Source organism: Coregonus clupeaformis, chromosome 2 (assembly GCF_020615455.1).
Source record: "Coregonus clupeaformis isolate EN_2021a chromosome 2, ASM2061545v1, whole genome shotgun sequence".
NCBI classification, from domain to species: Eukaryota; Metazoa; Chordata; class Actinopteri; order Salmoniformes; family Salmonidae; genus Coregonus; species Coregonus clupeaformis.
In genome coordinates this window covers 4,740,497-4,812,585 of record NC_059193.1, presented here as the reverse complement: position 1 = coordinate 4,812,585, position 72,089 = coordinate 4,740,497, and the positions used below count along the sequence as shown (strand labels likewise).

Below are 72,089 nucleotides of genomic sequence, written 5' to 3'. Positions count from 1 at the left end.
TGTAGGTAGAGTCCAGTATGTGTGCATAGAGTCAGTGCAATAGAGTTAGTGCAAAAAAGGTAAATGCAGATAGTCAGGGTAGCCCTTTAATTAGCTATTTAGCAGTCTTGTTTAGAAGTCTTATGGCTTGGGGGTAGAAGCTGTTCAGGGTCCTGTTGGTTCCAGACTTGGTGTCGCTTGCCGTGCGGTAGCAGAGACAACAGTCTACCCACTGGGCACACACTGGTTGAATCAAGATCGTTTCCACGTCCTTTCAATGAAATTACGTTGAACCAACGTGGAATAGATGATAAATTGAGGTCTGTGCCCAGTGGGTATGGCTTGGGTGGATAGAGTCTTTGACACTCTTCCCTATGCAAAAAACAACAACATCCCAAACTACCACTTGATTCTAGAGACCAATCATCCAGACGCTCTGTGCTGTACTCTATCATTATATGCATGCTCTCTATGTGTTTATCCCATTGTCATGCATATAAGGGAGATTTTTTTGCCTATTCTCCAATCATATCAAAATCAGTGCTTCCCAATTAATAAGAAACCATTGCCTTTCTCTTTTTCACAGTGGTCCATAATACCTCATTCCAAAGGGAAGGCCCAACAATGGTGATCCATGATTAATATACAACCATCAGCCAGTATAGGCAGCTTGATCAAACATGAGAAATGACTATAGAATTAGCTTACTGCTATGAATGCTTTGAAACTATAAAAGGTTATGTATAATAGTACACATTTTGCAATGCATGTGTAAAATGCATGATGAAAGTACTTCTCCTGTGTGTGCACGTGTGTGTGTGTGTTGGAGCTGAGGGATGAGACGGATCTTGCCGACCATTCCACCCCTCTCCTGGGTGGCCAGACTGTGGGTGCTTTTAACCCTAAAGTTGAGAAATGAGGTTATGACCCTTGATGTTTCTCTCTTAGATGGGGTCATCTTCTCTGTTTGGGTAGAAGGATCCGCTCACCATTTTGTTTTCTGGCCCCTAACCAACAGAACCGTTGTGTCTGTTGTCTGTTGGTTAGGGGGCAAAAAACGATTGACCTTCTCTTGTTCAGACGCAGGTGTACGTTTTTTATTAGGTCAACGATTCAAAGGGAGTAATCAATGTTGTGTTGTACTACAGACGCAGGAGGGATATTGGCCTTCAGTTATTGACTTTTGTTTCTATAAGAGAGGAATTATTCTGGTTGTTAATGTCCACCCACACGACTGAGAGTTGACTGAGGATCATATTGCTCCTTGCCTTATTCCCTGCACTAAAGCTAAATTATTAACATTACAAGTCCAGGCACAAAGATGCATCATTTAATACCATCTATATTAGTCAGACACATCATTTTGAGTTATCTGCTTCTCTTTTATAGTCTAGATTTTCATTCTTTTATAATACAGAACACGGTTTTTGTGTCATGTGGGCTAATATCTAGCTAGTGCCTGAAAGGATAAGATTACTCAATTTGGGCTTCTGACATTGACATTTGGATAGAATTACAGCTTTCGCTAGGCAACAAAGCACATAAATTAAATGGCATCAGCAAACAGGCTTATTTGTGAAAAGGATTTCTAGCAATTTCTGCAATGCGATTTACAACCCCTTTGTCAACGTGAACGAACAATGGCCCTGTTTTCAACCCCTGACTAGTTCTAATGTTATTTCAACCATCAGGTGATTATCACAGCAGCCTAGTGTTGCCTAAATCTTCTCTGTTTGTGAGTAATCAAATATTGACTGCAGCAAAAGTGTATGTGGGAGTGTGGGTAGTAAGAAGGCAATCTCTTTATCTACGCTGACAATGGGTTATTGTCACCTCCTAGGATAGGGGAGTGGTTTAAATAACGTCATGCAGGCATATATTTTTCCACATTATTAATCCACTATACGGACTAGTCAATATGTTACATTTTGCCTCCTACAAGTGTTAATAGGCTCTGGTTGTTTTCCTGAATTATATACAGTGGGGAAGAAAAAAAAAAATTGTCAGCCACCAATTGTGCAAGTTCTCCCACTTAAAAAGATGAGAGAGGCCTGTAATTTTCATCATAGGTACACGTCAACTATTACAAAAAAATCCAGAAAATCACATTGTAGGATTTTTTATGAATTTATTTGCAAATTATGGTGGAAAATAAGTATTTGGTCAATAACAAAAGTTTCTCAATACTTTGTTATATACCCTTCGTTGGCAATGACACAGGTCAAACGTTTTCTGTAAGTCTTCACAAGGTTTTCACACACTGTTGCTGGTATTTTGGCCCATTCCTCCATGCAGATCTCCTCTAGAGCAGTGATGTTTTGGGGCTGTCGCTGGGCAACACGGACTTTCAACTCCCTCCAAAGATTTTCTATGGGGTTGAGATCTGGAGACTGGCTAGGCCACTCCAGGACCTTGAAATGCTTCTTACGAAGCCACTCCTTCGTTGCCGGCGGTGTGTTTGGGATCATTGTCATGCTAAAAGACCCAGCCACGTTTCATCTTCAATGCCCTTGCTGATGGAAGGAGGTTTTCACTCAAAATCTCACGATACATGGCCCCATTCATTCTTTCCTTTACACGGATCAGTCGTCCTGGTCACTTTGCAGAAAAACAGCCCCAAAGCATGATGTTTCCACCCCCATGCTTCACAGTAGGTATGGTGTTCTTTGGATGCAACTCAGCATTCTTTGTCCTCCAAACACGACGAGTTGAGTTTTTACCAAAAAGTTCTATTTTGGTTTCATCTGACCATATGACATTCTCCCAATCCTCTTCTGGATCATCCAAATGCACTCTAGAAAACTTCAGACGGGCCTGGACATGTACTGGCTTAAGCAGGGGGACACGTCTGGCACTGTAGGATTTGAGTCCCTGGCGGCGTAGTGTGTTACTGATGGTAGGCTTTGTTACTTTGGTCCCAGCTCTCTGCAGGTCATTCACTAGGTCCCCCCGTGTGGTTCTGGGATTTTTGCTCACCGTGCTTGTGATCATTTTGACCCCACAGGGTGAGATCTTGCGTGGAGCCCCAGACCGAGGGAGATTATCAGTGGTCTTGTATGTCTTCCATTTCCTAATAATTGCTCCCACAGTTGATTTCTTCAAACCAAGCTGCTTACCTATTGCAGATTCAGTCTTCCCAGCCTGGTGCAGGTCTACAATTTTGTTTCTGGTGTCCTTTGACAGCTCTTTGGTCTTGGCCATAGTGGAGTTTGGAGTGTGACTGTTTGAGGTTGTGGACAGGTGTCTTTTATACTGATAACAAGTTCAAACAGGTGCCATTAATACAGGTAACGAGTGGAGGACAGAGGAGCCTCTTAAAGAAGAAGTTACAGGTCTGTGAGAGCCAGAAATCTAGCTTGTTTGTAGGTGACCAAATACTTATTTTCCACCATAATTTGCAAATAAATTCATTGAAAATCCTACAATGTGATTTTCAGGATTTTTTTTTCTCAATTTGTCTGTCATAGTTGACGTGTACCTATGATGAAAATTACAGGCCTCTCTCATCTTTTTAAGTGGGAGAACTTGCACAATTGGTGGCTGACTAGATACTTTTTTTCCCCACTGTAACTTATGTAACTGGATTTTACATAGCCTGGATGTACATTGTTTGTACTCAACACTTACTGGGTAATTAATTTTCTATGTTAGACATCCAAATCCACAACTGACCATGAACATTTTTCTTTGCTTTTATAAGAGCTTAATGCTGTATTTGCATGTTGTTCTATTTGTTGTTTGTCTACTTGGGCAACAGAGTGGTGTAAAAGGCATTGCATGGGGTCCCCATAGCTTTTCTAACTTCCATAGCATGGTATCTTGGACTAGGTGATTGTCACATCCCAATCCAATAATTCATAGGATTTAATTACGTTTTCACTCTTTCCATATACATTTAATTGTGATTGTCAGTCATTACGAAAATAAGCCGCCATGTTGCAATATTCTATGATCCACTGGACTTAAATTTGAACACTGGACTGACTTTGAGCAAAGCACTGTCAAACCATTTGCAAAGGCAGTTGTAATACATTGTTTTGGTTTCATTTTTCATTTGTGATCTCTATCTGTGACCTATATGCATTCATTTCACAGTACCTCTAGTCTATGCAATAGGATTGCATGTGTTAAATATAGGCCATCACACCATCGCTGTAACTGAGAATAAGACCGGAGTGGGTCAAAGGGAAGAAGAGAAGGCTAGACAGCTAGCTCCGACAAGGTTTCTGAGTGCGTCACTTAGTGGTTTTAAAGAAAGATTAGGCCACCTGGCCAAAACATCACACCATCGCACACACCTCAGAAGCACCCACATCATCCACAGCAGCCCCAGGGCCAGGCAGGCATCTCAGACCGATTTAAAGGAGGTTTACTACCGTAGCCCTATTTTGGCATGGTTCGGTGCCAGTTCTATATATAGCTCAACAAGCTAATCACAAGCAGGGTTGGCAAGATGTATCAAAACGGGAGCCTGAACAAAAAGTGGATCACTGAGCCTGGTGTGATTTTCTGCTAATTCCATCCATAACACTGTGTGATGGGGCTGATGTGCCAAGTCTGACCGTGACCATCAGTAGGTGTATCTGAAGCAGGGCTCTGGTGTGGTGACACATATTCAATCCTAACAGCCACTCTTGGGCCATAACCGACTTGAATGGGTCAAACTATTGGCGGATTGGTGAAAAATATTAATATAAGTCCTCAAATCCTAGGCAATTGGAAGGAAAGACCAAAAAAAAAATGGACTGTGGATTTGGTGTTTTGAGATTACAGTGGAGTTAAGATGTAATTCTGTTTACCAGGGTAAGATCAGGAGACGAAGTCTCAGGACCTGTTATTTCCTAGAGGGTTGTAGCCACTGCAAAGTTGTAAAGTACAAACTACATGACTACAAGACTATTCTTAGTCGAGAGAAAATAACCAATTAACCAAAGGTGTCTTTCACTACATAGAACAAATGATGAATGCATACTTCTATACTCGATTATGTAATTTTCCTCATTGCCAATATCAGTCAACCATGTACATTCATTATGTGAAGCCTACTCTCAGCCCAGCAGTGGTTCTACACCAGCCATTCAATGAGAGCCCTTGTTCTGTAGAAACCCTGTTCTGTTTGCTCAGGCACCTGCTCCTCTCCCTCTGCGCCTTTGTGCCTCTGTGCATGTGTGTGTGGTGTGTGTGTGTGTGTGTGTGTGCATGTGTGTGTGCATGTTTGTGTGCATGTGTGTGCATGTGCGTGTGTGTGTGTGGTGTTTGTGTGCGTGTGTGTGCATGTGCGTGTTTGTGAGCATGTGTATTTGTGTGCATGTGTGTGGTGTGTGTGCATGCTGTAACCTTGAGAGAACTCATGCTCAGAGTGTCTGGGGCGCATGTGCTATCTTTAGCTTTTGTAGATGGTTTTCTACTGGCCTCTTCCTCCTCTTCTTTTCCTCCTCCATCTCTTCTCCCTTTAGCCCACATCACTCACTCACTGCAAACAAAACTGAACTGTTACCGGGCAGATTAGCAGAAAGAAACCCACTTATGTGGGAAAACACGTGCCACATGCTTGTTTTTGTTGCAGAGTGAATGAAACAGCAATCGCACTCACTGGCTTTGATTCCTGCCAGCGGGCATCTGTCAGGCCTGGGCAGAGGATATACACCGTGAAGCACTGGCTCTGCACATGCTGAATACATTTGTTTCACACGAGCAGTGGTGATGGTGTGGGATGGTGTGGAATGCTGAATGCTGGGACCTCTATATCTTCTGGCTGATAGTGTGCTGTGTGATGCCAAAGGGATTGCCTTGCAAGAGCTTTATCCTACAGCCTGAATATATTTGCTGTGACTATAAATAGACAAAATAGTGCCTGTGATTTAGCTTACTGGCTCACTGTGGGTGACAGGGTTACTTTGCACTTTTGGGACTATTCCATTGGTTGTTGTATGCAAGACAAACTGAATCAAGTGCAGCTAAGGTATTTGAAAACTATTTTTGACCCATATCTAGACCATTAATAGCTTGCTCACTCACTCACATTGATCTGTGTAAAATGTCTGTGCGGTTGTGCCAACGTGGGATTGAGGGTATAACCGGGTCAGGCACGTTTTAGAGAGAGGTGTAACTGAGCCAAGCCAATTAGCCAGGTTTACACTGTTAGGTCAGATGCCATGAAGCCTTATCATTGGTAGGCTGCACCTAAATGGCTTCCTTTCAGGCATCTATTGAGGTCTCTGGGGCACGTGCTGCCAGAAGAATCTGAGGTACAGATGTACGATCTTAATTTGATCACTCCTGCACAGCAGGAAATCCAAACTTGTAGTGTATTCAAAGTTTAAAAAAGCTTCTAAAGTTGGTAATTTCCACTTTAAAATGTCAGTCTTGATTTGCCCTAACTAAAAAAATTTATCAACCCCTACAAAAAATGTAAATGAATTACAGTAAGGGAAAAAAGTATTTGATCCCCTGCTGATTTTGTACATTTGCCCACTGACAAAGACATGATCCGTCTATAATTTTAATGGTAGGTTTATTTGAACAGTGAGAGACACATGTCAAAAATGTTATAAATTGATTCGCATTTTAATGCGGGAAATAAGTATTTGACGCCTCTGCAAAACATGACTTAGTACTTGGTGGCAAAACCCTTGTTGGCAATCACAGAGGTCAGACGTTACTTGTAGTTGACCACCAGGTTTGCACACATCTCAGGAGGGATTTTGTCCCACTCCTCTTTGCAGATCTTCTCCAAGTCATTAAGGTTTCGAGGCTGACGTTTGGCAACTCGAACCTTCAGCTCCCTCCACAGATTTTCTATGGGATTAAGGTCTGGAGTCTGGCTAAGCCACTCCAGGACCTTAATGTGCTTTTTCTTGAGCCGCTCCTTTGTTGCCTTGGCCGTGTGTTTTGGGTCATTGTCATGCTGGAATACCCATCCACGACCCATTTTCAATGTCCTGGCTGAGGGAAGGAGGTTCTCACCCAAGATTTGATGGTACATGGCCCCATCCATCATCCCTTTGATGTGGTGAAGTTGTCCTGTCCCATTAGCAGAAAAACACCCCCAAAGCATAATGTTTCCACCTCCATGTTTGACGGTGGGGATGGTGTTCTTGGGGTCATAAGCAGCATTCCTCCTCCTCCAAACACAGCGAGTTGAGTTGATGCCAAAGAGCTCCATTTTGGTCTCATCTAACCTCAACACTTTCACCCAGTTCTCCTCTGAATCATTCAGATGTTCATTGGCAAACTTCAGACGGGCATGTATATGTGCTTTCTTGAGTAGGGGGACCTTGCGGGCGCTGCAGGATTTCAGTCCTTCACGGCGTAGTGTGTTACCAATTGTTTTCTTGGTGACTATGGTCCCAGCTGCCTTGAGATCATTGACAAGATACTCCCGTGTAGTTCTGGGCTGATTCCTCACCGTTCTCATTACCATTTCAACTCCACAAGGTGAGATCTTGCATGGAGCCCCAGGCAGAGGGAGATTGACAGTTATTTTGTGTTTCTTCCATTTGCGAATAATCACACCAACTGTTGTCACCTTCTCACCAAGCTGCTTGGCGATGGTCTTGTAGCCCATTCCAGCCTTGTGTAGGTCTACAATCTTGTCCCTGACATCCCTGGAGAGCACTTTGGTCTTGGCCATGGTGGAGAGTTTGGAATCTGATTGATTGATTGCTTCTGTGGACAGGTGTCTTTTATACAGGTAACAAGCTAAGATTAGGAGCACTCCCTTTAAGAGTGTGCTCCTAATCTCAGCTCGTTACCTGTATAAAAGACACCTGGGAGCCAGAAATCTTTCTGATTGAGAGGGGGTCAAATACTTATTTCCCTCATTAAAATGCAAATCAATTTATAACATTTTTGACATGTTTTTTTCTGGATTTTGTTGTTGTTATTCTGTCTCTCACTGTTCAAATAAACCTACCATTAAAATTATAGACTGATCTTTTCTTTGTCAGTGGGCAAACGTACAAAATCAGCAGGGGATCAAATACTTTTTTCCCTCACTGTATAATCCACATAACAATTCATATTTCCTGTTGCTGCAGGATTATGTTCCTGCTATAGCAAACTGGCTCAAATTTAGATACGGCATCTGTATATGGGTCAGCTGAAGAGGTTATCTACACTACGCTCCAGAGATGCCTGCCAAAGCAAGGTCACGTCAGATCATCCCTAGATAGAGGCTAAAGAGTGATTCATTTCCCATGTCTCCTTTCTCTTTTCAGACCTGACCGTCTGATATATAGTTAGTACGGTATTTCAGATGGTTATCAGAATGTGTGAAGTTACGAGAGTTTACCCACTGGGCACAGATGTCAGTTCAACGTCTATTTTTCATTTACAGTTGGTTGAGTTGTCAACTAACATGAATTCAACATGAAATCAACAAAAACATTCACCATGTCATTGGATTTAGGTTATACGTTGGGTGAAAAAAATACGAAATTCCCTTACGTTGATGACGTTTTGCAAATTCAATCAGTTTCCCACGTTGATTCAACATCGTCACATAGATTTTTTTGTTGTTGAAATGATGTGGAAACAACGTTGATTCAACCATTTTTTCCCCAGTGGGTAGCATGACATTCCCCTGAGCTACATAACTATTTTTTCATGTAATGTGTATCTGACTTTGACATCCATTTGGATATAACTAGTCACAAAGAGCTAAGCACGATATCCATTCCCAACGTGAGAATGACCCAATAACTATTTAAAGTCCCTTGTTTAAAGGTCCAGCACAGTCGCCCTATTTCCCAAGTAAAAATAGCCTTTGAATGACCAAAACTTCCCCCATTATATTTTTACATTATTAAAATGCTCAGACTTGAAGAAATTTGACCTTTTCTCTCACCTCTAACTATCAGGAAGCCTAAAAGAACAGGATGAGTGGGCGGGGAGCTTATATTCATGAGCTCGCCTTGACTGACATCTCTTTGAAACGCCTTTGTGGTCGTTGCCAGGTAACAAGGTAAACAATGGGCCACATGTCATTGATGACAAGGTAAACAATGGGCCACATGTCATTCCAAACCTAAATAGTATGCCTCAACCTATTTTCGCAGCAAAATGCTCTCATGGTCAACAGAGCTGATCATGGACTGTTGGAACAGCAGCAATACACAATTGCATTTCTATTGTTTTGTAACTAATCACAGAATACAGTTCACTGACACACTTCTTCACACAAATTAGTAAAGCCTTAGTTACCTTAGAAGCATAGACATAAGGGAATGTACATGAAAATAGCATGCAATAAGTGTACTGGACAATGTATTGGTGCCTCTGCTTTAGCATTATAAATGACAATATGTTCAGAATTTTATGTATTGATCAACATGAACACTCACGAGAAATAAAGTTGAGAAATAATGGGGAGACGTCATTTTACATAATAATTTCAGCCATAAGCCTAATATAGGCACCCAGCCGCAGGACCCATTGATTCGTATAATTTGTAACACTCATCTCCAGTCCGAATGCTTGAATAAAACAATACAGGGTAACAAAATATGATATCATATCACGTAAAAGTTAATTACTTAAGCTTTAGGAAATGCAACCAACTACAGAGATTGATGGGGAGGGGAGCGGGAGAGGAGGGGGACCCATGTACCCCGCTTCAATCAAGTAGGCTTCCGTCACCACTTGGCTTCAGTCATCTCCAAGATTGAAGTGGGAGACAAATCCAGCTATGGCCTCCTCCTTGTCAGGCCTCTAACACTGGGCAGACAGGGGTCCTGGGATGGACAGCGCACACAGCTTCCCCACATATGGCCCTGGATCAAGGGGGACCTCATTGAAGAGGAGATCCAGGAGCCTGTCTACGTAGCCTGTAATGTTTGTTAAAGAAGTAGTGAATTTAATTTCCTTTTAATTTACTGTTCTGAGTTATGATCCTATCAATTCGTTGATGTAGTGATCTACTCATTCTACAATGTGTTTTCTGGTGTTTTTGAAGTACTCAATTTGAAATATGCAGTATTTGGTTGTGCACTTTTATGGTTGTGAAACTCAATGTTTGTATTTGGAATTTTTGTGTTCATGAAATGCTCAGTTGATGCATATTTGAAATGAATAACTATGACTTACAGTATGTTGGGTCTGTCTTCCCAGGCTTCACAGCATATCCCCCCTTCTTTGCCTTGGGTAAGCTCATTTTGTATCGCAGCATTCCTGCTGTGGTGGTTGCCTGCCTGCGGTTGGTGTTCTCATTGAAATGCATGGCTGCTAGGTACCGCCTAAGATTATAAATTAAGGGTTTGTTTAGGAAAAAGGATACTATTGTAGTCACTGGGCATTACAGATTATGAAAAACACGTTTTTGTGACGTAATATACCTGCACAGCATTCCAACGTAGGAAAAAAAAACACATTCTTGGGAGTAAACCTAAGAATAAGGATGTGAAAGCCTTCCAGGTCAGAGGTCTGGTGAAGAGAGGGCTCAGATTGGCAACAGAGGATTGTCATGTGTGTGGACGTTCTGCAGGTGAATGAAAAGCTATGTCCACCTGGCCAACCTCTCTTCCTCACTTGCTCCAGTACTCGCCGACCAGTAGAGGTGGTTGGTGATGCTCTGCACCCATTTTTTCAACTTCAGACATTCCTTGTCCTTGGCTACTACCTCTACTTTCATAGAGATACATGATAATGTAGAATTCATAACAAAAATACAAAGGAAGTATTGATTTTATCAAACATAAATTCATGTTTCTTTTACATTGTTGGGGTATGCTTGCTTGAGTTCGATGGGTGAGCAGACTTGGCACTTTTTGAATTATTGCCATTGTACCAGTCTAGCTAAATCTAGCTTTTATATGACTTCTTACCTTTTGTCACATGCCAGGAATCATAGAAGTGGATGATCCCAGGTTACACCACTCTGAGGTATTTCTGGATCTGTGGATGCCCATCTGTGATCATAGATGTGATCCTGTGGCTGCTACCCCAACCTTATTGCTCTTTTTAAAGATACATTAAAAATGAGTTTGTGATAAAGAACACCTGGTCAGAAAAAAAAAAACCTGTGACAGGGGTGGGCAACCTCACTATATTAGGATGGGTGTGTTGTCAACGCAATTGTCAAACCGATCATCAACACATTATATTATGGAATAAAGACTAACTTGTACAAGCTGGACATCCACAATCTTGGCAGTTTCAAGGTCCATCACGGAGTATGACCCAAACTTTGCTAAAAAGAAGATAATGTTTTTATAACCACCACCAGACACACCTACTTGTTGAAACATTGTTAGCCACAGTGAATCACCATAAGATTTTGGGGTTATGCGTCACCTACCCGAGCTGCCTGGTGAGTCCGCCCTCATGTCTCGTCCAACGGCAACTCCTCCCTCCCACTGTGTTATGGACCGAATCAGCTCTGTCTGCTCTGTGTTATAAATATAAAAGATGGTAGCAGCAAATCATCCTCACACGCACAGATGTCAGCATCTGTAAAGACATTATGGTTGAATACATGGTTTTGAACTGGAATGGCAATAGAACAGCAGAATATTTCCCAGTATGTCCCTTTAACTTGCCTTCTTTGTCTGGATGGAATGTCCACACACACACACACAAGTATGACTCAATAAATCTCCCAACACAAACAAATCTATTTTAAATTATGACAATATTAGGCTATTGTTTTGCGGATGAATCTACATTCTCCATTCTGACAGTAAGGGGAGGGATTGGCAGTTCATCTTCCAATACCAAGGCTAAGAGCGTCTGCTAAATGACTAAAATGTAATGTAAATGTAAGATCTACAGATCCATAAAGATCTACAGTAACTTACAGTTTGATTGGAGATTCATCCAAGCCTGAGACACTTGGATGGTTTGAGGGATCCTCATCTTCATCCTCAGGGCATGTGTTTGCAGTGTCACTTTCATCTGAACAGGACTCCATTTGTGACCGGTTTGGAGGTGAAGGTTGGGATGTTCCGTCTTTGACAGGTGACTCGAGCATGGTGGTGCCAACACCAACAGTTTAGGTAGCTGTGCAGACAGAGTAGATGTTGAATTTTCTAAAATGTCTATCATTACCGCTTTTTTGACCTTAACTGGTTGTACACTTCCCAGTTATGAGGTTTGCATCTAATTGTTGTATAAACCAAATTATTAAGTATAATAATACTTTTGTGACGATAACAATGTGATTTTAGCGTTCTAGATGAGATGATTGTTTCCATATTGATTTGTTCTCAGTCAGTGGCCATGCCCAGATGAGCACAAACATGATGAAATGCCCCCTTTTCTACTCAAGTATAAAACCCCTCATGACGAAATTCACCTCAGACCAGCAGACATGAAGCGTGAGCTAAACATTACAAAATGGTTTAAAACTATAACTCCATTACCAAAGGAATACCAAGCAGATTACGGTATAAGCCGGATGTTGCAAATGGTTGAATTTCTACCAGACCAGGAAGCGTTTGCTGAAGCTACATGTTACAAAATGGTTAGACCAGAAAGACCAGAAAACGTGAGATGTTAGTCCACACGTTTTAAATGGAGAAACTCTGAAACTCTCAACCTCTACACGAGGTGAAGACGAAGACAATGCACTAGACCTTATCATTACCAGTCTGCAGCTGGCATGTATAGTCGTCTAGAGAACCTTCACCAAAGACACGGGTTGGGAAGGACAATCCCTCTCAGACAACCGTTGGTACATCTGAAGTATCTATTCTAACAGATCAACTCTTCGAACCACAGGGTACGCTGAAGTATCCATTCGAACCACTACTACGACCAGAAACTCTACCAAGGACATTGGGATCTCTGGTGGGCAAACCAGAGTCCTACATCATTAACTCAACTATCGAAGAAAGCTACACGTAAATACATGTTGCATTTCTAATCCGAATGAGCCATTATTAGGGTGCATAAGTATTATGATTACTGTGAGAATAGTCTCCAAAGTAACAACGATAATTTGAATCTCTGTCTCTCCCTTCCATTCTGACCCTCCTTCTACCCAAGCATTCATGCTATTGTTCGTCCAGTCCACTAGGGACCTGTTCTCATTGTATTATGTTAGTAATCAATAACCTATGTGTGTGTGTGTTTGTATTCTGTGTTATTATTTAGTTAGTTAGTAAATAAATAATTAAGCCAATTTGTGTATTGCTGATTCATCAATAAGTTTAGGGTTCTTGCAGGTTCAAAGATTATGCGACGTTCAGAATGAGACTGATAACAGGTAATTATTTAATAAGTGACTGTTATCAATATATAACATATACAGTGGGGGGAAAAGGTATTTAGTCAGCCACCAATTGTGCAAGTTCTCCCACTTAAAAAGATGAGAGAGGCCTGTAATTTTCATCCTAGGTACACGTCAACTATGACAGACAAATTGAGAATTTTTTTTCCAGAAAATCACATTGTAGGATTTTTAATGAATTTATTTGCAAATTATGGTGGAAAATAAGTATTTGGTCACCTACAAACAAGCTAGATTTCTGGCTCTCACAGACCTGTATGTCACGATCGTCTAACAGAGTGGACCAATGCGCAGCGTTGAATGCGTACATATTATTTATTAAACAGATCTCACGATCAAAACAACGAACGAAACGTGAAGTCCTTTGATACACACAAACCAAAAGGAACAAGAAACCACAACACAAAGTGAAAAGACCGATAGTTAAATATGGCTCCCAATCAGAGACAACCAGCTGTCACTCGTTGCCTCTGATTGGGAGTCACTCAGCCCAACATAGAAAATCAAACATAGAATACACACCCTGGCTCAACATAACATTGTCCCCAGAGCCAGGGCGTGACAGTACCCCCCCCCAAAGGCGCGGACTCCGGCCACGCCAAACAACCACAACAGGGGAGGGACTGGGTGGGCACTCCGCCTCGGCGGCGGATCCGGCTCCGGACATGACCCAGGCACGGGTTGTGCTGGACTGACGACGCACACCCCTGGCTTGATGCGTGGAGGAGGAACGGGCCGGACCGGGCTGACGAAGCGCACCCCTGACTTGGTGCGGGGAGCAGGAATGAGCCGGACCGGGCTGACGACGCGCACCACTGACCTGGTGCGGGGAGCTTGGATGGGCCGAACTGGGCTGGCGACGCGCACCACAGACTTGGTGCGGAGAGCAGGAACGGGCCGGACAGGGCTGACGAAACGCACCACAGACTTGGTGCGGAGAACAGGCACGGGCCGTGCCGGACTGACGACGCACCCCACTGGCTTGGTGTGGGGAGCAGGAGCGGGCCGAGCCGGGCTGTCGAAGCGCACCCCTGACTTGGTGCGGGGAGCAGGAACGGGACGAGCCGGGCTGACGACGCACACCACTGGCTTGGTGTGGGGAGCAGGAGCGGGCCGAGCCGGGCTGTCGAAGCGCACCCCTGACTTGGTGCGGGGAGCAGGAACGGGCCGATCCGGGCTGACGAAACGCACCACAGACTTGGTGCGGGGAGCAGGAATGGGCCGGACCGGGCTGGCGACGCGCACCACCGACTTGGTGCGGAGAGCAGGAACGGGCCGGACAGGGCTGACGACGCGCACCACAGGCTCGGTGCGAGAGGCAGGAACAGGCCGAACCGTACTGGGGACACACGCCACTGGCCCTATGCAGGGATCAGGAACGGGCCGGACCGGACTGGTAATACACCCCAGTACCTCTCGCCGTGCCTCCACACTTTCCCTCTCCTCTGTGACCAGTGGCCCCCTTAACCTGGCGCCTACCTCTGCACACCCGCTGGACCGCTCCATCGCGGCCTCCGGCTGCCCCGTCGTCCACGTCGTGAGCCCCCCCCTAAAAATTTTCTGGGGTTCTCTCCTCCCCATGGACCAGGCCTCCCTAGTTCTCGCCAGACTCTCACTCCACTGCTTCAAAGTCCAACCTTTCTGCTCTTCGCTTGGCTGGGCCCAGTTGAGACTCCTACTCCACTGATCCCAGGTCCATCCACTCTCCTCTTCACGCTGCTTGGTCCTGTCTTGGTGGTTTCTTCTGTCACGATCGTCTAACAGAGTGGACCAATGCGCAGCGTTGAATGCGTACATATTATTTATTAAACAGATCTCACGATCAAAACAACGAACGAAACGTGAAGTCCTTTGATACACACAAACCAAAAGGAACAAGAAACCACAACACAAAGTGAAAAGACCGATAGTTAAATATGGCTCCCAATCAGAGACAACCAGCTGTCACTCGTTGCCTCTGATTGGGAGTCACTCAGCCCAACATAGAAAATCAAACATAGAATACACACCCTGGCTCAACATAACATTGTCCCCAGAGCCAGGGCGTGACACTGTAACTTCTTCTTTAAGAGGCTCCTCTGTCCTCCACTCGTTACCTGTATTGATGGCACCTGTTTGAACTTGTTATCAGTATAAAAGACACCTGTCCACAACCTCAAACAGTCACACTCCAAACTCCACTATGGCCAAGACCAAAAAGCTGTCAAAGGACACCAGAAACAAAATTGTAGACCTGCACCAGGCTGGGAAGACTGAATCTGCAATAGGTAAGCAGCTTGGTTTGAAGAATTCAACTGTGGGAGCAATTATTAGGAAATGGAAGACATACAAGACCACTGATAATCTCCCTCGATTTGTGGCTCCACGCAAGATCTCACCCCGTGGGGTCAAAATGATCACAAGAACGGTGAGCAAAAATCCCAGAACCACACGGCGACCTAGTGAATGACCTGCAGAGAGCTGGGACCAAAGTAACAAAGCCTACCATCAGTAACACACTACGCCGCAAGGGACTCAAATCCTGCAGTGCCAGACGTGTCCCCCTGCTTAAGCCAGTACATGTCCAGGCCCGTCTGAAGTTTGCTAGAGTGCATTTGGATGATCCAGAAGAGGATTGGGAGAATGTCATATGGTCAGATGAAACCAAAATAGAACTTTTTGGTAAAAACTCAACTCGTCGTGTTTGGAGGACAAAGAATGCTGAGTTGCATCCAAAGAACACCATACCTACTGTGAAGCATGGGGGTGGAAACATCATGCTTTGGGGCTGTTTTTCTGCAAAGGGACCAGGACGACTGATCCGTGTAAAGGAAAGAATGAATGGGGCCATGTATCGTGAGATTTTGAGTGAAAACCTCCTTCCATCAGCAAGGGCATTGAAGATGAAACGTGGCTGGGTCTTTCAGCATGACAATGATCCCAAACACACCGCCTGGGTGTGGCAATGAAGGAGTGGCTTCGTAAGAAGCATTTCAAGGTCCTGGAGTGGCCTAGCCAGTGTCCAGATCTCAACCCCATAGAAAATCTTTGGAGGGAGTTGAAAGTCCGTGTTGCCCAGCGACAGCCCCAAAACATCACTGCTCTAGAGGAGATCTGCATGGAGGAATGGGCCAAAATACCAGCAACAGTGTGTGAAAACCTTGTGAAGACTTACAGAAAACGTTTGACCTGTGTCATTGCCAACAAAGGGTATATAACAAAGTATTGAGAAACTTTTGTTATTGACCAAATACTTATTTTCCACCATAATTTGCAAATAAATTCATTAAAGATCCTACAATGTGATTTTCTGGATTTTTTTTTCTCATTTTGTCTGTCATAGTTGACGTGTACCTATGATGAAAATTACAGGCCTCTCTCATCTTTTTAAGTGGGAGAACTTGCACAATTGGTGGCTGACTAAATACTTTTTTCCCCCAATGTATGTGTATTAGAGTCAGTGTTGTAAAGTACTTTAGTAAAAATACTTTCAAGTACTACTTAAGTCGTTTTTTTGTGGTATCTGTACTTTACTTTACTATTTATATTTTGGACAACTTTTACTTTTACTTCACTACATTCCTAAAGAAAATAATGTACTTTTTACTCCATACAGTTTCCCTGACACCCAAAAGTACTCAATACATTTTGAATCCTTAGCAGGACAGGAAAATGGTCCAATTCACGCACTTATCAAGCCAGTTTGCCCCTGGTTATCCAGACATTTAAAAAAATATATAAGAAAATGGTGCCATCTGGTTTGTTTAATTTGAAATTATTTATACTTTTAATTTCACTTGTAATACTTAAATATATTATCTTTTGATACTTAAGTATATTTAAAACCAAATACTCAAATAGTATTTTACTGGGTGACTTTCACTTTTACTTGAGTCATTTTCTATTAAGGTATCTTTACTTTTACTCAAGTATGACAATTGGGTACTTTTTCCACCACTGATTAAAGTTGAGTATTTGGTCCCATATTCCTAGCACGCAATGATTACACCAAGCTTGTGACTCTACAAACTTGTTGGATGCATTTGCTGTTTGTTTTGGTTGTGTTTCAGATCATTTTGCCCCATAGAAATTAATGGTAAATAATGTATTGTGTCATTTTGGATTCACTTATTGTAAAAAGGATTGAATATGTTTCTAAACACTTCTACATTAATGTGGATGCTACCATGATTACGGATAGTCCTGAATGAATTGTGAGTAATTATGAATGAGAAAGTTACAGAGGCATAAATAGCAGGCATAAACCTCTCCTGTTATTGTAATGGTGAGAGGTTAACATGTCTTGGGGGTATGATATTTGTGCTTCGGAGTACAGAGCCAAAACAATAAAAAATGTGTCACTGTCCCAATACTTTTGGAGCTCACTGTAGGTCACATTAAGATCCTACAACTGTAGGTGTTCTGTATCAATTGGTTACCTGTGATAATGTGTTCCACTTCCTGACTCCCTCTCTCTCTCTCCTCTGCATTGCAGTGGAGTGTGGAGCTGTCAAGAGTGCATACGTGCCACCTGTATCTGTGGCCTCTGCCTGTCAGCTCTGCCCTGGCCACAGACAGCACATCAGTAATATCATACACTCTTTCCTTTGTCCTTTGACTTCACTTTTTGAGCAGTGCTCCCCTGGCACGTGCTGAACTGAATTGTGAGCAGTACTGTCCACAGTAGAGAAGAGAAAAGAGAGTCTTGCTTTGTGTTTTGTTGTTCCAGCTACTGTGTATGATTGTAGTATAGGTATGTTGCTCTTCTCTATTGCCACAAAATGCATGAATGTGTTAAAATGTAGCCAATTTTCATGTGATTTCAATGTTTTCTAAGTCATATGTTTTTCTCTGTAATCATGGCGAAAGGTACAATGCAGACCAGATTTAAGCTATTATCACAGTGCTATTACTCCTGTTATGTTGGATGTAGCAAAAAATGTGTTCTTGTCATGGCAAGGCAGGTCATGTATTTCAGAGCACTCCACACCAGTGATTTACACAGCTGCAGTCTGCCCTTGACAGTGCGTCTGGGTACTAACTGACTTTCTATGGTTGCCATTGGGGACTATTTGATGTATTTTATACTTTCCACTCAGGTCTATAATGAGCTCCTAATGAGAAAGAGAAGGGAAAAGTTCAGACTGACCTTGTCATTAATGGTTACAGATCATTGGGCCTTACATGTGAGGTCATTTAGAAGTGTGCAGGAGGACACATTCGGATCATTCACATTCACTCGGAATGTCCAGATGGTTTCCGCTGGATCGGCCTTCAAGTCCCAGTTGGGTCTACCCATAGAATTTACTGTAATATGATCAGTGTCTACGAATGTCTGTCCTTGCATCATTCAATACCAACAACAAATACACCCATGAAATTGGGTCACATTTATCTTGTACTACAGTATCTTTCTGATCTTGGCCAGAGCTTTGGACTGCCTGGCACAGTCTTAGAGAGGTCACAATCCATTGGCTCCCCTGTCTGATTCATGATCATTTTTGACCTCTGGCTCCCTGCTCTGACATCAGTGATGCCTGGCAACACTCCTCTGTGTAATATAACAGGAATAAAGGAGGATGGAAGTGCTTTGGACATGTCACACATGGACACAGAGGTCAAATACCAACCATACCCAGAATGCTTAATGTATAGTGTAACCATGTAAAGACAAGACAAATGAGGCCATAGTAATAGCCTAATGGGAGCTTTTATAATACATTTAGCCCATTATATCTTTACCTAGTCCATGTCTCCTTTGGCCTATTTTTATACTGTATGTATGATACCTTTGGTCCATGTTTATGTGTTTGTATAATACCTTTGGCCTGTGTTCCTATGGGCTTATATTATATTATAATTTTAGCCCATGTACTTATGTGCTTACGTGTAGTGGACTACATGGTTAGCAAGCCACAGTCAAAGCACTGTACCAGCAGTGGCTCTGACACTATGTCAAATGGAGTCTACTCAAAATAATTGAAGACGTACACAGTCTATCTGTTCATTATCAAGCATCCCAGGCTCCCAGCCAGACGATGAGGTAGTGGAATTTGCCTCTGGGATTTAATTTGTGCCTAGCTATTCGTCTGAATAATTAGACAATGAGTTGGTTTGATCATTGTTTGTGTTATATCCATACTGATGGTTGATTTGTTCTACAGTTCATATTCACTGAAGCGGTAGTGTCTAGGAATAGCAGTGCTAAGCTAACTCCACGCTCCAACCATTGAACTCCATTGGCATGGTTCACAGGCAACAGGAGCCTGAAAAACAGAAGTGTGGTCCTAGGGTAAAACGTGATGTCCAGTCTCTGAACCGAACCAGCTCGCCTGACAGACCTGGCAGTCTGTTCCAAAAGCCTCCAACAGCCAATCATTGATTGAACAATCAAAAAGAGGGACAAAACATAGTGTAAAGGCCTATAAAAGACTTGAATTTAACTGTGATGAACAAAATAAGCACTATGGATGTCTCCTCTTAGAGACAGGGGAAAACAAGGGCCTAAATACCAGATCTTCTCCACATATATTCCCCTGGATTCTCCTTCACAGTCTGGGCCAGGAACACTGGGTCTTTCCCCAAAGTCAAATCCAGCCCTGACACGCTACACACACATGATATAGAGCTACTGTCCCTGAATGGTTGGTTTGTCACCTAACTCAAACACTCAGAGTTACTCAAGGAAGTTGATGAGCAGTGTTATTGTCAAATGATGAAAAGCTAATTTCAAAGAGGATAAAACAGGACAACATTATTGTTTGCCTATCGGGATTAGTTAAAAAGTGTTAAGAATTCTAACATGCTTCTACCAAAAGTTCTGCACCATCTCCTGTTTGCACTTGGATCTATTTGAGTAAATCGCAACAGATCCATAAGGCTAGTTTCCCCCATTTTACTGCCCAATGATTTCCAATAGTGCATGTAACAGCCGCTAGTTTAAACAACACCTCCCAAGCTCTACATCTAGTACTGCATTTAGCTTGTGTTTCATCTACAGAACACAGTTGGAGGAGAGTGAAGGTTAGAAATAGATCTTGTCCTGGGCAGTGGGAGTTGTTTGAGTAACAACGAGGCGGTATCTTTACTCTACCCAGGAAAAAGTTGCTGACAGCCAGAGTTGTCCCGTGAGCTCCTCGGCTCACATGGGAGCTCCATCACATGTGCGCTCCCTATGGCAACAATGTCTCGCTCACCTACCGGTCTTCACGGCTGGTGGAGCATGCAGAGGCGGCGTGTGCACTAGTACTACAGTATGCAAGCATGGCTAGCAAGGCTATAGCGCTAGTTGGAGTGACAGGCTCCTGGGGGAGAGGAACAGTCACATATTTATTTAGTCAGGAACGGTAGACAGAATACAGCTGGAGGAAGGGAGGGATCCAACACGTGATGCTGTGGTGAGCCTGATCTCTCAGACAGAGAGCAGTGAAATCAAACATCACATGGACAGGCACTGGGCAGCCCAAGGCAGGTGCAGTCTGCAGTGGATTACAGTACATTCATTTGTCTCTGTGCAAAGTCATCATGTGACTCACTTAATTGATCAGTTTAATGCTCATACAGTACACTGAAATAGAATATTACATGAGTATAATATAGTATATGTACAGTTGAAGTCGGAAGTTTACATACACTCGTTTTTCAACCACTCCACAAATTTCTTGTGAACAAACTATAGTTTTGTCAAGTCGGTTATGACATCTACTTTGTGCATGACACAAGTAATTTTTCCAACAATTGTTTACAGACAGATTATTTCACTTTATTGATAATTCACTGTATCACAATTCCAGTGGGTCAGAATACACTAAATTGACTGTGCCTTTAAACAGCTTGGAAAGTTCCAGAAAATTATGTCATGCCTTTAGAAGCTTCTGATAGGCTAATTGATATAATTTGAGTCAATTGGAGGTGTACCTGTGGATGTATTTCAAGGCCTACCTTCAAACTCAGTGCCTCTTTGCTTGACATCATGGGAAAATCAAAAGAAATCAGCCAAGACCTCAGAAAAACAACTCTGGTTCATCCTTGGGAGCAATTTCCAAACGCCTGAAGGTACCACGTTCATCTGTACAAACAATAGTACGCAAGTATGTACACCATGGGACCACGCAGCAGTCATACCGCTCAGGAAGGAGACGTGTTCTGTCTCCTAGAGATGAACGTACTTTGGTGCGAAAAGTGCAAATCAATCCCAGTACAACAGCAAAGGACCTTGTGAAGATGCTGGAGGAAACAGGTACAAAAGTATCTATATCCACAGTAAAACAAGTCCTATATCGACATAACTTGAAAGGCCGCTCAGCAAGGAAGAAGCCACTGCTCCAAAACTGCCATAAAAAAGCCAGACTACGGTTTGCAACTGCACATGGGGACAAAGATCATACTTTTTGGAGAAATGTCCTCTGGTCTGATGAAACAAAATTAGAACTGTTTGGCCATAATGACCAGCGTTATGTTTGGAGGAAAATGGGGGTGCCTTGCAAGCCGAAGAACACCATCCCAACCGTGAAGCACGGGGGTGGCAGCATCATGCTGTGGGGTTGCTTTGCTGCAGGAGGGACTGGTGCACTTCACAAAATAGATGGCATCATGAGGAAGGACAATTATGTGGATATATTGAAGCAACATCTCAAGACATCAGTCAGGAAGTTAAAGCTGGGTCGCAAATGGGTCTTCCAAATGGATAATGACCCCAAGCATACTTCCAAAGTTGTGGCAAAATGGCTTATGGACAACAAAGTCAAGGTATTGGAGTGGCCATCACAAAGCCCTGACCTCAACCCTATAGAAAATCTGTGGGCAGAACTGAAAAAGCGTGTGCGAGCAAGGAGGCCTACAAACCTGACTCAGTTACACCAGCTCTGTCAGGAGGAATGGGCCAAAATTCACCCAACTTATTGTGGGAAGCTTGTGGAAGGCTACCCGAAACGTTTTACCCAATTTAAACAATTTCAAGGCAATGCTACCAAATACTAATTGAGTGTATGTAAACTTCTGACCCACTGGGAATGTGATAAAATAAATAAAAGCTGAAATAAATCATTCTCTCTACTATTATTCTGACATTTTATATTCTTAAAATAAAGTGGTGATCCTAACTGACCTAAGACCGGGAATTTTTACTAGAATTAAATGTCAGGAATTGTGAAAAACGTTTTAAATGGATTTGGCTAAGGTGTATGTAAACTTCCGACTTCAACTGTATGTATACTACATTCTTCATTAATGTAGAATGTGACACCTCATTTATAATTTTTATAATTGTTTATGTGTATATCATGCAAATACATAAATTATGTAATATATGACATGGGCTGCATAAAATACATTAAATAATCTGTTTCTCTCATATTCAGCACATTTCCAAACCTTTCCATGCCAACAACACATGCAACAACAAAAAAGCTAAAAATAGCAACAGATCACATCCATTCCAGAGCAATCAGCTTGTGAATCAGACCCTACAGTTCTTCCAGGCAGGGCAGACGGGCACGCTCCAGATGGGTTTGTAGGTAATACAGCCCTGGGGAGATAAGGAGACCTCTGGGGGTTCTCAGCTGGATATGGATTCATTGCAATCAAAGCTGAAAAACATAATAAAACCCCCAAAACCTCCCAAAAACCTTCATCTGGGCAGCCTCACCCAAACAAAAATAAGACCAACGCTAACATTTTCTGAGTAAGAAAGCTAAATGAGAAGGGCAATGTTCCGCCATGATTCAAATCATATACTGTATTTCTAGCATGTAGGCTATATATCTTTTAAAATTATTTTTATACTCCTAAACAGTCATCTAATGCATTAGCATTAATCACAAAGACTACCCTGTTTGTTTTAGAGAAGTGAAGTGGAGCCTCATCTCAGTGGCATGCTGATTGAATCCTTTCATTGGACTCCATTTGGAAGGGTTCTGCATGAAAACATTATTAATGAAATAATGTTTAGTCCCTCTGTAGCTGAAATATGAAATTTGGGAAAAACTTTGGCCATGAATGTTTAAATGTCTGTAAATATGGCTGCAATTATCCCTCAAGCCTCCCCTGAGCGATGCATCACACCCAGCCGCCAACAGTCTGCAGAGAAGTTGTATTTATGAATATGAATATCTGTGCTTTGACTCCCAGTAATAATATCAGTTATTCATATGAAATTAATTAGTGTCTGTAGCCTGTGGCCAAGGACATGGACAAAGAGACAATGTTATCCATATGTTGTGGCTCTGGTTCACCTATTTTCTTCTGCCGCAGGCAAAGGCAATGGTTTGATGCAAACACATCAAATCTCCCATGAAACATTGAAATTCCAGCCCTGTGTTAAAGCTCCTTTTTCAAGACCAAGAAATATGGACTTGGGTGCTTTCTCTTGCCTTCATCTATAGCCACTGAGGCAAAACAAGCCTCACAGAACCTATAGTGAATACACTCAAAGTGAATTTATGACCCAAGCTCCAATGCGCCTTTGGGACTATTTTTTCACTATAGTCTAATTGCTATAGTCTCTACTCTCATTGAGCCCAGAGTGGCACTTTTATGGACCTTTTGGAAAAAAGCTAGAAGGACTAATCCAGCCTTCTTCAATCAGCCATAAGTGATAAACTTCAGCGTCCCCCTCTTACCACCAGCTCTCGATAGCTTGACCCTGGACACTGCAATGTCAGCATGCTTTCTCCAATCACAATATCAGTGAAATCTAAGATATTTAGGCCAATGTTATCACAAGCTGGAGTAAGGGGTCTGAGTATTGATTGGAGCTCCTTTGAAATCCTGTTGGCCCCTTGGTAACCCCGACCGAAATGGACAATTTGGACATCCAACCACAAAAGCAATTTAACCCCCGCCTCTGCCCTCTCAGGTCACTGATCAATTGGTGAGTGCCTCACTGTTGCCGTGGTGATATATAATTATGTCTGGGCCAGTTGGAGTTCCTTGCCATTCCAAAGAGGGGCACCTCTGCACTTTAGCAGTCTTTGTCTGATAAAACACTCTGGATAATATACTACTGCATACCATTGAGGTGCTCAAGCTTACGTGGTATTGTCTCCAAATATACACTGTTGTCTGGAAATTGCAGTTAGAAGCAGGACATGTTACACTGAGTAACTCTACATATCCTTACAGAGTTTTTGTGCCTAAAAATATATTTGTTTATTCGTTATTTACCCAGGTGAGTCCCATTGAGATACTGATCTACAACCCTGTCCAAGATGCAGTATCAAAATATAATACAATGCAATGAAAAGTGAACCTGAAGGGAGAAAACAGTAAGACAGAATACAGTAAGACAGAGGTGGACGATAAATGGGGAATACCAGGGGGAACCCTCTGGATATTGGATAAGCCAGTCTTGAAGCATGTGACATGATTTCAGGGATGCACCTGTCAGCTTGTGATTCCCCTGCTTAATCTCCCATAATCCCACAAGCTCCCGCTCTTGTGTTTCTCCTGTCAACGAACCAGCATTGGCGAACGAAGGTAGAAGGAGAGAAAATATATTTACATTCGCCGCAGGATCCCTTTCTCATTAGAGGCATCTTGACTGTCATTAACTAAGCCAATCAAGCGTATAATATTGAAATGAGCCACTTTATATATATATATATATATATATATATATATATATTTATATTTATTTATTTATTTATTTATTTTCTTTTCTTTCTTTATTCTATATTGCATTCAAAATTCAAATATTTGCCATTTGAAGTCATTGAAGTTCCCATAGATGAGGAATGTGTCAGTTTAGCAACTTCCTTTCCCAGGTTAGGCTAATGAATTCCAGTTACCAGCTTCTGTGTCAGGATGACTCCACAAATACCTCTCAGAAGTTTTAATGAACAGATTGTAGTGAATAACTTGGTGTGTAAGATCATGCCGGTCACAGTCATGGTTTGTGTCAACGTGAAGAGGCCCAGACTGTTTGGCAGCCAAATTACATGTCCCTCTGCGTTGCAAATCAGCATCAGCGAAGGTTGTTATAAGGTTGTGGTAAGGTTGTATCCTACTGTATATCAAAGGATGGTACATACTGAAACTCCTTATCAGTCATCTCATTAGAGACAAATGTACAGTGTTCTATAGAAGCTGGAACACTTAGCTGGCATGATCCACATGATCGATGCAAGGAATGTAGATTTTTGATTGATTCATTGTGCAATGGGACGCTCTAGTCACTGCATAACTTCATATCTGGATTAAAAAACACAAATGGATTTAAAAAATAAACACTTGGTAAATTTAGGAGAGAACAGTGATAGAAAGTTAAAAAATAGCAAACGTTTTAATTTGAGTTTGCTGGATTTCCCTCTATCAATCTCTATCTTGAGAATAACTTCTGTGATTTTATCAAGAAATCAACAGCTTCAACCAATGTCCCATCTGACATATGTTTCTCTATAGTCGAGTGCACTCAAACAAACCAACTTCACAATAGTGAGGACTGAATAATATGAAATATTGTTGTTGTTTGTAGTTGGACTAATTGTAGTTGGATTAAGAATAAAGCATATTTATTTGGCAGTCAGTATGTATCTGTATCTACCACAATCTCCACTGTAGGGGAAAGAGTGTTAATGTTTGTTTGCTCTAGTTCTTAGGGACAGTAGTGTCTCTTCTTAATTGGACTTGTCAGCAGGGGGCTTGGGTCTTATCCACTATAAGAAAACATTCAAGTAGCTGGTCAGTTTCATTCTACCTAAATGCCATCACTGTCTGGTCTGGTACAGCAACATGGCTTTGTCTCATATCCTTAAAGTCCTCCCAATAATTCACTTTCACTATTATGTTTATAATTGAGAATACACAAGATCCAAATGTTTCACAAAAGTGTACACTTTAGCACTAGAAATATAATGTATATTACTAGTGCTAAAGTGTACACCTTATGTCTGATCAAAGCCTTGAATATCCTATACTTGAAGTATGCAATCTTGCATACTATGCATATTGGTGAGCCAGATCTATAGAATGACGAATCACATTCATTACAGACTCAAGAGGTTTCCTAATGTAGCTCTGCCATAGTCACCAAAGCCCACGGCTATCCATCTTTATTATTCCACGAAGCTGTTTGATTCTGCCCACAACCACACTACTAATTGATTGAATTACAATGCAAGCAGCTGGCAGCCTAGCTGAGGTGGAAATCAAAGTAAATGGATATGGTGGGCTGGGGGCAGGGGCTGCTCTCCATAGCCAATTTGCTGACTCAGCCATGAATAGAGGAGAAGAGATACAATGAATATAATGCAAAACGTGGCGAACATACTGGAGAACGGTGCCATTCCACATGAATGTATCATATCCAGACCCGCTCTATACAGCTAGCACATGTAGGTTGTTTCATCACGCAAATACTGCGCTGATATTCAGTACTATCTTTATGTGTTGCTTGTAATTGTGGCAAATGTCTTCTTTGAATGCATATGTAAACGTAAACAACAGTAACTCTTGTTCTCTTATGCAAAACTAGTCATCTGGAACACTAGTCACTGTAATAATGTTTACATATCTTGCACTACTCATCTCATATGTATATACTGCATTCTATTCTATAATATTCTACTGTATCTTAGTCCATGCCGCTCTGTCATTGCTTGTCCATATATGTATATATTCTTAAATCCCATTCCTTACTAGTTTTGTGTGTATTGGGTACATGTTGTGAAATTGTTAGAAATTACTTGTTAGATATTACTGCACTGTCGGAGCTAGAAGCACAAGCATTTCGCTACACCCGTTATATATTAAGTTATAACATCTGCTAAACACGTGTATGTGACAAATAACATTTGATTTGATTTGATCTTTCTATGGGAGTACGGTGAACTTTGCTCTTTCAATGCTGGCTGATTTGCTGTAGGTCATTCCCTTTGCCCAGGCACTGGCAGCGAGACTATCATCAACGAAGCTGTATTGTGTCTATCTATAGTACAGAAGGGAAAGCTAGTCAAGTTCAGTACATCACCTCAGGGCAGGATTTGAGTTTTGAATAATCTATCCATCATATACTGTAGCTCTCTGCATTGTGCATAAATCAAATTAGATTCATGGCTGAAAGGGTATCTTTGCTGCAGCCTACTACACCTATTAAAATGTCTAGGGCCTACAGATCTGCTATCTTAATTTGACCAGTTGGAACACAGCAGGAAAATAATCCTGGAGTAACAGGAAATGTGAATTAGTATATGGATTATAATTCATGTATATTTTTGTAGGGGTTGGTACATTTTTTGTTAGGATAAATCAAGTCTGACATTTTAAAGTGGAAAGTACAAACTTTAGAAGCCTTTTAAAACCTTGAATACACTACAATTTGCATTTCCTGCTACGCAGGAAAATTCTCTGCAACAACAGAGGGATCATATGAGGATAGCTTTATGTTGTTAAAGGATGGCAAAAAGAAACATTTTAAATCTTCTTTGGACTCTTCCTAAGTCTAAGTCCCCTTAAAATGCACAATGTGTTAACTTTACACTTTGATATTGTCTGAACAGAAAGCAACATATATTTAATACAGTGGTTTGATTTATTAATTCTTCAGTGTTACAAAATGTTTACAACTTGTAAAAACAGTCTGTGAATCCAACTGAAACTCTGTGGCATAAGGGGAATGCACTTGGAATTGTTCATTCAAAAGTGACCAAAATAATAATACTGTAATTGCCTTGGTATCCCATTTGATATCAATACGATTTAGCTTCATATCATATAAAATGTGTGTCTTTGTTCAAATCCAACAGGAGTTCAGAGTTCAAAGTTCGATATCACATTTCTACTGTGTTGTAGGATAAAACAAGTGAGTCCAACTTTGTGGGACAAAATATGTCATAGGCAACTACAGCCTATCGTGGCTATCACATATTCATTGCATACAAAGGGCAGCTGTGTGGCTAATACAAGGTATGAAAGACAGTGTATCAATACTGCATGTCACATAAAGGCCAAATCCATTTCTCCTGACCCCTGTGCCATCTGTAATTGGTCCTTTGTTGGCAAAAAAGCCTTCCGTTTTAGTTAAAGGTACAGGACCTCCGCTCAAAGAGTCCCAAATGGCCCTGTAAATCAGGATAATCCAGGCTCATCTCTTTCTATGTTTGTTGTGTTTCACCATCTTCTTCCTCTTCAGGATCATCTCGTAGAGTTTCTCTAGGCCTGGTTGTAGGCCTTGTCCATCCACGGCGCTGCAGCTCTGTACGTGGTGCAGGGTGGAAGCATTCAGTTCATGGACGGCCAGGACCTTCTCCACCTCGCTCACAGACAGAGCCGAGTCCAGGTCCTGCTTGTTGGCCAGCAACAGGACGGGCACCCCCTGGTTCTCCGAGGTACGGGTGATCTTGTGAAGCTCCACCTTGGCCTCCTCCATGCGTTCGGCCTCGGTGGAGTCCACCACGAACACAATGCCGTCGGTCCGCCTCGTGTATGACTTCCACAGGGGCCGCAGCTTCTCCTGGCCCCCTACATCCCACACCTGGAAGGTGATGGCCCGCGAGCTGCCCACCACTACCTTGATCTTCTCCGTGTTAAAGCCCTTGGTCGGGATGGTCTTGACAAACTCCTTGAGTTTCAGTCTGTAGAGCAGAGAGGTTTTGCCAGCCGCGTCCAGGCCAATCACTACCACGTGCAAGGACTGGAAGTTTTGCAGGAACGGGGTGTTGGGGGCTATCTCGGTCAGCTGGTTCCCCATGGTGATGGGATGTTCTCACCTCTTTGGATGAGGTGGCAGATTCTCGATAATCCTTTCTAATAGGTTGGCATTGGCACCCTCGTCAAAAGGTGGAGGTGCTAGACTGGATGGTTGCAGGACTGGGGACCTTATCAAAACGCAAACACAATGAGTTACCATTTAAAGACTAGATGAGATTGTCAGGTATCACTACAATTGAGGAGCTTTTACACAATAATAAACAATGACACAGATAGGAAATGTCATCAGACACTTTGATATAACACATGAATGATTGCTACTATGGTTAGTACGCTGACATGATTGCTTTACCGTGTTTGCATCTAATCAGACTGCTCAATGAATAATGCAATTTCTTATAAACTTGCATTGCAAATAGCAAAGCAACAATTGAGACCAATTGGTTATTCCTTGTTAGAGTAAATCCACAACCATAACAGTCATAGCCTAAGCCTAGCCAATTTAATTGTCGGTCATAGAAAATGTCCAGACAGCACAATTTCATTTTTGGTTTGGGTTTAAAACTCTAAGAAGCGGTATGCCTGACAACATGTAGTTCTAATCCTCTTAGGACAGTTAAACCCCAATGGCTGACTTGGGGCACATTGATTCCAAGTTTAATATAAATAATTGAATATCTATTCATTTGCACAATTAATGCAGTTGATGCCCAGGATAGGATTGCGAATAATTATAATCCAATTGTTTTTGTGAAGAAAAAAAAGAAAACTATAAACCAACCCATATTTTCTCCATAGGCTGTTAAAAGAAAGATTAGTGCCACCCCAACTATCTAATTATGAGAACACCAGATATAAGAATATAGCCTACGTACTGTAATCCTAGCATCATTCTTAGGAATTAAATGTGATAAAACTGCAGATTTGCACAATAATAAAATGCATAACCTTCTATGAGTGAGACATTTTACAGGAATGACTGCTATAATAACCAGCCTTGTACATGGCATTACAACTCAGATTTCATTGCAGTAAGATACCATATTTATATCTGTGCAGTCTTAAACCTGAACAAACTATTGTCAAATAATTAGTAAAACATATGTGATATATTTACCTTCTAGACCACTTGAATGAACATAAATAGCATCATCCTAGTGCAGCAAATACATCCATGTACTCATACGTCCAAATATTATTTATCTCTGAGTGCTAATATCTGTCCGTCTGCTCCCTGCACTGATGGAGCAATGAGCAGTGGAGTGGAATTGAATAGCATGCACAAGACCTCCTACCTAGAACAACAACCCGAGGTGACGTCACTCAATAATCTACTCCCCCTGCTGGTCTAGTATGTCAATGGTTCCATATACAGAAGGTGAGATGCTGGCATGCAGCTACAATATAGCAGGAATCAGGATAAGCAGCCTTAATGTCGCAGGATAGAGTAAATGTGAACTACAGTATTCCTAATATCCTATTCTCCCTCCCAGTACACAACTACTTGGAAAGACAAATAGTGATCCCTAACCCATGTTGAATTTGATGCCTGCATATTAGATTGCATGAGAAAATTCAAGTTCATTCTTTAGACATTCCCACTGAGAGGAGCAACACCAATTCAGAGACATGCACTTATTTCAATGAAATAAATCTCACTTTTTGTGCTAGAGTAACATGACAGCCAGTAAAAGGAAACTCTAGGTATAGTGGCTTGCGAAAGTATTCACCCCCCTTGGCATTTTTCCTATTTTGTTGCCTTACAACCTGGAATTAAAATTGATTTTTTGGGGGTTGGTATCATTTGATTTACACAACATGCCTACCACTTTGGGTGAAACAAACAAGAAATAAGACAAAAAAACAGAAACTTGAGCGTGCATAACTATTCACCCCCCCCACCACCCCAAAGTCAATACTTTGTAGAGCCACCTTTTGCAGCAATTACAGTTGCAAGTCTCCTGGGGTATGTCTCTATAAGCTTGGCACATCTAGCCACTGGGATTTTTTCCCATTCTTCAAGGCAAAACTGCTCCAGCTCCTTCAAGTTGGTTGGGTTCCGCTGGAGTACGGCAATCTTTAAGTCATACCACAGATTCTCAATTTGATTGAGGTCTGGGCTTTGACTAGGCCATTCCAAGACATTTAAATGTTTCCCCATAAACCACTCGAGTGTTGCTTTAGCAGTATGCTTAGGGTCATTGTCCTGCTGGAAGGTGAACCTCCATCCCAGTCTCAAATCTCTGGAAGACTGAAACAGGTTTCCCTCAAGAATTTCCCTGTATTTAGCGCCATCCATAATTCCTTCAATTCTGACCAGTTTCCCAGTCCCTGCCGATGAAGAACATCCCCACAGCATGATGCTGCCACCACCATGGATGGTGTTCTCGGGGTGATGAGAGGTGTTGGGTTTGCGGCAGACATAGCGTTTTTCTTGATGGCCAAAAAGCTCAATTTTAGTCTCATCTGACCACAGTACCTTCTTCCATATGTTTGGGGAGTCTCCCACATGCCTTTTGGCGAACACCAAACGTGTTTGCTTATTTATTTCTTTAAGCAATGGCTTTTTTCTGGCCAATCTTCCATAAATCCCAGCTCTGTGGAGTGTACGGCTTAAAGTGGTCCTATGGATAGATACTCCAATCCCCGCTGTGGAGCTTTGCAGCTCCTTCAGGGTTATCTTTGGTCTCTTTGTTGCCTCTCTGATTAATGCCCTCCTTGCCTGGTCCGTGAGTTTTGGTGGGCGGCCCTCTCTGGCAGGTTTGTTGTGGTGCCATATTCTTTCAAATTTTTTATAATGGATTTAATGGTGCTCCGTGGGATGTTCAAAGTTTCAGATATTTTTTTATAACCCAACCCTGATCTGTACTTCTCCACAACTTTGTCCCTGACCTGTTTGGAGAGCTCCTTAGTCTTCATGGTGCCGCTTGCTTGGTGGGCCCCATGCTTAGTGGTGTTGCAGACTGGGGCCTTTCAGAACAGGAGTAAATATACTGAGATCATGTGACACTTAGATTGCACACAGGTGGACTTTATTTAACTAATTATGTGACTTCTGAAGGTAATTGGTTGCACCAGATCTTATTTAGGGGCTTCATAGCAAAGGGGGTGAATACATATGCATGCACCACTTTTCCATTATTTATTTGTTTAGAATTTTTGAAACAAGTAATTGTTTTCATTTCACTTCACCAACTTGGACTATTTTGTGTATGTCCATTACATGAACTCCAAATAAAAATCAATTTAAATTACAGGTTGTAATGCAACAAAATAGGAAAAAAACACCAAGGGGGCTGAATACTTTTGCAAGGCACTGTTTACAGTGTATGGACAGACTTTGGCGCCACCCTGTGTCAAACCCAACCATGACCGTCACATTGTAATAATGGAATGGAATTCTTTGAACAAGACAGTTTTGTTTCATCATGCATTATCATTATCGTCATATGATGTCACAATCAAAGTTACCAAGCAACACATCTGCCCAGATGTGGTTGGGGTTGCAGTCAGAGCTGACAATGTATTCAGTAAGGGCTGTTGCTGCTGTGCTGTTGTTGCTGTCTGGGGAGCTCATTGGCAAGTGCATTTCTTCTATTTAGGAAAGTAAATATTACAGTTGTGTCTCTGTTTTGAAACAGAGATGATTTTTTTACTTCAAACATCATCAATGCAGATGAGCTTATGTATTATTGCACAAACAGTTATTCTATGAAACTTTTTTATTCTGTGATGTAGCCTAGGAGGTAGAGGTTTTTATGCCTCTACAAAGGATTACATTATAGGGTATTGAGTACTCATAGGTCAGGGTAATGGGCCTGCTCAAATTAGACTGCCTCCTTCTCCACAGGGTGGTGTACTGTAACATGGCAGCCATGCACTGGGAAGCGCGGCGCAGGCAGAACGTGGTTGATCACCGCGTGACTATCACTCATAAGGCAGGGCCATGGTTATTTTAGTCATTAGCAATGACAGCACAGTAGGACATTAATTCTGATACAGTAGCTATTCCAGTCAAGGTCACAATGTTACTGCAGTGGTAGACTAAATCACAGAGCCCTGACTTGCTTGACATGGGGAGCATTTCTGGCCAAACAAGCAAACAAATAAAACATGATTAGCGACGCGTATAAAGAGATGATGATTTCTCTCTTGGACATATAGAATGTGAAGGGACCAGCTCTTTTGGTAGAGAGCCAGCCTGAGGCGCCAACCATGCCAGTCCTGCCCCCTGAGCCCAAAGTGCTGGATGTGCCACTGGGTAGGGTATTCTTATCCCTTGGTAGAGGTTATGAATGTCAATGCAATTAACTGAATCTAACTTATTTATAACCCTCTGCATTCTTTTCTCATTATGGCAGGTAAAAATGTGCAATGCAAGTGTTTGCACACAAACAAAGACAACTACAGTGCCAGGATTGACAACAGATACTCAGTGAGTTCAGTTCTTGCATCACACACTGTTGAGTGATGCAGACAACCTTAGCCAAACATGTCCATTCTACTGCTATAGGACCTCTAGTTATCATGAGTTCAGCTTTCATGGTTTTAATCTAAGAAACTGAGAGTAGAGTATGGCCTATTTATTGGACTAATCATGTTATGATGATTGACAGTGGAATTTGACAATGTTATAGAAACTTGATATAACCTCCAGTGAAGATGGATTTTTCTAAAAGGACAAAGCCAAAACTTTGTGTTGATGACATCACATTTATGAAGATGGCTGTTTGATGTGTTTCAGTCCATACAGTACTCCCAGCAGTGGTAGCTACAACCCCTCCTACATTACATCTACATCTGTAGCTGTAACCATCATGCACTGGAACAGAGAGAACAACCCTCACATTGGAATGCAATTAACAGCAACATGGGCAATAAAGCCCTAAAAAAAAACATCACGTCAGTGTCTTCATAGATACTTTAAAAAAGCTGGTAATGACATAGGTATTTCAGCAATGTCCCTCTTAACTATTTGCACACTTAGAACATTTGAGTTGTGCTGCAAAATTCCTCTCACAGTCAAATCATGGCAACCCTTAGGAAATGTTATTTACCCTCTTATATAAGAAGGTTAATGGAGGTTAATTGAATTACAAGGCAATTTCATATTGAATATCAATGCAGTAAACTTTAAAATACACATAACATACACTACATTGCCAAAACTATGTGGACACCTGCTGAACATCTCATTCCAAAATCATGGGCATTAATATGGAGTTGGTCCCCCCTTTGCTGCTATAACAGCCTCCACTCCTCTGGGAAGGCTTTCCACTAGATGTTGGAACATTGCTGCGGGGACTTGCTTCCATTCAGCCACAAGAGCATTAGTGAGGCAGGCACTGATGTTGGGCGATTAGGCTTGGCTCGCAGTCTGCATTCCAAAGGTGTTCGCGGGGGTTGTGGTCAGGGCTCTGTGCAGGCCAGTCAAGTTATTCCACACCAATCTCGACAAACCATTTCTGTATGGACCTCGCTTTGTGCACGGGGGCATTGTCATGCTGAAACAGGAACGGGCCTTCCCCAAACTGTTGCCACAAAGTTGGAAGCACAGAATCGTCTACAATGTAATTGTATGCTGTAGCATTAAGATTTCCCTTCACTGGAACTAATGGGCCTAGCCCGAACCATGAAAAACAGTCCCAGACCATTATTCCTCCTCCACCAAACCTTACAGTTGGCACTATGCATTCGGGCAGGTAGCATTCTCCTGACATCCACCAAACCCAGATTCGTCCGTCGGACTGCCAGATGGTGAAGTGTGAATCATCACTCAAGAGAACGCGTTTCCACTGCTCTAGAGTCCAATGGCGGCGAGCTTTACACCACTCGAGCCAACGCTTGGCATTGTGCATGGTGATCTTAGGCTTGTGTGCGGCTGCTCGGCCATGGAAACCCATTTAATGAAGTTCCCGACGAACAGTTATTGTGCTGATGTTGCTTCCAGAGGCAGTTTGGAACTCGGTAGTGAGTGTTGCAACCGAGGACAGACAATTTTTACGCACTACACACTTCAGCACTAGGCGGTCCAGTTCTGTGAGCTTGTGTGGCCTACCACTTCGCGGCTGAGCCGTTGTTGCTCCGAGACGTTTCCACTTCATAATAACAGCACTTACAGTTGACCGGGGCAGCTCTAGCAGGGCAGAAATTTGACGAACTGACTTGTTGGAAAGGTGGCATCCTATGACGGTGCCACGTTGAAAGTCACTGAGCTCTTCAGTATGGGCCATTCAACTGTCAATGTTTGTCTATGGTGATTGCATGGCTATGTGCTCAATTTTATACACCTGTCAGCAACGGGTGTGGCTGAAATAGCCTAATCCACTAATTTGAAGGGTTGTCCACATACTTATGGCCATGTAGTGTAGCTTGTGGGATTTAATTTGTATTATAAATCATGATCATATATCTCATACACACCGAGTGACTTTTAATGATGCAATCTACACTGAGTGTACAAAACATTAGGAACACCTGCCCTTTCCATGACATAGACTGACCAGGTGAATCCAGTTGAAAGCTACGATCCGTTGTTGATGTCACCCGTTAAATCCACTTCAATCAGTGTAGATGAAGGGGAGGAGACAGGTTAAAGAAGGATTCTTAAGCCTTGAGACAATTGAGACATGGATTGTGTATGTGTGCTATTCAGAGGGTGAATGGGCAAGACAAAACATGTGCCTTTGAACGGGTTATGGTAGTAGGTGCCAGGCGCACCAGTTTGAGTGTGTGAAGAACTGCAACGCTGCTGGGTTTTTCATCCTCAACAGTTTCCCGTGTGTATCAAGAATGGTCCACCACCCAAAGGACATCCAGCCAACTTGACACAACTGTGGGAGCATTGGAGTCAACATGGGCCAGCATCCCTGTGGATGCTTTTGACACCTTGTAAAGTCTATGCCCCAATGAATTGAGGCTATTCTGAGGGCAAAAGGGGGTGCAACTCAATATTAGGAAGATTTTCCTAATGTTTTGTACACTCAGTGTATGTTTTAAATCCCTACAATTATGTTAAAACAACCAACAAAACAATACAACATCTACTTTCACAGTTCATAAATCATTCAGAAAACTACTTCAGAAGAATATTGCACAGCAAATAATGTGGACAGAGCAGAGGACAATACTATAATACTATTGTCTACTACAATACAATACGTATACATTTCCCTTTGACAAGGAGCCTCTTCAAGAAAAAAATAATCAATATACTTTTTATGACCGCTTAAGACAGAATGGAAGAGGCCCGTATTCCTTAGAGTCTATCTTGTTTATAATACATATTTCCACTTTGGGGATCCATCATTTACAGGCTTTCATCTTTCAAAAATCATTTGCCTGATATGGTGGGGGATGGTGGTGTTGGCTCCACAGTCAATGTACTCAAAGGTGTCTTTGGACAGCTGCTCCGAGTGAGCCTGGAAGGAAACGTCCATTGTCATTCTGTGGAAGACAAAAATAGATATTAATGCGGACATTTTGAAATCTTCATCTGCAAGTTCACAGTCTCGTGTTTCAAAATGTCACTTTTATAGAATGGTGAAGTTCAAACGTTTGTTATTCTGTTATTCCTGACTACCCTTTTCCGTAATAAAAAAAAGCAACAACTTTAAATTTGGTAGGTTTATGACCTAAGGCAAAGACTATAGTTACACTGTTACTAGTTTTACAGCATGATTAATCTCAAATGGACATGAAACAAATGCGTGAGATTTTTGAACACGTGGCTTGAAAGGGGCAATTCATGCACGTTTTGAAAAAGCAAAAAAACTTTTATATTTTGGCTAAAGTAATAATAGTGCTTGGTCTTGGCCAAAGGTCATCAAGAACACTGACAACAAGAATTCAAGGAAGTATAAGATCTGTGTGTTTGTGTGGTTCCAAACAAGATATGTTACAATGGGAAGTCAATGGGCATACTACAGCCTGGTGGTCAGATAGGCTGAAGTGCCTTGAAGTGTTTGTGGTGCGACAGATGTGTTTGTGGTTGGCCCTTTAACATATCTTGGAATAGAGTGTGATACTCACTGCAAATGCAAGAACAAGGTGTGAATCCTTATGGTGGATGACTTGCAGTAATTACTGAAACAGAGGAGTTATAAAGACATTTATTACCCTACACATTTATCACATACAGTGCATTCGGAAAGTATTCAGACCCCTTGACTTTTTCCACATTTTGTTACGTTACAACCTTATTCTAAAATGGATTAAATAAAACATTTTCCTCATCAATCTACACACAATACCCCATAATGACAAAGCGAAAACAGTTTTTTTTTAAACAAACAGAAATACCTTATTTACATAAGTATTCAGACCCTTTGCTATGAGACTCGAAATTGAGCTCAGGTGCATCCTAATTGCATTGATCATCCTTGAGATGTTTCTACAACTTGATTTGAGTCCACCTGTGGTATATTCAATTGATTGGACATGATTTGGAAAGGCACACACCTGTCTATATAAAGTCCGCAGTTGACAATGCATGTCAGAGCAAATTCCAAGCCATGAGGTCGAAGGAATTGTCCGTATATCTCCGAGAAAGGATTGTGTCAGGCACAGATCTGTAGAAGGGTACCAAAAATGTCTGCAGTTTTGAAGGTCCCCAAGAACACAGTGGCCTCCATCATTCTTAAATGGAAGATGTTTGGGAACCACCAAGACTCTTCTTAGAGCTGGCCGCCTGGCCAAACTGAGCAATCGTGGGAGAAGGGCCTTGATCAGGGAGGTAAACAAGAACCCGATGGTCACTCTGACAGAGCTCCAGACTTCCTCTGTGGAGATGGCAGAACCTTCCAGAAGGACAACCATCTCTGCAGCACTCCACCAATATGGTAGAGTGGCCAGACGGAAGCCACTCCTCAGCACTAAAAGGCACATGACAGCCCGCTTGGAGTTTGCCAAAAGGCACCTAAAGACTCTCAGACCATGAGAAACAAGATTCTCTGGTCTGATGAAACCAAGATTGAACTCTTTGGCCAGAATGCCAAGCGTCACGTCTGGAGGATACCTGACACCATCCCTACGGTGAAGCATGGTGGTGGCAGCATCATGCTGTGGGGCTAATTTTCAGACTAGTCAGGATTGAGGGAAAGATGAATGGAGCAAAGTACAGAGAGATCCTTGATAAAAACCTGCTCCAGAGCACTCAGGACCTCAGACTGGGATGAAGTTTCACCTTCCAACAGGACAATGACCCTAAGCACACAGCCAAGACAACACAGGAGTGGCTTCGGGACAAGTCTCTGAATGTCCTTCAGTGGCCCAGCCAGAGCCCGGACTTGAACCCGATCGAACATCTCTGGAGAGACCTGAAAATAGCTGTGCAGCAACGCTCCCCATCCAACCTGACAGAGCTTGAGAGGATCTGCAGAGAAGAATGAGAGAAACTCACCAAATACAGGTGTGCCAAGCTTGTAGATTCATACCCAAGAAGACTCGAGGCTGTAATTGCTGCCAAAGGTGCTTCAACAAAGTATTGAGTAAAGGGTCTGAATACCTATGTAAATGTTATATTTCCGTTTTTTATTGTTTATAAATGTGCAAAAAAATCTACAAACCTGTTTTGGTTTTGTCATTATGGGGTATTGTGTGTAGATTAATGAGGGGAAAAAAAACAATTTAATCAATTTTAGAATAAGGCTGTAACGTAACAAAATGTGGAAAAAGTCAAGGGGTCTGAATACTTTCCGAATGCACTGTAAAGAAAATAATATATTTTGAAAACCAAGAGCGTACTGTAAGTTTAATTCATACTGTATACTGCAGGTCCTATCCAAGAGTTCATACTGTAATGTACACATACACAGATAACACTATATTTCCTTCCTATTTTAGAAGTAGTGATGATGGTAATGATATTGGACATATAAATTATAATAAATGTCATGCTTACTTCAGGCCTGGGTCCTCAATTGTTATGGGTATGACAACAGCATACTGTAGGAGATCGGAAAACATAATTAGACTGGGAATTAAGGTCCAACTGTTTCATACGGGACAATAAACAAAGTTGCTTTGCATTACACAGTATTATAATTCTGTAATTGATTTATATTAAACAACAATATCAAACTCACCGCTTTCTCTGAACGTGATTTGACTGCGGTCATATTAGATATCTTGATCCTGCCCACCACTGTTTCAGCGATCAGCACTTGTATATCAAAATCCAAGACTTGAATATCCTGAAAGTTCTCATTGGTGACACTGATGACATTCTAGAAGAGGAAAAACATAGTTTGATCACACTGACCTCATACAATAAACCAAACAATGAGTGATCACACATTGTCTTTGATATATACGGGAGTGTGGCACGCATATATCTCGTACTTACCATGATTTGCATTTCAACTGTGTGTGGGGTGAAGAAGACCATCACTGATTGGATGGCGACAAGGGACAGTGAGATACTTCGTGGGAAGAGGAAGAAGAGGATCAGACAGCAGATCAGGAGACACAGCACCACCGAGATACACACATAGAGTTTCCTGGAAAATAAGAATGCAGAGTTAAAGATCCCGAACAACCTTTCTGATTCCCATGTAAAATAGACTTTTGAATGACTAAAATATCACACGTAATATTTGTTTTGGATGGAAATGCTTAACATTTTACAAAAAGTAATTGTTCTCTCATGGCTAACTACCAGGAAGTTTGAAAAAGACAGGCTGAGTGGGCGGGAAGCTTATATTCATGCGATTGCCTCGACTGACAGCCCTTTGAAACGCCTATGTCAAGCAACTTGGATGCAGTGAGCAGTGTTGCAGTAAAATCATCTCAAGCAAATATGGTGATACACAAAGCAACTCGAGCAACATTGAAATTGCATCAATTATGTATTATTATTTTTATACATCTCCTGTTTGGCATGTCTCTTTTGATGCTGTTCATAGCAGCACTGATGGATGTGTTGACTTGACACCTGCATCAGAGTTTTGAACAGCCCTTCTTCCACTTTTGTTCCATGCTGGCTGAAGACCTAACTAGACAGTAACTAGCTAACACCAGACACAGATGAAAGGGGAAACATATGAGTATCTTTGCCATAGATTAATAGGGTAAACTTTTAATTATATTTGCTGATACCCTACAGTCACATTTTGGCACCAGTAGAGTAGCTAAACCACGCCCCTCTGCAAACACGCCTTCTCCGATGTTGGTTACAAGGCGGTACTTATTTAAATTAGGTAAGAGAATATCATGCTACCATTTGTGTATTAAAATGAGAGAGTTAGGGTGATGTCACCCTGTTCCTTTAATAATCCTGCATCCTGAATCCAAGTGTTTGACACGGGGAGGGGACCAGTAGGTTTATGATCAAACTTAATAAATGTAAAAGCAACAGTCATTTTTCATACTTTGGTCATCATACTGTACTTTGATCTGGTTTCATCCAAATATCATCACATTTCATGAAAAACATGATTTTGACTGTTCGTGACCTTTAACAACCATGAACAACATATATGAAGCGTAACACAATATGTTGATTAAACACACCAATAATTTTACTGTATACGGTGTCTCGTATTGGTAAAGCACAAAAATTTAATCAAATTCAAATCAATCAAATTTTATTTGTCACATGCTCCGAATACAACTTTACCATGAAATGTTTACTTACGAGCCCTTTTGTAACGATGCAGAGTAAAAAAATATATAGAAATAATAACACAAGAAATAAAAATACAATGAAGCTACAATATATACAGGGAGTAACAGTACCATATCAATGTGCAGGGGTACGAGGTAATTGAGGTAGATATGTACATATAGGCAGGGTATCTAATAATACTATGGTTATGTGTTGCTTAGATTGATAGAACAGTCAGTGTTTGATTTTGTGATGTAAGACTGGACGATTTAGCAGCTTGCTTCTTTCAAATTGAAAGACTCACTTATTCAACAGGAATAGTGGGATGATTGAGGCATTTTTTGCGTTGCCTAATGATTTGATAGATTAAACTACTGTGAATAGGGTTGTAATTTGGAATATTGAATTTAATATGGATATGAATTGAATGTATGCTTGTCAACTATAGCAAGTATTTGTTTTATTAACTATAGCCTAATCAGAAAGGACAGTTATACATTTAATAGCGGACTGGCAATTACAATAGAGCTGTGGCCATGATTTGAATTGATAACAAAGGAACGTAATTTAATAGGGAAGTGAGATTTTAATAATATGAATGCAAATATACTATTAGTTATTGGTGGTTTGTGAATAGACTTTACTAATGCCATGTCTTAGTTCGTGGGTAAAAGAGAGTCGTACTTGCTGGACTGTATCGGGCTGTGAGAAATCTGAATAGTTGAATGGGAAACATTCTTTGACAAATTCTAATTGTTATTACTTTATTTTATAGTTTGCGTAACACCAGTGACGTATGCAAATAGTTAATGAATTCTAAAATGATAATTTGTTTTCGTTACGTGGACCAGTGGATTGCAGGTAGTTTTAACTATTATGCTGATGGAATAGCACCAACTAATTATGGGTTCTAGATTTGTTAAACAACAAAATTATATTTTAACTAAATTAATGCAATAGGCCACAATTATAACATTATCAGAAAAAGGTACAATATAATGCGAAACAGTTATTACATATGTCATTGATCCAGTAATGATACAAGGATAAGAAGAATATTAAAAGAAACGCAAGAGATAAAATCTCATTTTTGGAAAGAAGCAGAATATGAAGATATATTAGGAAGAAGAATACCATTAATTGAGGAATATAAAAACTTTCAGCTGAGAGCAATAACAGAAATAACAAATTTAGTGGAAGCAAGAGAAGAGTGGCCATATATAGATTGGACGGGAATAATAGGAAGAAATTGGACAGTACAGAATATTGGAGAAACTCTTGAAGAATAAGCAGATCAAAAGAGGTTGTTTTTTATAATAATCCCAATAGATACACAGGTTGAACCTTGGCTGGCATTAGGGGAGGAGCAAGGTTTTGAAAGAGGGAAAGGGCAGACAGGTAAGACATTAAGGGAACCACAAATAGAAGTATCTACAGTGTTGAGAGACGTTCAGTGGGTTATTCCAAAACGAGCGACAATAATAAAGGAACAATTAGGTACAAGAAAAACAGTAAGGAAAATATTGTTGACTTTACACCCTAATATAGACACTGAACCAAACCTAAGACTAGCGTCAGGGAGACCAAGAATACAGGGAATAGAGATGGCAGGGACACCAGTAGCAATCATGAAGAGAAGGTTCCCAGAAAAGAGTGAAGAGATTAGTAAAATCTCTGATAAACGGGAAGTCGCTCTGGATAAGAGTGTCTGCTAAATGATTTAAATGTAAATGTAAATAAGAACTAGAAAACTAGCAACAAAATGGCCAAAGGAAGGAATGTTTGATGTAACAGTGTGTGAGGACATGGATACCCTAATAAAGAACTATAAAACAGGAGGAAGAGGATCAGACTTAGATATAGACTTATGAGGGACTGAGGGGTATGTTAAACAGACTGGAAAATTATGGGATAGATGAACAAAATGGTGATGGACAGAGCGAGTGGGATGATGCAAATAAGGAGGAAGGTGAAGAACTTAGACAGTATGCTGACTCTGATCAAAAACAGAGTGAGACAGAGGGACGATTATCAGAGCAAGGAGCCACGGGAGGCAAAACTATAGTAACAGAACTGGATGGAATGTCCTTTGACAATTATAGGCCAGGAGTATCAAGCCAAAATCAAGCCAAAATAGACCCTAAAGCACTGAGAGGGGAACCATTGGGGGATAAAGCAAACCCTGCAAATTACCTAGAGGATCAGCTCAAGAGGTGGCGACAAGAAACCGAAAAAGACCCAGAGGAGGATCCACTGATGACAACACTATTCGGGACATCACTGATGGAGGAAATGCCAACGCCTATCAGAAGCAGACTGGAAGATGTGGTGGGACTAACGTCAGAATCACACAAGGAATTCTGCAACCATATTATCCACGCAATGGAGAAATACAGGAGGGATTAACAGAAACTGGCGAAGCAGTGGAGAGAGATTCGGAGAAAACTGGGACAGGTGCAGCTGGAAGAGCTGACAAGAAAGGACAAAAAGAAAACACAAGCTCCAGTGATTATTCCGACACCGCCAGAAGAGGGCGCCATGGCACCTGTTCTCCAAGGAGGTCCACAAATACCGCCTCAGCAGCAAGGCCAAAGAGTTCCTGCTGCACCAGTAGTGAATGTGTACACACAACAATCCCCTGGACAGTGGAAAAACTAAGGAAATAGGAACAGACCCCAGAATCAAGGGCACCGATCACAACAGCAGACATACCAAAATGGTGGACCAGGAGGACCGCTAGGTGTCTGCTGGGGGTGTAATCAATCAGGACATCTAGGAAGGGATTGTCCTACCAACCCACGGCTGCCTAGGCAACCACAACAGGGTAATTGGCAAAGAAATGGCCCCAGTTCGGATGTATGGCAGCAGTCTCAGACACAGGCTCCACAGGGCCCAGTGAACCTGTGGGGAGGACCAAATCAGGGATACTAGGGATGCCCAGGGAAACCTAAAGGGGAGGGTCAGCTAGTGGCAGTAACTATGCAGGCTGATGAAGAACCTATGCTAAAGGTTCAGGTGAACAACAGAGGCACACCCATGATGATAGATACTGGAGCTACTTACTCATGTGGAAGTCCAAATTATGCCTCTTACCTCCCCATGTCAGGCAAATATGCAAAGACAGTAGGATTTTCAGGACAAACACAGCTAATACCTATGACAGTTCCAGTAAAACTAGAAGCAGGAGGAAAAGTTACCTGCATACCCATATTAGTATCAGAACAAACTCCAGTGAATCTATTAGGAAGAGATGCACTGTGTAGAATGGGCATCCAAATTAAATGCACATCAGAGGGACTAATAATAGATCAGGAAGGGGTACGTCCACAAATGATGACGGCTATGGACAAAACAGCAAATGTATATTGGATAGGGAACATAGAATCACCAGTACAAGAAGTACTAAAGAAGTGGGGAAAGTTTATTAGGGCTCAAATTCCAGAAATAAAGTTACCAAAATTAGGCTATCATTGTACACTACAATATGACCCATATCAAAATCATTTACTAGAACAACTATGGTTAAGGAAAGCATGGGGTAAACCGGCCTCCATGAGATCGCAATATTTTGTAATAAGGAAACAAGGGGCAGCAATGGAAGCACAAGATGCTCCAGGATCTGATATCATACAGACCTGGTTTGAGATACCAGGAACAGAACCTCACATAACACTTTAAGTGGCCGAGGGATATCAGGCAAAAGATCTAGGACCAATGATGAAATAGGCTAAAAATACACAGTAGGTAGAAACAGAGAATCCATTAATTTTCCAGTCTGTTGACAAAGATCTCATTAAAGTCCTATGCTTTGCAGAACTGGGAAGTTAGGAACCAATATACACAAGCAGTTAGGAAAGCAAAGGCTAACTTTTTCAAACAGAAATTTGCATCCTGTAGCACTAACTCCAAAAAGTTTTGGGACACTGTAAAGTCCATGGAAAATAAGAGCACTTCCTCCCAGCTGCCCACTGCACTGAGGCTAGGAAACACTATCACCACCGATAAATCTACAATAATCGAGAATTTCAACAAGCATTTTGCTACGGCTGGCCATGCTTTCCACCTGGCTACCACTACCCCGGCCACCAGCTCTGCACCCTCCGCTGCAACTTGCCCATGCCCCCACCGCTTCTCCTTCACACAAATCCAGACAGCTGATGTTCTAAAAGAGCTGCAAAATCTGGACCCCTACAAATCATCTGGGCTAGACAATCTGGACGCTTTCTTTCTAAAACTAGCCGCCGAAATTGTCGCAACCCCTATTACTAGCCTGTTCAACCTCTCTTTCGTAACGTCTGAGATCCCCAGAGATTGGAAAGCTGCCGCGGTCATCCCCCCTCTTCAAAGGGGGTGACACTCTAGATCCAAACTGTTACAGACCCATATCCATCCTGCCCTGCCTTTCAAAAGTTTTTGAAAGCCAAGTCAACAAACAGATCACCGACCATTTCGAATCCCACCGTACCTTCTCCGCTATGCAATCCGGTTTCCGAGCTGGTCATGGGTGCACTTCAGCCACGCTCAAGGTCCTAAACGATATTATAACCGCGATCGATAATAGACAGTACTGTGCAGCCGTTTTCATTGACCTGGCCAAGGCTTTCGACTCTGTCAACACCGCATTCTTATTGGCAGACTAAATAGCCTTGGTTTCTCAAATGACTGCCTCGCCTGGTTCACCAACTACTTCTCAGATAGAGTTCAATGTGTCAAATCGGAGGGCCTGTTGTCTGGACCTATGGCAGTCTCTATGGGGGTGCCACAGGGTTCAATTCTTGGGCCGACTCTTTTCTCTGTGTATATCAATGACGTCGCTCTTGCTGCTGGTGACTCTCAGATCCACCTCTACGCAGACGACACCATTTTGTATACATCTGGCCCTTCATTGGACACTGTGTTAACAAACCTCCAAACGAGCTTCAATTCCATACAACACTCCTTCAGTAGCCTCCAACTGCTCTTAAACACTAGTAAAACTAAATGCATGCTCTTCAACCGAACGCTGCTTGCACCCGCCCACCCGACTAGAATCACTACTCTCGACGGGTCTGACCTAGAGTATGTGGACAACTACAAATACCTAGGTGTCTGGTTAGACTGTAAACTCTCCTTCCAGACTCACATTAAGAATCTACAATCCAAAAGTTAAATCTAGAATCGGTTTCCTATTTCGCAACAAAGCCTCCTTCACTCATGCTGCCAAACATGCCCTCGTAAAACTGACTATCCTACCGATCCTTGACTTCGGCGATGTCATTTACAAAATAGCCTCCAACACTCTACTCAGCAAATTGGATGTAGTCTATCACAGTGCCATCCGTTTTGTCTCCAAAGCCCCATATAATACCCACCACTGTGACCTGTACGCTCTTGTTGGCTGGTCCTCACTACATATTCGTCGCCAAACCCACTGGCTCCAGGCCATCTATAAATCACTGCTAGGCAAATCCCCGCCTTATCTTAGCTCATTGGTCACCATAGCAACACCCACCCGTAGTCTGCGCTCCAGCGGGTATATCTCACTGGTCATCCCCAAAGCCAACACCTCCTTTGGCCGCAATTCCTTCCAGTTCTCTGCTGCCAATGACTGGAACAAATTGCAAAAATCTCTGAAGCTGGAGACACTTATCTCCCTCACTAACTTTAAGCATCAGTTGTCAGAGCACCTTACCGATCACTGCACCTGTACACAGCCCATCTGAAATTAGCCCGCCCAACTACCTCATCCCTATATTGTTATCTATTTTGCTCATTTGTACCCCAGTATCTCTATTTGCACATCATCTCTTGCACATCTATCATTCCAGTGTTAATACTAATTGTAATTATTTTGCACTATAGCCTATTTTATTGCCTACCTCCATAACTTGCTAAATTTGCACACTGTATATTATATGTATTTCTGTTGTATTTTTGACTTTGTTTTGTTTTACCCCATATGTAACTCTGTGTTTGTTTTTATCGCACTGCTATGCTTTATCTTGGCCAGGTCGCAGTTGTAAATGAGAACTTGTTCTCAACTGGTTTACCTGGTTAAATAAAGGTGAAATAAAAAAAATAAAAAAATAAAAACTGATGGGGGGAACCACATGAAGTGGAAATAACTGAGGAAAGACAGATGACAGTAGTTAAACAAGAAACAAAACAGGAAAAGCTAAAGGAAACAAATGGAAAGTATGATCACAGAAGACTTATGGGAAAAATATGATACAGATGTGGGTTTAGTAAATTCAGCTAATCCAATTTGCGTTAAAGTAAAGGCATACACAAGACCCCTTGGAAACAACAATACCCCAATGACACTGAAAGCAGAGGCAGGAATTCAAGCTACAATAGAGGGACTGATAAAAGCAGGGGTACTGGTTAAAACTCAGAGTGACTGTAACACGACAGTGTTACCAGTCCTAAAGGCAGACAAACAGAAGTGGAGACTGGTTCATGACCTGAGAACAGTGAATGAGGTAATTCAAGACGAGGAGCCCAATCTACACACACTGTTAACAAACATTCCACCAGATGCAAAATGGTTCTCAGTAATAGACTGATGTGGAGCATTTTTTAGTGTACCTTTCGCATAAGAAAGTAGACACTTGTTTATATTTACTTACAAAGGACAGCAATTTATATAAACGAGGAATTAGATTGAATTAGATTACATTTTATGGAGTACAGTGGAATTATTTTCATGTTTTGTTCATAGTTAAAACGTTTGGGTGGCTGATTAAGATGTACTATAGTGAATGTTAACGAAATGTATACTTTCTTTTCCAGGAGAATGGGAGTTTCATTATCTCTCTTTGGAATGTTTCTTGAGACTGTGAGCTCAGGAGAGCAGTTACTAAAACTCAGCAATCTTATAATTAGGCCGTAAGAGGGAGCTACCAAATTAAATAAGGCCTAGCCATTTGTTTGTTTTTGCCCTACGTTTCACCAGCATACACAACCCACCTATTATTAATATTTGGTAGTTGTGTACGGTTTTTTATTTTTGGTTTAGTGGATTTTTCACAGGTTAGAAATAATACACCTTAAAGGGAACATAAATTACATTTTTGGAAGTTTCTATTGCCAGAGTTTTAATTACACACATGTACATTCTCCTGATAAGAAATGTACAGAAAAAAACAATGTAAACCTGGTACAATTTTTTTTTGAAATGTTTGAAATATCGTTAAATTATATCTGAGGTAAAAGGGGAAGGAAAGGGAAAGAGACACTCACTTAAATGGGGTTGAATGACCTCTGACCTCTGTTCTGACTTTCTGGCGAGGCCTGATCACCCTCACTCGAAAGCTAGAGACATTGTGTGAGATTTATATGTAGTATGTAAACACTAATAATTAGGAAGAAGTTTATAATTTAGCAATAGGCTTATGTATGATTCATACCATGACAAGGACAGAGAAAGAGAACTAGCCCTGAATGAGGGACACCTGTCGCTAGTCAATTTGACTATTCCTTGAATTACCTTATGGGATACAATTAAGTTAAGGTGTTATCAAGGGTTATCATTCTAATTTGATTTGTTATTTTGATTTAACAGACATTGTTGTTTTGTTTTTTGGGGCCGTACCTCTGGCATTAATGAGTTATCGCATGCAAGCTAACAGAATATTGCATCTAACACCTCATGAAATGCTTACAGGTTGACCCATACCAGTGCCGGTGCTTAGGGGACCATATGAGGGTCTGCCTCTAGAGCAAATTGAAAGGGAATTAGAAGGGTATATCAGGCAACTAACTGTCATACATTAAGTTATATACCAACAGGAGAGAAGCAGAGTTCTAAAACCAGAGGTATCATCTAAACCACTGCACCAGAGTACCGCATGGAAACCGACGACCGAGAGATGAGGAAGCTAAGGATGCCGAGACCCTAGTGAAGGAAGAAGGTCCAGAGCCAAAGGGACCCAACGCCGTCCCGGAGTAGAGGCCCAGAAGCAGATGGTCATTATCGGAAGAGAGCCCTGCTTGGCCCTCACAACAATGAGGACCACTTGACTGCCCTTATGGCAACCTAGAATGTCTGTCTGGGGTAATGGCAGGAGGAGGATGGGCTTGTCATAACTACAAGGACCAGCAAAACCTGGACAAATCTGGAAGTGAAAATGTTTATCTCTCAGACATGTATCCTATTCCATATTACTTTAGTGATGATAATGACTCTAGATAATATCAAAATAACTTTTTCAAATAGAGATCATGGTTAAAACAATGTTGCATGTATTTTATGTATTTTAATGTGTTAGGATACTAACACGTATATTGGAATTGTTTTGAGTAGAAATGCTGATATTGTTTATTATGAGTATAACCTTAAATGCAAAGATTGTGCTTAATAGCATAAACATAATTATTCTTATGTTAGTTACTATATTAATCATTAATACTTTTGTAAGGATTTGGGACCAATAGTCCCATATGGGGGATAAGATGAAGATTTTTCAGTAAACTATTGGATAAACAAAGTTAATCAATGACATGACGAACATATAGTCAGAATTCTCTGTTGCTAGGCAATAACTTAATTGGTTCCTTTCACTGGGTTTGTGTGTGTGTGAAATGGGGATCTGACCTCGGGTCGAATTCCTCGCTCTTACCTAATCCATGGCTGTCCTACCTTATCAGAGACTGAAACCAGACTGTTGCCTTTTGTCTCTCTCCTCAAACAAAGTCCTGAGAGCGGAGCCAGAGTTGAACAGAGTTCAGACTAATCCTGAGTAATTACAGCATGATGGGAGGGAAGAGAGGAGTTGGGTTTGGGTATGTTTGAGAGATTGAGTGTGGACCTGTCATGTCCAACAATCAATCTTCAGGTCAAGCCAGGGAGAGCCGAGGTTGAACAGAGTTTGCATGACAAGGGCTTGATTGATTGTACTACTATTGATTCTAAACGGAATAAAAGTCCAATTTAGCCGCTATCATAGACTAAGGAAGTGGGCGGAGCGGTAGAGAGAGGGAAACTGAGGATGGTGGTGGGGGAACCCAAGAGGGAGATAAGATGTATGTGAATATGACTATATAAACGGAGAGCTGAGAGGTAGACGAGAGTTGCTCTGCAGACCAGCTCGGCTTTCGTTGCTCTATGTAATAAAGTCTATCTTGATTCTACAAAAACTCTGGAAGAACTTTGATTTTTAATAAGTATAGTGATCATTTTCCACATCAGTATGTCATATTTTGGCTGTCAGCCAGTTTTTGGAGACTTATTTGCTCCGCCTTTCTTTTATCGTGATAAGTCCGTTATTTTGTATTCTGGCTTCGGGACCACCAGTAAAGATCCTTGTTTCACCATCTCTGCCTACTGCCTACTGTACAGTCATGGTCAAAAGTTTTGAGAATGACACAAGTATTGGTCTTCACAAAGTTTACTGCTTCAGTGTTTTTAGATATTTTTGTCAGATTTTACTATGGTATACTGAAGTATAATTACAAGCATTCCATAAGTGTCAAAGGCTTTTATTGACAATTACATTAGGTTTATGCAAAGAGTCAATATTAGCAGTGTTGACCCTTCTTTTTCAAGACCTCTGCAATCCGCCCTGGCATGCTGTCAATTAACTTCTGTGCCACATCCTGACTTATGGCAGCCCATTCTTGCATAATCAATGCTTGGAGTTTGTCAGAATTTGTGGGTTTATGTTTGTCCACCCGCTTCTTGAGGATTGACCACAAGTTCTCAATGGGATTAAGGTCTGGGGAGTTTCCTGGCCATGGACCCAAAATGTCGATGTTTTGTTCCTCGAGCCACTTAGTTATCACTTTTGCCTTATGGCAAGGTGCTCCATCATGCTGGAAAAGGCATTGTTCGTCACCAAACTGTTCTTGGATGGTTGGGAGAAGTTGCTCTCGGAGGATGTGTTGGTACCATTCTTTTTTCATGTCTGTGTTCTTAGGCAAAATTGTGAGTGAGCCCACTCCCTTGGCTGAGAAGCAAATCGACACATGAATGGTCTCAGGATGCTTTACTGTTGGCATGACACAGGACTGATGCTAGCGCTCACCTTGTCTTCTCCGGACAAGCTTTTTTCCGGATGCCCCAAACAATCGGAAAGGGGATTCATCAGAGAAAATGACTTTACCCCAGTCCTCAGCAGTCCAATCCCTGTACCTTTTGCAGAATATCAGTCTGTCCCTGATGTTTTTCCTGGAGAAAAGTGGCTTCCTCGCTGCCCTTCTTGACACCAGGCCATCCTCCAAAAGTCTTCGCCTCACTGTGCGTGCAGATGCACTCACACCTGCCTGCTGCCATTCCTGAGCAAGCTCTGCACTGGTGGTGCCTCGATCCCGCAGCTGAATCAACTTTAGGAGACGGTCCTGGAGCTTGCTGGACTTTCTTGGGCGCCCTGGCGCCTTCTTGACAACAATTGAACCTCTCTCCTTGAAGTTCTTGATGATCCGATAAATGGTTGATTTAGGTGCAATCTTACTAGCAGCAATATAGGGCGGCGCACAATTGGCCCAGCGTCGTCCGGGTTTGGCCGGTGTAGGCCGTCATTGTAAATAAGAATTTGTTCTTAACTGACTTGCCTAGTTAAATATTGGTAAAATAAACAAATATATCCTTGCCTGTGAAGCCCTTTTTGTGCAAAGCAATGATGAAGGCACGTGTTTCCTTGCAGATAACCATGGTTAACAGAGGAAGAACAATGATTTCAAGCACCACCCTCCTTTTAAAGCTACCAGTCTGTTATCCTACCTCAATCAGCATGACAGAGTGATCTCCAGCCTTGTCCTCGTCAACACTCTCGCTTGTGTTAACGAGAGAATCACTGACATGATGTCAGCTGGTCCTTTTGTGGCAGGGCTGAAATGCAGTGGAAATGTTTTTTGGGGGGATTAAGTTCATTTTCATGCAAAGAGGGACTTTGCAATTAATTGCAATTCATCTGATCACTCTTCATAACATTCTGGAGTATATGCAAATTGCCATCATAAAAACTGAGGCAGTAGACTTTGTGAAAATTAATATTTTCTGATATAGAGGTTCTGGATGGCAGGGAGCTCGGCCCCAGTGATGCACTGGGCTGTCCACACCACCCTCTGTAGTGCTTTGCGGTCGAGGGCGGTGGAGTTGCCATACCAAGCAGTGATGCAGCCAGTCAAGATGCCCTCAATGGTGCAGCTGTCGAACTTGTTGAGGATCTGAGGGCCCATGACAAATCTTTTCAGCCTCCTGAGGGGAAAGAGGCACCATCATGCGTTCCTCACAACTGTGCGGGTGTGTGTGGACCATGTTAAGTCCTTAGTGATTTGGAAACCGAGGAACTTGAAGCTCTCGACCCGCTCCACTACAGCCCTGTCGATGTGGATTGGGGAGTGCTCACCCCCGTTTACGATCAGATCCTTGGTATTACTGACGTTGAGGGAGAAGTTGTTGTCCTGACACCACACTGCCAGGTCTCTGACCTCCTCCCTGTAGGCTGTCTCATCGCTGTCAGTGATCAGGCCTACCACTGTTGCATCTTCAGCAAACTTGATGATGGTGTTGGTGTTGTGCGTGGCCACGGAGTCGTGGGTTAACAGGGAGTACAGGAGGGGACTAAGCACACACCTGTAAGGGGCCCCCATGTTGAGGGTCAGCGTGGCAGAGGTGTTGTTGCCTACCTTCACCACCTGGGGGCAGCCCATCAGGAACTCCTGGATCCAGTTGCAGAGGGAGGCGTTCAACACATAGTTATGCGTGCACGCACGCACACACAAACACGCACACAATCAGACACTCAAAAACAGACACACACACACACTTACGTCCGGCTGGGCCTCAGTCTTTTGTCCGAACATGGAATGACTGCCACTCGCTGATCATGTCCTATACAGAGAATAATACGTTTTATTTCACAGTTAGAGATACTGCTGTATTGGCATGTCAGCCTTGCTGCATAGAACACACAACAGCATTTCGATTTCATTTTACAGAGAGTTGAAAGTGACTCTCCCTTCTTTTAAAACAAACGTTGGTTATTACTGTCACAAGCTGATCATGTCCTATACAGAGAAGAGTAAGGTGAGTTATTATTTCACAGTTAGACATGCTGTTCTATTCAAATCAAATTCAAGTTTATTGGTCGCATACCCAGTTTAGCAGATGTTATAGCGGGTGCAGTGAAATGCTTATGTTACTAGCTCCTAACAATGCAGTAAAATATCAAACAAGTACACAAATAACACAAAATATAAATAAAAAGAAAGAAATGTCAGAACGAATCCAATTAACAACCCAAATAGCAATCTATACGTTGTGATGTCACGAGAGGCTGTGTCCTGGAGGGACGTTACATCCCCCTGAGGTGGCTGCAAACCCAGACAGCTATGGCTCCATCTGCTGGTATGGTCGGGAACTCCACCCCTCTATGGCCAATCTTCCCACGCAGCTGAAACAAATGAGGAGCTGATGAGCTGAAGGTTTGGGAAGGGAAGAGACACACTGAGAGTGTGTGTGGGGGGTGAAGAGACACAGTCTCCAACCTGGGCTCTCTGGAGGACAAGAGTGCTGCACGTCCACTTCCATGAGGAATATAAGGATTTGGAGATACTTACCTTTGGGAAATACTCACCTTTGATATATGCACCTGTGGAAATACGTGAGAGACATTTGGAAGGACTTTTTGCTGGGTTGGCCACTAGCTGCAACGTGGACTACAGTAAGGCTGGGGAAAAGTTATCTGAGCGAGTGAGAATTATGATTTTGGATGTGGAAGAGACATCCCTGAACTGTTAACCCTTAAAGAGCCACAAGAGAACAGAATTTTGTTATATTTTCGTTAATTTCCCAAGACCTATAATAAAATCCTTGTTTTGTTTGAACCTTGTCTCCTTGCACTACTTGAGCAATCCCGCTGAAAGCTGTGTAGCCTCTCGTGACGTCACAACGTATATACAAAATATTAATTTACACAAGATATACTAAGACTGATATGTACAGCAGTAGATACTGTATATTAGAGCGAGCTATGTCAAGAATCCAGTATATAAATAAATATGTGGTGTGTATAAACAGTGTAACTAAAATTCAATGTAGTTGTAGAAAGATTAGAATGAGCTACAGTATGTTGAAAATACAGTATTGAAATACACAGTACGAAACCCCATGGCAAAATTGATAGAATTGCAGGAAATTAGCTTACGGACCAGAGTCCGCAATATAAATATACAGTATATGTATGTGAATTAAGTGTATAGACAATTGGAGAGTATGTGAATAGAAAAGGTGTGAACAGCAGTAGTTGGTAGTGGCATGTCAGCCTTGCTGCACAGAACACACAACACCATTTTGATTTCATTTTACAGAGAACTGAAAGTGACTCACTTCTCTTTAAACAAATGTGGGTTATTAAATACAAATCTTAACAAGTCTTGAATACCAACATGGAAATAATCACAACAAAAACATGTAAGTAAATCAAAGGCACAACTAAGTAGTTAGTCTGGCTGAAGAGGGCCACCTACCTCTTGGAATACGCCCTACTCCCCAACAAGTCGGGCAAGTATCTCCTAGGTTGCCTATGCTGTCCCCGGTGATGGCTCCATATAGTTGGGAGTGGGACTGTAGTCTTCTCTTCTCCGGTTCTTGTTCCTGAGGCATGATGGCCTCTGTATCCTCCTTGGAGCCACTGGATTGTCCTAAAGTGACCATAGTCTGAAACACCGTCCTATCTGCTGGGAGAAATTTAAACACAACCCCCCACCCCTGCTCTTACAAGGTGGAATTTCCCTCTTGAAGATCAGCCATGCATTCCCTCACTTTTCTCACATGAACAAGTTTGACTGATATTGTCTAGTTCTGTATTACTCTATCTATAAGCACCTTGCTGTCTCTGTTGGTCCTCTTTGTGACACCTGAAAGAATGTTGAGTTGCACTTTACAGTGTGAGGTCAACATAAACCTTCAACCTGCCTCTATAAAATAATTGTCCTGAATTAAATCTAGAGACATAGGAAGAGACAAAGACATAGGAGGCCCAAGTCCTCAACATTGCTGTAAAGACAAGACAGTAAGCATCACAGTGAGGGAAAAAAGTATTTGATCCCCTGCTGATTTTGTACATTTGCCCACTGACAAAGAAATGATCAGTCTATCATTTTAATGGTAGGTTTATTTGAACAGTGAGAGACAGAATAACAACAAAAAAATCCAGAAAAACGCATGTCAAACATTTTATGAATTGATTTGCATTTTAATGAGGGAAATAAGAATTTGACCCCCTTTCAATCAGAAATATCACAGGTGTCTTTTATACAGGTAACGAGCTGAGATTAGGAGCACACTCTTAAAGGGAGTGCTCCTAATCTCAGCTTGTTACCTGTATAAAAGACACCTGTCCACAGAAGCAATCAATCAATCAGATTCCAAACTCTCCACCATGGCCAAGACCAAAGAGCTCTCCAAGGATGTCAGGGAAAAGATTGTAGACCTACACAAGGCTGGAATGGGCTACAAGACCATCGCCAAGCAGCTTGGTGAGAAGGTGACAACAGTTGGTGTGATTATTCGCAAATGGAAGAAACACAAAATAACTGTCAATCTCCCTCGGCCTGGGGCTCAATGAAAGATCTCACCTCGTGGAGTTGCAATGATCATGAGAACGGTGAGGAATCAGCCCAGAACTATACGGGAGGATCTTGTCAATGATCTCAAGGCAGCTGGGACCATAGTCACCAAGAAAACAATTGGTAACACACTACGCCGTGAAGGACTGAAATCCTGCAGCGCCTGCAAGGTCCCCCTGCTCAAGAAAGCACATATACAGGGCCGTCTGAAGTTTGCCAATGAACATCTGAATGATTCAGAGGAGAACTGGGTGAAAGTGTTGTGGTCAGATGAGACCAAAATGGAGCTCTTTGGCATCAACTCAACTCGCCGTGTTTGGAGGAGGAGGAATGCTGCCTATGACCCCAAGAACAACATCCCCACCATCAAACATGGAGGTGGAAACATTATGCTTTGGGGGTGTTTTTCTGCTAAGTGGACAGGACAACTTCACCGCATTAAAGGGACGATGGACGGGGCCATGTACCGTCAAATCTTGGGTGAGAACCTCCTTCCCTCAGCCAGGGCATTGAAAATGTGTCGTGGATGGGTATTCCAGCATGACAATGACCCAAAACACACGGCCAAGGCAACAAAGGAGTGGCTCAAGAAGAAGCACATTAAGGTCCTGGAGTGGCCTAGCCAGTCTCCAGACCTTAATCCCATAGAAAATCTGTGGAGGGAGCTGAAGGTTCGAGTTGCCAAATGTCAGCCTCGAAACCTTAATGACTTGGAGAAGATCTGCAAGAGGAGTGGAACAAAATCCCTCCTGAGATGTGTGTCAAACCTGGTGGCCAACTACAAAAACGTCTGACCTCTGTGATTGCCAACAAGGGTTTTGCCACCAAGTACTAAGTCATGTTTTGCAGAGGGGTCAAATACTTATTTCCCTCATTAAAATGCAAATCAATTTATAACATTTTTTACATAAGTTTTTCTGGATTTTTTTGTTGTTATTCTGTCTCTCACTGTTCAAATAAACCTACCATTAAAATTATAGACTGATCATGTCTTTGTCAGTGGGCAAACGTACAAAATCAGCAGGGGATCAAATACTTTTTTCCCTCATTGTATATTATCTCTGACTGATTGTATATCTACAATCGACTGCTACTGGGTTAGAAAAGTTCTGTCAAGGTGAGATGTTGAGAGGAATTAAAAAATGTTGCCACAATATTGCTAAGATGTATTCCCCGGCTATTCAACTGGCGGCCCGTGGGTCAGATTTGGCCCGTTTATCAATTTAGAATGGCCCTTTGACAGTGGAGTGTATTCATGGATGCCAAGGGAAGCCAGGCTTCCCCCCAAAAATTGACAAATTTAAAAAAAAGTACAAAATTAAAAATTGGTCCTGGTGCACAAAAAAAAAGTGCCAAGGGAAGCCAGCTTGGATTCGACATCACTCCTATCAAATCCCATTGAGAACATACATCATTGACAGAAAAAATTGAATTGTTGCGTCTCGTTGTGTTGTTGTCCTCTGGTGGCTAGCTAGCCAGCTAGCTAAAATTGTCCCTTTCCTAAATCAATCAATTTCAATCAATTTTATTTTATATAGCCCTTCTTACATCAGCTAATATCTCGAAGTGCTGTACAGAAACCCAGCCTAAAACCCCAAACAGCTAGTAATGCAGGTGTAAAAGCAGCCTTGGAGGGAGATAGGAATTTGGACTTGTGGTTTTACTTAATTCTCCATACTGGACAATGATTATAAAGGCAATTCTGATCCAACCATTAATTCATACATTGTTGTGCCCCTGGCCTGAGAGGATGGAAGTTCAATATGTACAGTGGGGAAAAAAAGTATTTAGGTCAGCCACCAATTGTGCAAGTTCTCCCACTTAAAAAGATGAGAGAGGCCTGTAATATTCATCATAGGTACACGTCAACTATGACAGACAAAATGAGAAAAAAAAATCCAGAAAATCACATTGTAGGATTTTGAATGAATTTATTTGCAAATTATGGTGGAAAATAAGTATTTGGTCAATAACAAAAGTTTCTCAATACTTTGTTATATACCCTTTGTTGGCAATGACACAGGTCAAACGTTTTCTGTAAGTCTTCACAAGGTTTTCACACACTGTTGCTGATATTTTGGCCCATTCCTACATGCAGATCTCCTCTAGAGCAGTGATGTTTTGGGGCTGTCGCTGGGCAACACGGACTTTCAACTCCCCTCCAAAGATTTTCTATGGGGTTGAGATCTGGAGACTGGCTAGGCCACTCCAGGACCTTGAAATGCTTCTTACGAAGCCACTCCTTCGTTGCCCGGGCGGTGTGTTTGGGATCATTGTCATGCTGAAAGACCCAGCCACATTTCATCTTCAATGCCCTTGCTGATGGAAGGAGGTTTTCACTCAAAATCTCACGATACATGGCCCCATTCATTCTTTCCTTTACACGGATCAGTCGTCCTGGTCCCTTTGCAGAAAAACAGCCCCAAAGCATGATGTTTCCACCCCCATGCTTCACAGTAGGTATGGTGTTCTTTGGATGCAACTCAGCATTCTTTGTCCTCCAAACACGACTGAGTTGAGTTTTTACCAAAAAGTTATATTTTGGTTTCATCTGACCGTATGACATTCTCCCAATCCTCTTCTGGATCATCCAAATGCACTCTAGCAAACTTCAGACGGGCCTGGACATGTACTGGCTTAAGCAGGGGGACACGTCTGGCACTGCAGGATTTGAGTCCCTGGCGGCGTAGTGTGTTACTGATGGTAGGCTTTGTTACTTTGGTCCCAGCTCTCTGCAGGTCATTCACTAGGTCCCCCCGTGTGGTTCTGGGATTTTTGCTCACTGTTCTTGTGATCATTTTGACCCCACGGGGTGAGATCTTGCGTGGAGCCCCAGATCGAGGGAGATTATCAGTGGTCTTTTATGTCTTCCATTTCCTAATAATTGCTCCCACAATTGATTTCTTCAAACCAAGCTGCTTACCTATTGCAGATTCAGTCTTCCCAGCCTGGCGCAGGTCTACAAATTTGTTTCTGGTGTCCTTTGACAGCTCTTTGGTCTTGGCCATAGTGGAGTTTGGAGTGTGACTGTTTGAGGTTGTGGACAGTTGTCTTTTATACTGATAACAAGTTCAAACAGGTGCCATTAATACAGGTAACGAGTGGAGGACAGAGGAGCCTCTTAAAGAAGAAGTTACAGGTCTGTGAGAGCCAGAAATCTTGCTTGTTTGTAGGTGACCAAATACTTATTTTCCACCATAATTTGCAAATAAATTCATTAAAAATCCTACAATGGGGTTTTCTGGATTTTTTTTTCTCAATTTGTCTGTCATAGTTGACGTGTACCTATGATGAAAATTACAGGCCTCTCTCATCTTTTTAAGTGGGAGAACTTGCACAATTGGTGGCTGACTAAATACTTTTTTCCCCACTGTAGCTAGATGTAGAAGGCTAATGTTAACTAGCTAATGTTGTCCATGAATGGGTTAGGCTAGTGTTTCTCTACAAGTAGGGTGAGTCAACATGTTTTCCTACTTGCACGAACGCACACGCACACACAAGCACACATAAATCAGAACCATGGACAGCCACATCATATTTAGCTTACGTTGATTGGGCTAAATTGTTTTTGGTATCTTTTAGATGTCACTGTATTAGACTAAGCAGAGGTGATTTGATAATGTTGAAATTTTGTAGTTGAAATGGTGCTGGAATAGTGGAGGCAGCTCCTGTTTTCTTTGCGACTTGCTATCCTTGGCTTCCCCAGTGATTATACCCATGCACCACTACTGCCCTTTGATCAATTCTGAAAATAACGTATTTTTAAAGCAAATATTCTCCAATGGAAGAACCTGTTTTCTTGTAGTCCCGCCCATTATCTGCTGTCACTCAATATCACCCAACTTACCAGTTACAGCCAATCAGAGCTGCTAACAGGGTACAGGGTCTGTCTGCCCACCTATCAGCGCTTTCACCACAGATGAGATCACTACATTGCCTGATACACCAGCTTAACTCAGCGGTGAGTAAAACAAAAACAAGGACTCAGTTATGGCGATCATAAACCTTATCCGATCAACATCTAGCCTACAACATCGCTTGTTTCGTAGTCTGCTGAGCATCATGATCTACTTTTACATAATGATGTTTGGTGGCTAAGCAAGGGTAATAATGCTGTCAAGAGAGCAGCCTATGTGAGCTTAGGGAGGAGATAGTTGCTTTTCTCCGGAATTGCCGCCACAAGAAAGCCAACACATGTCTAGCGAAAATGCTTGATGAGGAGTTCGTATCAGATGCATTTTGTTTTTTTGTGACATCTTCAATCAATTTAATGGACTTATTGACATGATTGAAAAACTGACCGCTTTTCAAAATAAATGTGTTATTTTCTCCTCTGATTTGAGCCCAAACAAAACGCTACACTGCGCAACGAGATTTTATGAGTTTTGCACCTCGATCATACCGATAGGGCCATTGCATTTTGGTACTCCAGAAGTACATTCATTTCCAATGGAACGCTGCGTTTGCCTTGCAGCATTGCGTTGCAGAGGCAGTTGCAGTGCATTGGCTTTATCGAACGAATGCATCAAACTGTATGCGTGGAGGCTTGACAGAAATGGTAGCAGAATGAATGTTGAACTTTTGTTGCACACATATCCAGATGATGCTGCGTACCATTTTGCGTAAGAACACTATCGGTGTGATCAAGGCGTAAGTCTCGAGAGAGACTTATTGGCAAAAGCTAGTCAACTGAGATATGCCATTCACACAGTGGCGGTCGGTGCCGCTTATGATTGAGGGAGGTCAATTTTTTTCTTTTTTTATGAGCAAGGCCTTATTTCTATTATAGCATATTGGATGACTGGCATTCATATTCCATTCACCCAGCTCAATGTAACATCGATAGGTTTAGGCTACTACATGATACTCAGTTTCCCTATACCCATCATGAGGTTGCTACAACCTAGCCTATGAATGAAAGTTTACAACGTAGGTGCACAGGTCGAGATAAATTTGAGTAATCAAGGTGACAGACATTGACACATTCAATACCACCTTGCATTCTCTTGCCTGCATCTAGATGATCTAGGGTGTAATTATTAGTCCAACAGTTGCAAACGAGAGTTTTTATTGGACAAATTCAGGTAGCGTTGAAGTCGGAAGTTTAAATGTATTTGGCTAAGGTGTATGTAAACTCAGTTTTCACAATTCCTGACATTTAATCCTAGTAAAGATTCCCTGTCTTTTCCATTAAATTGTTTAACTTGGGTCAAACGTTTTGGGTAGCTTTCCACAAGCTTCCCACAATAAGTTGGGTGAATTTTGGCCCATTCCTCCTGACAGAGCTGGTGTAACTGAGTCAGGTTTCTAGGCCTCCTTGCTTGCGCACGCTTTTTCAGTTCTGCCCACACATTTTTTATAGGATTGAGGTCATTGTCCATTTGGAAGACCCATTTGCGACCAAGCTTTAACTTTCTAACTGATGTCTTGATATGTTGCTTCAATATATCCACATTCCTTCCTCATGAGGCCATCTATTTTGTGAAGTGCACCAGTGCCTCCTGCAGCAAAGCACCCCCACAGCATGATGCTGCCACACCTGTGCTTCACGGTTCGGATGGTGTTCTTCGGCTTGCAAGGTACCCCCTTTTTCCTCCAAACATAAAGGTGGTCATTATGGCCAAACAGTTATATTTTTATTTCATCAGACCAGAGGACATTTCTCCAAAAAGTGTCCCCATGTGCAGTTGCAAACCGTAGTCTGGCTTTTTTATGGCTGTTTTGGAGCAGTGGCTTCTTCCTTGCTGGGCGGCCTTTCAGGTTATGTCGATATAGGACTCGTTTTACTGTGGATATAGATACTTTTGTACCCGTTTCCTCCAGCATCTTCACAAGGTCCTTTGCTGTTGTTCTGGGATTGATTTGCACTTTTCGCACCAAAGTACGTTCATCTCTAGGAGACAGAACGTGTCTCCTTCCTGAGCGGTATGACGGCTGCGTGGTCCCATGGTGTTTATACTTGCATACTATTGTTTGTACAGATGAACGTGGTACCTTCAGGCATTTGGAAATTGCTCCCAAGGATGAACCAGACTTGTGGAGGTCTACAAATTTTTTCTGAGGTCTTGGCTGATTTCCTTTGATTTTCCCATGATGTTAAGCAAAGAGGCACTGAGTTTCAAGGTAGGCCTTGAAATACATCCACAGGTACACCTCCAATTGACTCAAATGATGTCGGCGGGCCCCGGTGGCAATAAATTAACAAAACCAAAAGCTTACCTTGACTTGGAAGAGTTCCACATTTTATGTACTGCAGTGCTAGCTAGCTGTAGCTTATGCTTTCAGTACTATATTCATCCTCAAATCTTTTGATTGGGTGGACCACATGTCAGTTCATGCAGCAAGAGCTCTGGTAGGTTGGAGGATGTCCTCCGGAAGTTGTCATAATTCATGTGTAAGTCTATGGAAGGGGGTGAGAACCACAAGCCTCCTAGGTTGTGTATTGAAGTCAACGTACGGAAACTAGCTGTCCTCCGGCTACACCCCTTCCTCCTCTGAGGAGCCTCCACTTCATGCATAAAATGTTTCTATGTGGGGGAAAAAACTACAAAACAAGACAGAAAATAAAGAAATAGAACAGAATATGATGCTGGTCAACTGAGATATGCCATGCATAAAAGGTTTCCTATGTGTAAATAAAAACAAAAAGATGAAGCTATGTATGTAAAAAGGAAAGTAGAAATGAATTAATGTGATGCTGGTCAACTGTGTCATTAGTACAAATGTCTTCCATTATTTAAACAACTTGATGCACTGAATTAGGCTAATCTTACAGCAATTAAAAATGAACTTTTAGCAACATTTAATTTGAATGAAAGTGCTTTATAAGATTATAATTGTGTTTTTGCATTGATTTGTATACCAGTCTTAAGAAGAGTAATCCCATGTACAAAATGTCTGCTCCCCCTGTAAATAACTTTCTTCAAATCTGGCCCCCTTTTGAATATAATTCAATAGCCCTGATGTAGGCCTTTGCAATTCAATGTCAAACTTTCTCCTTTTTATAGCTTTGGGGTACAAACCAGGAATGTGACTTGATAACAGCATGTAAGCATTTTATCTATCATCCTTTCTATAAATGTATTTTACCAATTTTGTTTTACATTACAAATCTTCAATCACATCATACAGTGCCTTCGAAAAAGTATTCAGACCCCTTGACTTGTTCCACATTTTGTGACGTTACAGCTTTATTCTAAAATGGATTAAAATAATAATAATCCTCAGCAATCTATACACAATACCCCATAATGACAAAGTGAAAACAGGTTTTTAGACATTTTTGCTAATGTATAAAAATAAAACAAACGATACCATATTTACATAAGTATTCAGATCCTTTGCTATGAAACTTGAAATTGAGCTCAGGTGCATCCTGTTTCCATTGATCATCCTTGAGATGTTTCTACAACTTGATTGGAGTCCACCTGTGGTCAATTCAATTGATTGGAAATGATTTGGAAAGGCACACGCCTTTGGAAAGTATTCAGACCCCTTGACTTTTTTCCACATTTTGTTAGGTTACAACCTTATTCTAAAATTGATTGAATTGTATTTTTTTCTAATCAATCTACACACAATACCCCATAACGACAAAGAAAAAACAGGTTTTAGACATTTTTGCTAATTTATGAAAAATAAAAATCTGAAATATCACATTTACATAAGTATTCAGAACCTTTACTCAGTACTTTGTTGAAGCACCTTTGAGAGCGATTAAATCCTCAAGTCTTCTTGGGTATGACGCTACAAGCTTGGCACCTGTATTTGGGAAGTTTCTCCCATTCTTCTCTGCAGATCCTCTCAAGCTTTGTCAGGTTGGATGGGGAGCATTGCTGCACAGCTATTTTCAGGTCTCTCCAGAGATGTAAGATCGGATTCAAGTCCGGACTCTGGCTGAGCCACTCAAGGACATTCAGAGACTTGTCCCGAAGCCACTCCTGCGTTGTCTTGGCTGTGTGCTTAGGGTCGTTCTCCTGTTGGAAGGTGAACCTTCGCACCAGTCTGAGGTCCTGAGTACTCTGGAGCAGGTTTTCATCAAGGATCTATCTGTACTTTGCTCTGTTCATCTTTCCCTCGATCCCGAGTAGTCTCCCAGTCCTTGCCGCTGAAAAACATCCCCACAGCATGATGCTGCCACCACCATACTTCACTGTAGGGATGGTGCCAGGTTTCCTCCAGACGTGACGCTTGGCATTCAGGCCAAAGAGTTCAATCTTGGTTTCATCAGACCAGCGAATCTTGTTTCTCATGGTCTGAGAGTCTTTAGGTGCCTTTTGGCAAACTCCAAGTGGGCTGTCATGTGCCTTTTACTGAGGAGTGACTTCCATCTGGACACTCTACCATAAAGGCCTGATTGGTGGAGCGCTGCAGAGATGGTTGTCCTTCTGGAAGGTTCTCCCATCTCCACAGAGGAACTTTAGAGCTCTGTCAGAGTGACCATCGGGTTCTTGGTCACCTCCCTGACCAAAACCCTTCTCCCCCAATTGCTCAGTTTGTCCGAGCGGCCAGCTCTAAGAAGAGTCTTTGTGGTTCCAAACTTCATTCCATTTAAGAATGATGGAGGCCACTGAGTTCTTGGGGACCTTCAATGCTGCAGAATTATTTTGGTACCCTTCCCCAGATCTGTGCCTCGACACAATCCTGTCTCGGAGGTCTACGGACAATTCCTTCGACCTCATGGCTTTGTTTTTGCTCTGACATACACTGTCAACTGTGGGACCTTATGTAGACAGGTGTGTGCCTTTCCAAATCATGTCCAATCAATTGAATTTACCACAGGTGGACTCCAATCAAGTTGTAGAAACATCTCAAGGATGATCTCATAGAAAAAGGGTCTGAATACTTATGTAAATAAGGTATCCGTTTTTTTTTTTATACATTTGCAAAGATTTCAAAAAAACAGTTTTCGCTTTGTCATTATGGGGTATTTTGTGTATATTGCTGAGTTACATATATATATATATATTTAATCCATTTTTGAATAAGGCTGTAACGTAACAAAATGTGGAAAAAGTCAAGGGGTTTGAATACTTTCCGAAGGCACTGTATATAAGGTCCCACAGTTGATAGTGCATGTCAGAGCAAAAACCAAGCCATGAGGTCAAAGGAATTGTCTGTAGAGCTCTGAAACAGGATTGTGTCGAGGTTCAGATCTGGGGAAGGGTACCAACAAATGTCTGCAGCATTGAAGGTCCCCAAGAACACAGTGGCCTCCATCATTCTTAAATGGAAGACTCCTCCTAGAGCTGATGGAAGCCACTCCTCAGTAAAAGGCACATGACAGCCCACTTGGAGTTTGCCAAAAGCCACCTAAAGACTCTCAGACCATGAGAAACAAGATTCTCTGGTCTGATGAAAACAAGATTGAATTATTTTGCCTGAATGCCAAGCGTCACGTCTGGAGGAAACTTGGCACCATCCCTACGGTGAAGCATTGTGGTGGCAGTATCATGCTGTGGGAATGTTTTTCAGCGGCAGCGACTGGGAGACTAGTCAGGATCGAGGCAAAGATGAACGGAGCAAAGTACAGAGAGATCCTTGATAAAAAACTGCTCCAGAGCGTTCATGACCTCAGACTGGGACGAAGTTTCACCTTCCAACAGGACAACGACCCTAAGCACACAGCCAAGACAATGCAGGAGTGGCTTCGGGACAAGTCTCTGAATGTCCTTGAGTGGCCCAGCCAGAGCCCGGACTTGAACCCGATCGAACATCTCTGGAGAGACCTGAAAATAGCTGTGCAGCGACACTCCCCATCCAACCTGACAGAGCTTTAGAAGATCTGCAGAGAAGAATGGGAGAAACTCCCCAAATACAGGTGTGCCAAGCTTGTAGCGTCATACCCAAGAAGACTCGATGCTGTAATCCCTGCCAAAGGAGCTTCAACAAAGTACTGAGTAAAGGGTCTGAATACTTATGTAAATGAGATCCGTTTTTTATTTTTAATAAATTAGCAAACATTTCTAAAAAACAGTTTTTTGGGGGTCATTTAGGTTATTGTGTATAGATTGATGAGGGGGGAAAAAACTATTTAATCCATTTTAGAATAAGGCTGTAACGTAACAAAATTTGGAAAAAGTCAAGGGGTCTGACTACTTTCCGAATGCACTGTATAATGGACTACCTTTCATAATTTTCAAGAATTTAAAGGCGCCCTCCAGAGGAAGTTGCCGCCCCCCTTTCGTAATTCCTGTCCTAGAGCGGAAATGCTCGTTTAGGTTCCACTGCCAAAAAATTACCTAGGCTCCTAATACAAATTCACAAATTGGGGGTGGGAACATTGTGGTGATTTCCACATGGAGTGGAGAAACAACAACAAATATTAGCTAGCTATCTTGCTAACCTTATCTAGCTAGCTAATGTTATCTGTTGTTGATGGGTTTTTTTTACTACACCATATTCAAAAGATTAGCCAGCTGGCTAGGCTATGGCTGGTTCTGGAGCTGGATTTGTCATAAGCATTTAGGGAATACTTCGCCACAGATGGATAGAGTAAACCAGTATCTTTGACTTTACCATCTATTGTTATCTCCAAAGTTTTGGCATCTTCCATCATTTGCAGCCGTGAATCCGCCATAGAAATAGTTAGAAATAATCAAATGAAACTCTGGTAATAATGGTAAGTATTGAACGGTTTGGGATAGAGACGCATTTCTTACATTGTAATGGACACGCGGTGCAGCCTTTGGTATGCTGCTGGCAGGCAAAGAATGTCAGCCCATGCTCATGGTTCTCACAGGGGAAGTGAAATGATAGGTTACAATGACTTTGCTAATGATGCACGCCGCAAATGATATCAACACCCTGGCTCGTGTTCATATACAGCGGCATCACACGGCGAAACAAAGGATTCCCATTTATTGTCATTGGAAGGAAAGCGGTGAGAAGCGGAATGGGAGGGGAAGCTGAACAGGGCGGGACATAGTTGGAGAAAGCTGAACTTTATGAAAATCCTCCTCGAGAACGCGGCCAGAGCGACCAATCCAAGCTCAACATAGCTTCTAGAACCTACTGGATTGGCTGACAATGGCTGTTGATACTAATGATGGGAAGTTCGGCTCTGCAATAGGTAAGCAGCTTGGTTTGAAGAAATCAACTGTGGGAGCAATTATTAGGAAATGGAAGACATACAAGACCACTGATAATCTCCCTCGATCTGGGGCTCCACGCAAGATCTCACCCCGTGGGGTCAAAATGATCACAAGAACGGTGAGCAAAAATCCCAGAACCACACGGGGGGACCTAGTGAATGACCTGCAGAGAGCTGGGACCAAAGTAACAAAGCCTACCATCAGTAACACACTACGCCGCCAGGGACTCAAATCCTGCAGTGCCAGACGTGTCCCCCGGCTTAAGCCAGTACATGTCCAGGCCCATCTGAAGTTTGCTAGAGTGCATTTGGATGATCCAGAAGAGGATTGGGAGAATGTCATATGGTCAGATGAAACCAAAATAGAACTTTTTGGTAAAAACTCAACTCGTCGTGTTTGGAGGACAAAGAATGCTGAGTTGCATCCAAAGAACACCATACCTACTGTGAAGCATGGGGGGTGGAAACATCATGCTTTGGGGCTGTTTTTTCTGCAAAGGGACCAGAATGACTGATCCGTGTAAAGGAAAGAATGAATGGGGCCATGTATCGTGAGATTTTGAGTGAAAACCTCCTTCCATCAGCAAGGGCATTGAAGATTAAACGTGGCTGGGTCTTTCAGCATGACAATGATCCCAAACACACCGCCCGGGCAACTAAGGAGTGGCTTCGTAAGAAGCATTTCAAGGTCCTGGAGTGGCCTAGCCAGTCTCCAGATCTCAACCCCATAGAAAATCTTTGGAGGTAGTTGAAAGTCCGTGTTGCCCAGCGACAGCCCCAAAACATCACTGCTCTAGAGGAGATCTGCATGGAGGAATGGGCCAAAATACCAGCAACAGTGTGTGAAAACCTTGTGAAGACTTACAGAAAACGTTTGACCTGTGTCATTGCCAACAAAGGGTATATAACAAAGTATTGAGAAACTTTTGTTATTGACCAAATACTTATTTTCCACCATAATTTGCAAATAAATTCATTAAAAATCCTACAATGTGATTTTCTGGATTTGTTTTCCTCATTTTGTCTGTCATAGTTGACGTGTACCTATGATGAAAATTACAGGCCTCTCTCATCTTTTTAAGTGGGAGAACTTGCACAATTGGTGGCTGACTAAATACTTTTTTTCCCCACTGTATGTTCTATTTTGTATTTTTCTGCACACAGAAGATAGATAGATAGTTGGTGGTTGAAGCACGTCTCCGGAGCAGCTGAGCCAGAGGAGCATGTATTACTCCTGCTGTAGAATTCATTGTGGCCAGCAGGTCAAACTAACGACTAAAATCAATGAGTCACAAAAAAAAACGGGACTCTCAAATGTCATGACTCTCCTGACAGTGGATCAAAGGACCCATCAGCTAGGCAAATGTTTGAAGATAACCAGACCCCCTCTCTCCCACAGAAGAGGGGAAGGGGGGGCTGTGCCAGTCTTGACACCTTAACGCTGGGTCCTAAATTTAAGCAGGAGGGACCTTTCCCTCTCTGCCTTTCAGTACCCACCAAAGAAATCTCTTTGTTACAGAGACTCTTCCTGCCTAAAAACTCTAACGTCAAAAGATTGGACATTGGAACATAATTCCTGACCTCTAAATGTTTGGAATGGTCAGTGGGGATCTAAAGAATAATCATTTTATATTGTTTATTATTTTATGATGGCATTAAGAATGGTATCAATAAATAACTGTAACTCGGAAGGTGTATATATTCTTTCTATCAAGTTTACATCTAAATGTTGTATAAAATATATGATTAAGTATGAGAGTATTTTGGTGAAGATAGGAATGTGATTTTAGTCTTCTAATGAGATAATCATTTTTCATATAAACTATGCACAGTGACTAGCCACGCCCCGAGTGACATCAGATATCGTGTCATCGCGATGGAATGCCCCTTTTACCCAGAGGGCAGAAAAAGCCTTGAAAAACAAAATCAACCTTTAGACCAGAAAATGTGAGAGTGGCGACTGCACGTTTAGAATGGTTAGAACTTTGAATCAGAGACCAGCCGACGTCAAGCGCGAGCTCACATTACAACTGGTTGAACCTCTACAGACCAGCCGACATGCAGCGGGAGCTGAACGTTACAAATGGTTAACACTCTAAGACTAGGAAACGTGAGACGTTAGTCCACACATTTGAAATGGTGAGAAGAAGAAACTCACTAGACCAGTCTGCAGCTGGCATGTAAAGTAGTCTAGAACTTTCACTAAAGATACGAGTTGGGAAGGACAATCCCATCTTAGAATAGTTACTTCAGATGTACCAACGGTTGTCTAACGAACACTCCACTCGAAGACAAGCCGAGTCTCACCGAAGTGGGATAGGACACTCAAAACCTTTTTGAGAAAGTGGTTCAACAGAGAGACGACGACCAAGGACAGCTACACATAAATATGCATTGCATTTCTTATCCGAATGAGCGGTGGTTTCAAAATGTCACGATAGTTGAATCTCTTTGTCACTCCATTTCCCTCTCTTTCTGATTCCTCCATCTTTTTATAATCAAACAGTCATGCTATTGGTAGTCCAGTCCACTAGGGACCTGTTTTCATTGTATTACGTTAGTAATCAATAACCTATACCGTGTGTGTGTTTATGTATTCTGTGTTATATTATTTAGTTAGTTAGTAAATAAATAATTAATTTGTGTATTGCTGATTCATCAATAAGGTTAGAGTTCTTGCAGATATCAAGGAGTATGCAAAGTTCAGAATGAGACTGATGAGGTAATAATGATTAGTTTCGTGACTGTTATTGATGTGTATATATATATATATATTGTAGTGACCCGCACAGACAGCTGTGTGTTATGTGTTAGGCTAGTAGATGGTTGTGTTGTACCTACCAGTACCCAGTGTTCGCGGGGTCCGACATGTCAATCAACCTGCCATCTGCCAATCACGGGAATGCCTGGAATGTTCTGATGCCGGGCATCCTGGCGGTTGGCGGAGTGGCGTGGAGGGGGGTTGGGCAGGGGGATGGAGCATTGGAAGTTAAGACCAGGTTTAGCCTTTGTTCTCTCTCTTTTTACGTCTGGTCTTCACAAGAGAAGGTCGCGATTGGCTTGTGGGTTATCTTTCATTTATTTGGCGTGGGCTACGGCCAAACAGTAGCCTGTGTAAAGTTGGTTTAATAAACCGTCCATTCGTAAACTCAATCCTCTGTCTGGACAGTTGTTCTTTTATGATCTAGTCAGGTCATTACAATATATATATATATATATATATATCTTCTAAGAGTTTAATTCGGGAGATGGTAACTCGTTAAACAACTTCATCCGTTGTGCCCCAAATTCCTAATGAGTTAATTGTTACTTGATTAATTTAATCGAGTGACAATTAAACATAGTTAGTTGACTCGATAAATAACAGTCATCAGATTAATGAAAGTAACGTCACGACACAAGTCAGTAAAAAAAGTTGTTCAAAAAGAACGAATCGTTTGTGAACTGCACATCGCTAGTTGATACATATCAGTACCTAGCTTGCTTGATGGCTTGTTAAAATCCACGAGGGCGAAGCTAGCTAGGCGAATGCCGTTTGTATAGTTTTGGCCGTGAGTGCATCGGACAAGAAACACTAATACAAATGTAACAACAGCACAACAACATAGATAAACAAGTTCCTTGAATTTTCTTTCGCTGGTGCCTTTTCATTATATGATAGACTCGTGTTTTTTTAGCTGCACCAATCAAAGCAGTGGAGCATGTAGCGAAGCCAGAGAGGAAGAGGTGAAGCGAGAGGGTTTACTCTGTCCAAATTCTGTAATGCAAAATATGTAAACATTATTAAAGTGACTAGTGTTCCATTATTAAAGTGGCCAGTGATTTCAAGTCTATGTATATAGGGCAGCAGCCTCTAATGTGCTAGTGATGGCTATTTAACAGTCTGATGGCCTTGAAATAGAAGTTGTTTTTCAGTCTCTCGGTCCCAGCTTTGATGCACCTGTGAACAGGCAGTGGCTCAGGTGTTGTTGTCCTTGATGATCTTTTTGGCCATCCTGTGACATCGGGTGGTGAAGGTGTCCTACAGGGCAGGTAGTTTGCCCCCGGTGATGCGTTGGGCAGACCGCACCACCCTCTGGAGAACCCTGTGGTTGCGGGCGGTGCAGTTGCCATACCAGGTGGTGATACGTCTGGTCTTCACAAGAGAAGGTCGCGATTGGCTTGTGGGTTATCTTTCATTTATTTGGCGTGGGCTACGGCCAAACAGTAGCCTGTGTAAAGTTGGTTTAATAAAACGTCCATTCGTAAACTCAATCCTCTGTCTGGACAGTTGTTCTTTTATGATCTAGTCAGGTCATTACAATATATATATATATATATATATATATATATATATATATATATATATATATATATATATATATTGTAATGACCTGACTAGATCATAAAAAGAACAACTGGGCGAGAGGTTTGCTGATGTCAACATGTGTCCCATGGTGGCGGTGGGGTTATGCTATGGGCAGGCATAAGCTACGGACAATGAACACAATTGCATTTTATCAATGGCAATTTGAATGCACAGTGATACCGTGACAAGATCCTGAGGCCATTGAAGGAGATGTGTTGCGCTGCATAACGCAAATGGTGATCAAACCAGATACTGACTGGTTTTCTGATCCACGCCCATACCATTGCCAAATATGGATCTGTGCCATTCACTTTGAACTGGACTGTGTTTACAGAATGAGCAGTCATGAGTAGATGTGCTTGTTTTGAGATCAAATCCAGAGCTGTATGTTGCCACGTGTGCCACATTTCTTCATATCCTTTGCTAGTTAGTGAGTTATTAGCACAGTTATAGATCATTTGTAGTCAGCAATGGGGGAGTGATTGCTTCCTACAAAAGCACAAAAACGTGTACATTTCTAGACATATTTGAAAGTCAGGTAAAGAGCTTTTTTTGTCTTAAAGGAGCAGTGTTGTATTTTGAGACTGGCTTGAATAAGCTAAGTAGCCAATAGGCAGATGGTAGCATAATTTGTCTGATTCTCTGTAATAATGGTATAATGCATTTTATTCTGTAAATTGTTTTTTTGCATCAAACAACACAACATTGTCTGAAGGACAAGTGGATAAACAGGTTAATGTCAAGCCCTGCATTGAACACAACACATTGGCTGCTACTGTAGGCTGAATGATAGAACAGCTATTGCCATGTTAAAATGATAAAATGTTATGGGATGCATTTTCGCAATTGTTTTTGATGGTAGGCCACTCTGGCAGACCTACATTATGATCAAATAGCCACAGTAGCCTACTTGACCACTGTCTGAAACTGTAACTTGAAGCGGGTACAGCCGCAGTGTTCACAGTAAACATGTGCTGAAAGTTGCACAGAAGTTTCACAACGTTCAAGTTTGCGCAGCAGACCTAAAATTTGCTCAGTGCTGGAAAAAAAAAATAGAGGGAATATTGCTGGTGGTATATCTGGCCTATACATTATTTATGCGTTGAAAACATTGATTTTATTCAGTTTTCTATTTGAATCTACGGAAAATGACAATGCATTAGTTCAGCTGACAGTGTAGAAAGTAGATATGCTATTGCCTCTAAGCACTTACCTTATAACCTGATGTCCTGCAGGTTTTCAGTGCTGCTAATTGTTGATTAGGTAAATACTCTCGGTCAAGCATGCATTATCCCAGTCAACGATTAACGAATGTTGGACACTTCTCCTACACCGTTTAGGTAAACTTGCGAAGTGAAGTAATCACTTCCTACTTGTAGCATTTGACAGGAGGATGTCGTTTCCGAATGTTGTATGCTGCCACTTGGTGGTAAATGACAAGCATTAACCACAACAATGTGTATCATATGCGCCTACAATTTCATTAAGACTTGGCCAAATGATTAAATATTAAAGCATTAGACCTCTCACTTAAGGCTTCAGTCATACAACAGTTATACTTAAATCCGAACTGGTTCTCTAGCAAATGAGTAAGAATGTCTCACCCTATGTTCAAGAAAGGCCTTTTTCACTTCATTCAGATTACAATCTCGCACTTTCAGTT

At 41.9% G+C, this 72,089-nt stretch overlaps 2 protein-coding genes across 3 annotated transcripts; both read right to left on the bottom strand.

Moving 5' to 3' along the window:
- Nucleotides 1-27,712: 27,712 nt before the first annotated feature.
- LOC121536061 (ADP-ribosylation factor-like protein 4D) lies at nt 27,713-30,081 on the bottom strand. Its single transcript, XM_041843367.1, has 2 exons — nt 29,949-30,081; nt 27,713-28,998 (listed from the first exon to the last, which is right to left on the bottom strand). The coding sequence occupies exon 2, from the start codon at nt 28,869-28,871 to the stop codon at nt 28,266-28,268; it is 606 nt and encodes a 201-aa protein (XP_041699301.1). The 5' UTR covers nt 28,872-28,998; nt 29,949-30,081; the 3' UTR covers nt 27,713-28,265.
- A 5,676-nt stretch (nt 30,082-35,757) lies between these two features.
- On the bottom strand, nt 35,758-71,789 carry LOC121586307 (transmembrane protein 106B-like). Of its 2 annotated transcripts, none has more exons than XM_041902904.2 (8): nt 71,640-71,789; nt 53,886-54,095; nt 52,188-52,248; nt 39,177-39,330; nt 38,917-39,057; nt 38,733-38,776; nt 36,863-36,916; nt 35,758-36,277 (listed from the first exon to the last, which is right to left on the bottom strand). In XM_041902904.2, the coding sequence occupies exons 2-8, from the start codon at nt 54,070-54,072 to the stop codon at nt 36,151-36,153; spliced, it is 768 nt and encodes a 255-aa protein (XP_041758838.1). In that variant the 5' UTR covers nt 54,073-54,095; nt 71,640-71,789; the 3' UTR covers nt 35,758-36,150. The 2 variants fall into 2 exon arrangements, with proteins under 2 accessions (XP_041758838.1, XP_041758846.1); XM_041902912.2 differs by having other exon boundaries at nt 53,886-54,092.
- Between the last annotated feature and the right edge of the window lie 300 nt (nt 71,790-72,089).

Coding starts and splice junctions, on each gene's coding strand:
- LOC121536061 (XM_041843367.1), bottom strand. CDS start 28,871: ATGGGGAACCAGCTGACCGAGATAGCCCCCAACACCCCGTTCCTGCAA.
- LOC121586307 (XM_041902904.2), bottom strand. CDS start 54,072: ATGGTCACTTTAGGACAATCCAGTGGCTCCAAGGAGGATACAGAGGCC. Junction 39,331..52,187: donor AGACTGAGGCCCAGCCGGAC/GTAAGTGTGTGT, acceptor CTTATTTTCCAG/GAAACTCTATGTGTGTATCT. Junction 38,777..38,916: donor AATCACGTTCAGAGAAAGCG/GTGAGTTTGATA, acceptor GATCTCCTACAG/TATGCTGTTGTCATACCCAT.